General features: G+C 61.7%; 4 protein-coding genes across 4 annotated transcripts; 3 read left to right on the plus strand and 1 right to left on the minus strand.

The window, feature by feature from the left end:
• Positions 1–1,029: 1,029 nt before the first annotated feature.
• LOC310888292 (acetylcholinesterase-like) lies at positions 1,030–11,137 on the minus strand (the record flags this gene model as incomplete). Its single annotated transcript, XM_083814886.1, has 4 exons — positions 1,030–2,677; positions 7,003–7,032; positions 7,537–7,569; positions 10,918–11,137. 4 exons carry the CDS (start codon positions 11,135–11,137, stop codon positions 1,062–1,064), a joined length of 1,899 nt encoding a protein of 632 aa, XP_083671012.1. The 3' UTR covers positions 1,030–1,061.
• LOC310888293 (uncharacterized protein) lies at positions 10,935–30,579 on the plus strand. Its single transcript, XM_083814887.1, has 12 exons — positions 10,935–11,181; positions 12,507–13,487; positions 25,743–26,708; positions 26,856–26,963; positions 27,082–27,209; positions 27,956–28,223; positions 28,311–28,379; positions 28,936–29,098; positions 29,187–29,342; positions 30,165–30,265; positions 30,364–30,419; positions 30,510–30,579. Exons 1-12 carry the CDS (start codon positions 11,136–11,138, stop codon positions 30,546–30,548), a joined length of 3,081 nt encoding a protein of 1,026 aa, XP_083671013.1. The 5' UTR covers positions 10,935–11,135; the 3' UTR covers positions 30,549–30,579.
• An 842-nt stretch (positions 30,580–31,421) lies between these two features.
• LOC310888319 (uncharacterized protein) lies at positions 31,422–38,934 on the plus strand. The gene is made up of 13 exons (XM_083814912.1): positions 31,422–31,656; positions 32,265–33,929; positions 34,588–34,980; positions 35,202–35,309; positions 35,406–35,521; positions 35,601–35,659; positions 36,105–36,250; positions 36,337–36,405; positions 36,481–36,643; positions 37,289–37,468; positions 37,640–37,728; positions 37,817–37,875; positions 38,122–38,934. Exons 1-13 carry the CDS (start codon positions 31,434–31,436, stop codon positions 38,149–38,151), a joined length of 3,300 nt encoding a protein of 1,099 aa, XP_083671038.1. The 5' UTR covers positions 31,422–31,433; the 3' UTR covers positions 38,152–38,934.
• Positions 38,935–39,021: 87 nt separating this feature from the next.
• On the plus strand, positions 39,022–41,558 carry LOC310888294 (uncharacterized protein; the record flags this gene model as incomplete). Its single annotated transcript, XM_083814888.1, has 3 exons — positions 39,022–39,585; positions 40,427–41,352; positions 41,424–41,558. The coding sequence occupies exons 1-3, from the start codon at positions 39,468–39,470 to the stop codon at positions 41,556–41,558; spliced, it is 1,179 nt and encodes a 392-aa protein (XP_083671014.1). The 5' UTR covers positions 39,022–39,467.
• Between the last annotated feature and the right edge of the window lie 26,274 nt (positions 41,559–67,832).

A 67,832-nucleotide genomic window follows, 5' to 3' on the forward strand; every position in this document is an offset into this window, starting at 1 on the left:
GACCCCCCACCACCACCGCCGCCATCTTGGCATCCTCCACCACCATCGCAACCTCCACCACCACCATTTCGACCTCCACCACCTCAACCTCCACCACCATTTTATCCTCCGCCACCACCATCTTGTCCTCCACCACCTCAACCTCCGCCACCATTTTGTTCTCCTCCACCACCATTTTATTCTCCTCCACCACCATCTTGTCCTCCACCACCACCACCATCTTGTCCTCTTCCACCACCGCCATTTTGACCTCCACCACCTCAGCCGCCACCACAACCTCCACCAGCGCCACCATTTTCTCCACCTTTACCACCACCACCTTGTCCTCACCTCCACAACCTCCATCACCACCATTTCGTCCTCTGCTACCACCACCACCATCTTGTCCTCCACCACCTCAACCTCCACCACCATTTTATCCTCCTCCGCCACCATTTCGTCCTCCACCACCACAACCTCCACCACCTCTACCACCACCACCGTCTCCTTCACCACCACCACAACCCCCCCCACCACCACCACCATTTTGTCCTCCAAAACCACAGCCTCCACCACCTCAACCACTGCCGTCTTGTCCTCCACCATCACCACGTCCTCCACCACCACCACGTCCTCCGCCACCATTTTGCCCTCCACCGCCTCCACCACCATCTTGTCCTCCTCCACCACCTCGACCTCCACCACTTTGACCTCCACCTCCGCCATCTTGTCCTCCACCTCCACCACCACCTCCACCACCACCACCATTTTGACCTCCACCACCTCAACCACCACCATCTTGTCCTCTACCACCTTATCCTTCACCGCCACCACAACCTCCACCACCACCACCACCATTTTGTCCTCCAAAACCACAACCTCCACCACCTCTACCACCGCCATCTTGTCCTCCACCACCACCACGTCCTCCACCACCACCACGTCCTCCGCCACCATTTTGCCCTCCACTGCCTCAACCACCACCACTTTGACCTCCACCTCCGCCACCTTGTCCTCCACCTCCACCACAACCTCCACCACCACCACAACCTCCACCACCACCACCATTTGACCCCCCCCACCTACCCGGTGCGGGCGAAGTTCCCCCAGTAGCGCATGATCCTGCGGCTCAGCTCCTGCTCCTCGGCCGTGTAGTTGAGGCCGGCCTTCAGCGGCTGCCCGAAGACGAACTCGATCTCGTAGCCATGCGGCACCCCCATCCACGGAGGCCAGGGCAGGTTGGAGGCCCGGTGGTCGAAGAGGTAGGCGAAGACGGCGCCGCCGCGCTCGGCCCAGCGCTGGGCGAAGTGCATCAGGGGGCACACCACGTTGTGGTCGCCCACGATGTCGTCCAGGGCCTCGCGGTTCTTCACCGGGTTGTCCTGGTCCAGCCAGTCGGTGTAGTGCAGCACCACGGCCTCCGCCGCCAGCTCGGTGGCCTGCGGGACCCCCAGGCGGACCCCCCCCAGGAACTCCTCCCGGCTGATCAGGCTCTCGTTGTCCTTCCCGAAGCCCGGCACGCCGTACACCAAGAAGTAGCTGCCCTCGTCCCGCACCGCCCCCAGCAGCACCTCGGCCTCCGCCGCCGCCGGCCTCCCCTCGCCCCCGGCGGCCAGCAGGGCCTCGGGGGTGTCCTCCAAGAAGTCCCCGTCCACCACGGGCACGAAGGCGAAGCGGAAGATCCCCTGCTGGGGGAGGACGGCGGCCTCATGGGCCACCAGCTCGGGCGGCGCCTTGCGGCGGAGGCAGCCCAGCAGCTCGGTCTCGTTGGCCTCCGCCCCGGCGCCGGGGCACCCCAGGGAGCGCCCCAAGGCGGCCGCCCTCCGCCGGCCCTCGGCGGCCCCCACGGTGGCCCAGGGCCCGTTGGGGGACCCGCTCTGGAGGACGGCGCGGCGGAAGAGGGGGCGGCTGCCCGGCGACAGGAGGTGGAGGCCGGCGGAGGCCGCCCCGGCGCTCTCCCCGAAGAGGGTGACGGCCTCGGGGTCCCCGCCGAAAGCGGCGGCGTTGGCCTGCACCCAGCGCAGGGCCAGGCGCTGGTCCAGGAGCCCCGCGTTCCCGGGGGCCTCCGGGTGGCCGGGGAGGGCCAGAAAGCCCAGAGCCCCCACCCGGTAGTTCATGGAGACCACCACCACCCCCTCGGCCTCCGCCAGGTAGCGGCCATCGTAGACGTCGAGCGAGGCCGCCCCGCTGTAGAAGCCCCCCCCGTAGATCCAGACCAGGACCGGGGCGGCGCGGGGCGGAGGCTGCGGCCTCCAGACGTTGAGGTAGAGGCAGTCCTCGCTCATCTCCCGGTTGGGGTTCCACATCTCCGAGCCTCCGAAGCCCGGGAACATGGTGTCGACGGCCTGGTAGCAGGCGTGGGGGTGGGACGTGGCCTCCAGGACCCCCCGCCAAGGCCGGGCCGGGCGCGGAGGCTGGAAGCGGAGGCGGCCCAGCGGAGGCTCGGCGTAGGGGATGCCCAGGAAGGCGGCGACGGGGCCGGAGACGGCCGGGAGGAGGAGGCCGCGGACGGGGCCGCCCGTGGTGGAGGCCAGCACCGGGGGAGGCTGCGGGAGGACGAGGAGGACGGCGGGGAGGAGGAGGAGGAGGAGGAGGCTGGGGCGGGAGGGAGGCCGGGCAGCAGCAGCGAGAGGACGAGGAGGAGCGAGGCCGGGGGAGGCCGGGGGGAGGCTGCGGGGCCGCGCATGGCGGCGGAGCCCTGGGGGGGGGAATTTGGGGGGGTAAATTGGGGGGGGGGAAGGGGGCAAGTGGGGTAAATGGGGAGGGGGGAAAGGGGTAAATAGGGGGTAAAAGGGGTAAATGGGGGGTAAAAGGGGGAGTGGGGGGTAAAAGGGGGGTAAATCGGGAGGGGGTAAAGGGGGCAAATGGGGAGGGGTAAATAAGGGGGATAAATGGGGTAAATGGGGGGGAAATGGGGTAAAAGGGGGCAAATGGGGGTAAATGGGGAGGGGGTAAATTGGGGAGGGGGTAAATGGAGGGGGTAAATGGGGCAAATGGGGGGGTAAAGGGGGCAAATGGGGGGAATGGGGGGTAAATGGGGAGGGGGGAAATGGGGCAAATGGGGGGGTAAAAGGGGGGTAAAAGAGGGTAAATGGGATAAATGGGGTAAAAGGGGGTAAACGGGGAGGGGGTAAATTGGGGAGGGGGTAAATCGGGGGGGTAAATAGGGGGAAAATGGGGAGGGGGGAAATGGGGGGGAGAGAGGGGGGAGAGAAGTTAAAGGGGGGTAAAAGGGGAGGGGGGGGTCTCCACCCTACCGCCCCCCCAGCTGGGGGTAGGGGTGATGGAGCCCCCCCTCCCCCAGTGTCAGCAGCACAGCCAGTGACAGAGCTCCCAGTGCTCCCAGTGCCCCCTCCCAGTGCTCCCAGTGCCCCCCCAGTACCCTCCAGTTCTCCCAGTGCCCCTCCCAGTACTCCCAGTGCCCCCTCCAGTTTTCCCAGTGCCCCCCAGTACTCCCAGTGCCCCTCCCAGTGCCCCCCCCATGCCCCCCAGTGCTCCCAGTGCCCTCCCAGTGCCCCTTCCCCCCTCCCCAGTAGCCCAGCATCCTCCCAGTGCCCAGTGCCCCAGGGCTGGGTTGTGACTATGGGGCAGGGCCATGGGGCAGGGCTGTGGGGCAAGGGTGTGGGGTGGGGCTGTGGGGCAGGGTCATGGCCGTGGGGCAGGGCTGTGGGGCAAGGCTGTGGGGCAGGGTCATGGCCATGGGGCAGGGCTGTGGGGCAGGGCTGTGGGGCAGGGACAGGGTCATGGCCTTGGGGTAGGACTATGGGGCAAAGGTGTGGGGCAGGGCTATAGGGCAGGGCAGTGGGGCAGGATCATGGCCATGGGGCAGGACTGTAAGGCAGTGCTATGGGGCAGGGTTATGGGGCAGGGCTATGGGGCAGGGCCATGGCTACGGGGTATGGCTATGGGGCAGGGCTATGGGGCAGGGTTATGGGGTAGGGTCATCAGGGTCATGGCTATGGGGCAGGGTCATGGCTATGGGCAGGGCTATGGGGCAGGGCTATGGGGCAGGGCTATGGGGCAGGGCTATGGGACGGGGCCATGGCTATGGGGCAGTGCTATGGGGAAGGGTTATGGGGCAGGATCATGGCTGTGGGGCAGGGCTATGGGGCAGGACCATGGCTGTGGGGCAGGGCTGTAAGGCAGTGCTATGGGGCAGTGCTATGGGGCAGGGCTATGGGACGGGGCCATGGCTATGCGGCAGGGCTATGGGGCAGTTCTATGGGGCAGGGCTATGGGGCAGGGCTATGGGGTGCCCCATGGAGGGGGCGGAAGCGGGGGGGGGGGGCAGAGCCCCCCCCGTGGGGACAGCTGTGGGGCCGGGGCAGGTGGCGGCGCCCGAAATAGCCCCACAAATCCCCCGAGCGGAAACCGGGGGGCCAAGGGGGGGCTGGGGGGGGGGGGGGCACACGCATGGGGGGGGGCACACGCGTGTCACGATGCCCGCGTCCCACGGGGAGCCCCAGCCCCATAGCCCTGCCCTATAGCGAGCCCCGGGCCCTATAGGTCCTGCCCCACAGGGAGCCCCCAGCCCCTATAGACCCAGCCCCGTAGGGAGCTCCCAGCCCCCTACACATCTATAGGGAGCCCCCAGCCCCTATAGACCCAGCCCCATAGGGAGCCCCCAGCCCCCTATACATCTATAGGGAGCCCCCAGCCCCTATAGACCCAGCCCCATAGGGAGCCCCAGCCCCATATATCTATAGGGAGCCCCCAGCCCCTATAGACCCAGCCCCATAGAGAGCCCCAGCCCCCTATACATCTACAGGGAACCCCCAACCCCTACAGACCCAGCCCCTATAGATCCAGCCCATAGGGAACCCCAGCCCCTACACTCCTATAGGGAGATCCCAGCCCCTACGGCCCCAGCCCCATAGGGAGCCCCAGCCCCCTATACACCTATAGGGAAACCCCAGCCCCTATAGAACCAGCTGCTATAGGTCCACCCCACAGTGAGCCCCAGCCCCTACACATCGACAGGGAGACCCCAGCCCCTACAGACCCAGTCCCATAGGGAACCCCCAGCCCCTATAGACCCAGCCCCTATAGATCCAGCCCCATAGGGAACCCCAGCCCCATAAGGAGTCCCCTGCCCCTATAGGTCCACCCCATAGCGAGCCCCCAGCCCCTACAGACCCAGCCCCTATAGATCCAGCCCCATAGAGAGCCCCGGCCCCATACATCTACAGGGAGACCCCACCCCCTATAGACCCAGCCCCATAGGGACCCCCCAGCCCCATAAGGAGTCCCCTGCCCCTATAGGTCCACCCCATAGCGAGCCCCCAGCCCCTACAGACCCAGCCCCTATAGATCCAGCCCTATAGAGAGCCCCGGCCCCATACATCTATAGGGAGAGCCCAGCCCCTATAGACCCAGCCCCATAGGAAGACCCCATCCCCTATAGGTCCACCCCATAGGGAGATGCCCCCCCCCATTCCCTCCACACCCATAGGGCCACGCCCATCCCCTACCCCCCCCCCCCCCATAGGGAGCCGCAGGCCCTATAGCTCCAGCCCCCCAGGGAGCCCCCACCCCCCCCTCCACCCCACCCCGCCCCACACGCCTGCCCCATAGCGCCAGCCCCGCCCCATAGGGAGCCTGGCCCCATAGGGAGCCCCCTCCCCACCATAGGGAGATGCCCGCCCCCTATAGCCCCACCCTATACAGCCCTGCCCCATAGGGAGCCCCCAGCCCCATAGGGAGCCCCCAGCCCCATAGGGAGCTGGCCCTATAGGGAGCCCCCAGCCCTATAGGGAGCCCCCAGCCCCTACACACCCGCAGGGACAAGCCCGGCCCCATAGCGAGCCCCGGGCCCTATAGATCCTGCCCCATAGGAAGCCCCCAGCCCCATAGGGAGCCCCCCGCCCCTACACACCTGTAGGGACACACCCAGCCCTATAGGGAGCCCCAGGCCCTATAGCTCCTGCCCCATAGGGAGCCCCCCCCCCAATACATCCACAGGGAGACGCCCACCCCCTACAGATCCCCCCCCCAGCCCCATAGCGACCCCCCCCAGCCCCACAGCGACGCCCCAGCCCCACAGAAACCCCCTGGCCCCAAAGGGAGACCGCCCCCCCCCATGCCCCCAGCCCCACAGAGAGCTCTGCCCCATAGCGACCCCCCCCCCCCCCAAATCCATCACTGCGGGAAATGGGGCGGGGGGCGATGGGGGGCGATGGTGTGGGGCTGGGGAAGATGTGGGGCCGGGGGTGATGATATGGGGCTGGGGGGGGGGGCGATATGGGGCTGGGGGGGGGTGGGGATGATGCCATGGGGCTGGGGGCGATGGGGGGCAATGGGGGCAATGATGGGGGGCTGGGGGGCGATATGGGGCTGGGGGGGGCGATATGGGGCTGGGGGGGTGATATGGGGCTGGGGGGCGATACGGGGCTGGGGGGCCGATATGGGGGGGGCGATGGGGGGTGATAATATGGGGCTGGGGGGGCAATGAGGGGCTTGGGGGGGGCGATATGGGGCTGGGGGCGATGGGAGGGCGATGATATGGGGCGGGGGGGGAAGATATGGGGCTGGGGGGGCGATGGGGGGGCGACATGTGGCGGAGGGGCGATGGGGGGCGATGATATGGGGCTGGGGGGGCGATATGGGGCTGGGGGGCAATGAGGGGCTTGGGGGGGGCGATATGGGGCTGGGGGCGATGGGGGGTGATGATATGGGCCTGGGGGGGCCATATAGGGCGGGGGGCGATGATATGGGGCGGGGGGCGATGGGGGGGCGACATGGGGCGGGGGGCGATGGGGGGGCGATGATGTGGGGCTGGGGGGGTGCATATAGGGCTGGGGGCGATGATATGGGGCTGGGGGGGGTCGGTATGGGGTGGGGGCGATGGGGGGCGATGATGTGGGGCTGGGGGGGGGGTCGATATGGGATGGAGGAGATGGTATGGGGCTGGGGGGGAGATATGGGGCCGGGGGGCGATGGGGGCGGTGGGGGGCGATGATGTGGGGCCGGGGGGGTGATGGGGGGGGGGGGGAGGCCGAGCCCAGCCCCCCCCCCGCTCCTTGCCTCTCGCCTGCGCCGCTTCAGCTCCGGCGTCTGGAAAACACCGGGCGGGGAAGGGTTAAATGGGGGGGGGTCACATGGAGCCGCCCCTCCCCCCGCTGCGGCGCTGGCGCTGCCGCCCCTCCCCCTTCCTCCTCCCCCCCTCCCCCCCCCGCCCCCCGCCGCCATCCCCGCCCCCACCCCCCCGACCCCCCCCACCCCCCCCACCCCCCCCACCCCCTGCCGCTGCCTCGGTGCAGTGCGGGGCTGGGGCTGCCCCACGGCTGCCCCATAGAGCCCCCAGGGCTGCCCTATAGATCCCCCATAGCTGCCCCATAGCGCCCCATGGCTGCCCCATGGCTGCCCTATAGATCCCCCCTGGCTGCCCCATAGATCCCCCATAGCTGCCCCATTGCTGCCCCATTGCTGCCCTATAACTGCCCCATAGGTGCCCCACAGCTGCCCCCCACCTGCCCCATGGCTGCCCCATAGCTGCCCCCTTTCTGCCCCACACCTGCCCTATAGCTGCCCCACATCTGCCCCACATCTGCCCCATACCTGCCCCACTGCAGCCCCACACCTGCCCCACACCTGCCCCATAACTGCCCCGCCCCGCCCCCCCCCGGGGTCTCCCCGCGGGGCCACGCCCATCCCCCCCCCCCCCCCCCCCCCCCCCGCACTGCGGATTTGTGCCGGGGCCAAAGCGCCGCAAACAGCCGGGGGGGGGGTGAGGAAGAGGAAGGGGGGGGGGGGGGGGGGGACGGTGACACGCAGGGGGGAGGGGCACCAGGACCCCCCCCCCCCAATGTCCCCATGAACCCCCCCATGTCCCCGCCCCAATGACCCCAGGACCCCCCAATGTCCCCCCCATCCCTGCCCCCCCGGGTCCCCCTCCCCCAATGTCCTGCTCGTGCCCCCCCCCCCAATGTCCCCCCCAATGTCCCCAACCCCCCCATATCCCCCCCATGTCCCCCCCCAATGTCCCCAAGCCCTCCCCATGTCCCCATCCCCCCCTTGTCCCCATGACTCCCCACCCCCATCCCCCCCAATGTCCCCATAACCCCCCCAATGCCCCCCCATGTCCCCAAGCCCCCCCCAATGTCCCCCCCAATGTCCCCCCCCATATCCCCATGTCCCCCCCGTCCCCACAAGCCCCCCATAACCCCCCATGTCCCCCCCATGTCCCCAACCCCCCCACTGTCCCCCCCCAATGTCCCCGTGACCCCCCCATGTCCCTATGTGCCCCCCCATGTCCCCATAACCCCCCCACCCCCCCATACCTCCCCCATGTCCCCATTGCCCCCCATAACCCCCCCATAACCCCCCCAATGTCCCCAACCCCCCCAATGTCCCCATCCCCCCCCACGTCCCTATGTCCCCCCCCACGTCCCCAAGCCCCCAATGTCCTCATAACCCCCCCCATTACCTCCCAGTGCCCCCCCGTGTCCCCATAACCCCCCCATAACCCCCCCACGCCCCCCAATGTCCCCATCCCCCCCACCTGTCCCCAAGCCCCCCCCAATGTCCCCATAACCCCCCCGTGTCCCCATAACCCCCCCATGCCCCCCAATGCCCCCCCCGTGTCCCCATAACCCCCCATAACCCCCCCACCCCCCCCGTGTCCCCATGACCCCCCCAATGTCCCCATAACCCCCCAATGTCCCCATAACCCCCCCATAACCCCCCCACCCCCCCAATGTCCCCAAGCCCCCCCCGATGTCCCCATAACCCCCCAATGTCCCCATAACCCCCCCATGCCCCCCCAATGCCCCCCCCGTGTCCCCATAACCCCCCATAACCCCCCCACCCCCCCCGTGTCCCCATGACCCCCCCAATGTCCCCATAACCCCCCCATAACCCCCCCACCCCCCCAATGTCCCCAAGCCCCCCCCAATGTCCCCATAACCCCCCAATGTCCCCATAACCCCCCCATTACCCCCCAGTGCCCCCCCCGTGTCCCCATAACCCCCCATAACCCCCCCACCCCCCCCGTGTCCCCATGACCCCCCCAATGTCCCCATAACCCCCCCATAACCCCCCACCCCCCCAACGTCCCCATCCCCCCCCAATATCCCCTCCCCCCCCCCGTCCCCGTCCCCCCCCCCCCACCCAGGTGCGTGTGGTGCCGGCCCCTCCCCCCCCACCCATGGGTGCCGCCGCGCGTCAGCGCCGGGAGCGGCCGCGGCCCCGCCCTGTTTGTGGTGGCAACGGGGGGCGGGGGGGGGGACACCGCCGGTGGCACTGGGTGGCACTGGGCGACACTGGGCGACACTGTGCGACAGCGGGACTGCGGCACCCAGGGGTGCCCCCCCCCCCGCCCAGGGCCCCAGGACCCCAATGTGTCCCCTCCCCCCCCCAATGTCCCCAATGTCCCCCCCCGTGTCCCTGTGTCCCCAACCCCATCCCAATGTCCCCCCAAGTGTCCCCAAATGTCCCCCTGTCCCCACCCCACTGCCCCCCCCGTCCCCACGTCCCCGTATCCCAATGCCCCCATCCCCCAATGTCCCCCACTGTCCCCATGTCCCCAATGTCCCCGTGCCCCCCACCCCATGTCCCCAATGTCCCCACCCCAATGTCCCCATGTCCCCACCCCCATCCCGATGTCCCCAGTGTCCCCATGTCCCCCATCCCCGATGTCCCCGTGTCCCCAATGTCCCCACCCCATGTCCTGATGTCCCCAACCCCATGTCCCCATGTCCCAATGTCCCCATGTCCCCATCCTCCCCATGTCCCCATCCCAATGTCCCCAAACTCCCTGTGTCCCCCATCCCCGATGTCCCCGTGTCCCCACCCCATGTCTTGATGTCCCCATGTCCCCAACATCCCCAAACTCCCCGTGTCCATCCCGATGTCCCCATGTCCCAAGGTCCCAATGTCCCCACCCCAATGTCCCCAAAGTCCTGTCCCCATGTCCCCAATGTCCCCCCGTCCCCATCCCAACGTCCCCATCCCCCAGTGTCCCCAATGTCCCCAGCCCCCAATGTCCCCAATGTCCCCACCCCACGTCTTGATGTCCCCATGTCCCCATGTCCCCAATGTCCCCATGTCCCCAATCCCCATCCCCATGTCCCGATGTCCCCAATGTCCCCAAACTCCCCAATGTCCCCATCCCAATGTCCCCAAGTGTCCCCATGTCCCCCTGTCACCATGTCCCCAACGTCCCCAGTCCCCATGTCCCCATCCCCCAATGTCCCCAATGTCCCCACCCCACATCCCCACCCCATGTCCCCAAGTCCCCATGTCCCCATGTCCCCAATGTCCCCAATCCCCATCCCAATATCCCTACACCCCCCATGTCCCCAATGTCCCCAAGTGTCCCCATGTCCCCAAAGTCCCCATCCCAATGTCCCCATCCTTGAATGTCCCCAATGTCCCCACCCCACGTCTCGCTGTCCCCATGTCCCCACCCCAATGTCCCCATGTCCCCACGCCCCAAGTGTCCCCATGTCCCCATCCCAATGTCCCTCGTGTCCCCATGTCCCCATGTCCCAATTGTCCCCATGCCCTGATGTCCCCATGTCCCCACCCCATGGCCCAGTGTCCCCAAGTCCCCACCCCAACGTCCCCAATGTCCCCATGTCCCCACCCCACGTCTGGCTGTCCCCGCAGCCCCGTCCCCATGTCCCCAATGTCCCCACGTCCCCACGTCCCAATGTCCCCAAACTCCCTGTGTCCCCTGTCCCCAATGTCCCCAAAGTCCCCACCCCACGTCTTGATGTCCCCACGTCCCCATGTCCCCCTCCCCATGTCCCCATGTCCCCAAGTGTCCCCAATGCCCCCATCCCCCTCCCCATGTCCCCAATGTCCCCATGTCCCCCATCCCCATCCCAACGTCCCCATCCCCCCCCATCCCCACCCCGGTGTCCCCACACCCCGCCGTCCCCACCCCGCGTCTGGCTGTCCCCGCGTCCCCAACCCCCCCCACCCCCCCACCCCCACCCCGGTGCCACCCCATCCCCGTCACGTCCCCGCCGGGCGGCACCGCCGATGTCACCGCCGATGTCACCGTGGGTGTCATCCCGTCCCGGGGGGGGGTGGCGGGGGGGGGACAAAGGTCGAGGCCTCCCCAGCACCCATAAAGGCCGGCCTCCCCCGCCCGCGGGCGCACCCGGCCTCCACCGAGCCTCCGACGGACGTGGCCTCGCTGGCAGAGGCCCATGGCGGGGAGGCTCGTGGCGCTGGTGGGGTGGCTGCTGGTGGCAGGTAGGGGACACGGGGACAAGGGGGGGGGGGGGTGGAGGCCGGGGGGGGTGGGGGTTGGATGAGGAGGCCGAAGAGGAGGTTGGGGGTGGAGGGAGGCTGAAGACAAGGATGAGGAGGCTGAAGGTGGGGATGGAGGGAGGCTGTAGGGGGATGTGGAGGCCGAAGGGGAGGCTGGGGGTGGATGGATGCTGAAGACGAGGACGAGGAGGCTGAAGGTTGCGATGGAGGGAGGCTGGAAGGGAGGCTGAGAATGGATAGAGGCTGAAAAGGAGGATGAGGAGGCTGAAGATGAGGACAGGTGGAGGCTGGTGGGGGTGTGGAGGCTGGGAGGGGAGGCTGGGGGTGGAGGGAGGCTGAAGGGGAGGATGAGGAGGCTGAAGATGAGGACGGGCGGAGGCTGGTGGGGGATGTGGAGGCTGAAGGGGAGGCTGGGTGGAGGCTAGGGATGGAGGGAGGCTGAAGGCGAGGATGAGGAGGCTGAAGTTGGGGATGGAGGGAGGCTGGAAGGGAGGCTGAGAATGGATGGAGGCTGAAGGGGATGATGAGGAGGTTGAAGATGAGGACGGGTGGAGGCTGTAGGGGGATAAGGAGGCTGGAGGGGAGGCTGGGGGTGGAGGGAGGCTGAAGGGGAGGATGAGGAGGCTAAAGATGAAGGTGGATGGAGGCTGGTGGGGGTGTGGAGGCTGGGAGGGAGTCCAGTAGTGGAGGGAGGCTGAAGGGGAGGATGAGGAGGCCAAAGGGGAGGCTGGGGGCGGAGGGAGGCTGAAGACGAGGATGAGGAGGCCGAAGGTGGGGATGGAGGGAGGCCGGTGGAGGTGTGAAGGTGGATGGAGGCTGGTGGGGGTGTGGAGGCTGGGAGGGGAGGCTGGGGGTGGAGGGAGGCTGAAGGGGAGGATGAGGAGGCTGAAGTTGGGGATGGAGGGAGGCTGTAGGGGGATGGGGAGGCCGAAGGGGAGGCTGGGGGCGGAAGATGAGGACGGGCGGAGGCTGTAGGAGGATATGGAGGCTGGAGGGGAGGCTGGGGGTGGAGGGAGGCTGAAGGGGAGGATGAGGAGGCTGAAGATGAGGATGGAGGGAGGCTGTAGGGGGATGGGGAGGCCAAAGGGGAGGCTGGGGGCGGAGGGAGGCTGAAGACGAGGATGAGGAGGCTGAAGATGGGGATGGAGGGAGGCCGGTGGAGGTGTGAAGGTGGATGGAGGCTGGTGGGGGTGTGGAGGCTGGGAGGGGAAGCTGGGGGTGGGCGGAGCCCCTGCTGAGCCTGGGGGGGGGGGGGCAGCCGCGGAGGCCGAGCGGGGAGGCCCTGACACAGCGCTGCCCCCACACAGCCTCCGGCACAGGCACGGCGGGAACGGACAGCACCAGTACAACTCCAATGTCCACCAGTAAAACTCCAGTGTCCACCAGTACAACTCCGGACACCAGCAGTACAATTCCAGTGTCAACCAGTACAACTACGGACACCACCACTACAACTCCGGACACCACCAGTACAACTCCAGTGTCCACCAGTACAACTCCGGACACCACCAGTACAATTCCAGTGTCCACCTCTACAAATCCGGACACCACCAGTACAACTCCAGTGTCCACCAGTACAACTCCAGTGTCCACCAGTACAACTACGGACACCACCACTACAACTCCAGTGTCCACCAGTACAACTCCAGACACCACCAGTACAAGTCCAGTGTCCACCAGTACAACTCCGGACATCACCAGTACAACTCCGGATACCACTAGTACAACTCCAGTGTCAACCAGTACAACTCGAGTGTCCACCAGTACAACTGCAGTGTCCACCAGTACAACTCCAGTGTCCACCAGTACAACTACGGACACCACCAGTACAACTCCGGACACCACCACTACAACTCCAGTGTCCACCAGTACAACCCCAGTGTCCACCAGTACAACTACCGACACCACCACTACAACTCCGGACACCACCACTACAACCCCAGTGTCCACCGGTACAACTCCGGACACCACCAGTACAAGTCCGGACACCACCAGTACAACTCCAGTGTCCACCAGTACAACTCCTGACAGCACCAGTACAACTACGGACACCACCAGTACAACTCCAGTGTCCACCAGTACAACTAAGGACACCACCAGTACAACTCCAGTGTCCACCAGTACAACTCCTGACACCACCAGTACAACTCCAGTGTCCACCACTACAACTCCGGACATCACCAGTACAACTACGGACACCACTAGTACAACTCCAGAATCAACCAGTACAACTCCAGTGTCCACCAGTACAACTAAGGACACCACCAGTACAACTCCAGTGTCCACCAGTACAACTCCAGTGTCCACCAGTACAACTCCGGACACCACCAGTACAACTCCAGTGTCCACCAGTACAACTCCGGACACCACCACTACAACTCCGGACACCACCAGTACAACTCCAGTGTCCACCAGTACAACTCCAGTGTCCACCAGTACAACTCCGGACACCACCAGTACAACTACGGACACCACCAGTACAACTCCAGTGTCCACCAGTACAACTCCGGACACCACCAGTACAACTCCAGTGTCCACCAGTACAACCCCAGTGTCCACTAGTACAACTCCGGACACCACCACTACAACTCCGGACACCACCAGTACAACTCCAGTGTCCACCAGTACAACTCCAGTGTCCACCAGTACAACTACGGACACCACCAGTACAACTCCAGTGTCCACCAGTACAACTCCAGACACCACCAGTACAACTCCAGTGTCCACCAGTACAACTCCGGACATCACCAGTACAACTCCGGACACCACCACTACAACTCCAGTGTCAACCAGTACAACTCCAGTGTCCACCAGTACAACTATGGATACCACCACTACAACCCCAGACACCACCAGTACAACTCCACTGTCCACCAGTACAACTGCAGTGTCCACCAGTACAACTCCAGTGTCCACCAGTACAACTACGGACACCACCACTACAACCCCAGACACCACCAGTACAACTCCACTGTCCACCAGTACAACTGCAGTGTCCACAAGTACAACTGCAGTGTCCACCAGTACAACTACGGACACAACCACTACAACTCCGGACACCACCAGTACAACTCCAGTGTCCACCACTACAGCTCCTGACACCACCAGTACAACTACGGACACCACCAGTACAACTCCACTGTCCACCAGTACAACTCCAGATACCACCAGTACAATTCCAGTGTCCACCAGTACAACTACGGACACCACCACTACAACCCCAGACACCACCAGTACAACTCCACTGTCCACCAGTACAACTGCAGTGTCCACCAGTACAACTCCAGTGTCCACCAGTACAACTCCGGACACCACCAGTACAACTCCTGACACCACCAGTACAACTCCAGTGTCCACCAGTACAACTCCGGACACCACCACTATAACTCCGGACACCACCAGTACAACTCCAGTGTCCACCAGTACAACTCCGGACACCACCAGTTCAACTCCGGACGCCACCAGTACAACTCCAGTGTCCTTCAGTACAACTCCGGACACCACCAGTACAACTACGGACACCACCAGTACAACTCCAGACACCACCAGTACAACTCCAGATACCACCAGTACAATTCCAGTGTCCACCAGTACAACTCCTGACAGCACCAGTACAACCCCGGACACCACCAGTACAACTCCACAATCCACCAGTACAACTCCGGACACCACCACTACAACTCCAGTGTCCACCAATACAACTCCGGACACCACCAGTACAACTCCAGTGTCCACCAGTACAACCCCAGTGTCCACCAGTACAACTATGGACACCACCAGTACAACTACGGACACCACCAGTACAACTCCAGTTTCCACCAGTACAACTCCGGACACCACCACTACAACTCCGGACACCACCAGTACAACTCCAGTGTCCACCAGTACAACTCCGGACACCACCACTACAACTCCGGACACCACCAGTACAACTCCAGTGTCCACCAGTACAACTCCAGTGTCCACCAGTACAACTCCGGACACCACCAGTACAACCCCAGAAACCACCAGTACAACTCCAGTGTCCACCAGTACAACCCCAGTGTCCACCAGTACAACTACGGACACCACCACTACAACTCCGGACACCACCAGTACAACTCCAGTGTCCACCAGTACAACTCCGGACACCACCATTACAACTACGGACACCACCAGTACAACTCCATTGTCCACCACTACAACTCCAGATACCACCAGTACAATTCCAGTGTCCACCAGTACAACTCCGGACACCACCACTACAACCCCAGACACCACCAGTACAACTCCACTGTCCACCAGTACAACTGCAGTGTCCACCAGTACAACTCCAGTGTCCACCACTACAACTACGGACACCACCAGTACAACTACGGACACCAGCAGTACAACTCCAGTGTCCACCAGTACAAATCCGGACACCACCAGTACAACTACGCACACCACCAGTACAACTCCTGTGTCCACCAGTACAACTCCAGACACCACCAGTACAACTCCAGTGTCCACCAGTACAACTCCGGACACCACCAGTACAACCCCAGACACCACCAGTACAACTCCAGTGTCCACCACTACAACCCCAGTGTCCACCAGTACAACTACGGACACCACCAGTACAACTACGGACACCACCACTACAACTCCGGACACCACCAGTACAACTCCAGTGTCCACCAGTACAACCCCAGACACCACCAGTACAACCCCAGACACCACCAGTACAACTCCAGTGTTCACCACAACAACCCCAGTGTCCACCAGTACAACTACGGACACCACCAGTACACCTACGGACACCACCAGTACAACTCCAGTGTCCACCAGTACAACCCCAGTGTCCACCAGTACAACTCCGTACAACACCACTACAACTCCGGGCACCACCAGTACAAGTCCAGTGTCCAGCAGTACAACTCCAGTGTCCACCAGTACAACTCCAGTGTCCACCAGTACAACTCCGGACACCACCACTACAACTCGGGACACCACCACTACAACTCCGGACACCACCAGTACAACTACGGACACCACCAGTACAACTACAGTATCCACCAGTACAACTCCTGAAACCACCAGTACAACTCCAGTGTCCACCAGTACAACTCCGGACACCACCACTACAACTCCGGACACCACCACTACAACTCCAGTGTCCACCACTACAACTCCGGACACCACCAGTACAACTCCAGTGTCCACCAGTACAACTACGGACACCACCAGTACAACTCCGGACACCACCAGTACAACTCCAGTGTCCACCACTACAACTCCTGACACCACCAGTACAACTCCAGTGTCCACCAGTACAACTCCAGTGTCCACCAGTACAACCCCAGTGTCCACCACTACAACTACGGACACCACCACTACAACTCCAGACACCACCAGTACAACTCCAGTGTCCACCAGTACAACTCCGGACACCACCAGTACAACTACGGACACCACCAGTACAACTCCAGTGTCCACCAGTACAACTCCAGATAGCACCAGTACAATTCCAGTGTCCACCAGTACAACTACGGACACCACCACTACCACCCCAGACACCACCAGTACAACTCCAGTGTCCACCAGTACAACTGCAGTGTCCACCAGTACAACTCCAGTGTCCACCAGTACAACTACGGACACCACCAGTACAACTACGGACACCACCAGTACAACTCCAGTGTCCAACAGCACAACTCCAGTGTCCACCAGTACAACTCCGGACACCACCACTACAACTCCGGACACCACCACTACAACTCCAGTGTCCACCAGTACAACTCCAGACACCACCAGTACAACTCCAGTGTCCACCAGTACAACTCCGGATACCACCAGTACAACCCCAGAAACCACCAGTACAACTCCAGTGTACACCAGTACAACCCCAGTGTCCACCAGTACAACTACGGACACCACCACTACAACTCCGGACACCACCAGTACAACTCCAGTGTCCACCAGTACAACTCCGGACACCACCACTACAACTCCGGACTCCACCAGTACAACTCCAGTGTCCACCAGTACAACTCCGGACACCACCACTACAACTCCGGACACCACCAGTACCACTCCAGTGTCCACCAGTACAACTCCGGACACCACCACTACAACTCCGGACTCCACCAGTACAACTCCAGTGTCCACCAGTACAACTCCGGACACCACCAGTACAACCCCAGACACCACCAGTACAACTACAGTGTCCACCACTACAACCCCAGTGTCCACCAGTACAACTACGGACACCACCAGTACAACTACGGACACCACCAGTACAACTCCAGTGTCCAGCAGTACAACTCCGGACACCACCAGTACAACTCCGGACACCACCACTACAACTCCGGACACCACCACTACAACTCCAGTATCCACCAGTACAACTCCGGACACCACCAGTACAACTCCAGTGTCCACCACTACAACTCCGGACACCACCACTACAACTCCGGACACCACCAGTAAAACTCCAGTGTCCACCAGTACAACTCCAGTGTCCACCAATATAACTACGGACACCACCAGTACAACTCCGGACACCACCAGTAAAACTCCAGTGTCCACCACTACAACTCCAGTGTCCACCAATATAACTACGGACACCACCAGTACAACTCCGGACACCACCAGTACAACTCCAGTGTCCACCAGTACAACTCCGGACACCACCAGTACAACTCCAGTGTCCACCAGTAAAACTCCAGTGTCCACCACTACAACTCCGGACACCACCAGTACAACTGCGGACACCACCAGTACAACTCCAGTGTCCACCAGTACAACCCCAGACACCACCAGTACAACTCCAGTGTCCACCAGTACAACTCCGGACACCACCACTACAACTCCGGACACCACCAGTACAACTCCAGTGTCCACCAATACAACTCCGGACACCACCAGTACAACCCCAGACACCACCAGTACAACCCCAGACACCACCAGTACAACTCCAGTGTCCACCACTACAACCCCAGTGTCCACCAGTACAACTACGGACACCACCAGTACAACTACGGACACCACCAGTACAACTCCAGTGTCCACCAGTACAACTCCGGACAACACCAGTACAACTCCAGTGTCCACCAGCACAACTCCGGACATCACCAGTACAACTCCGGACACCACTAGTACAACTCCAGTGTCAACCAGTACAACTCCAGTGTCCACCAGTACAACTACGGACACCACCAGTACAACTCCAGTGTCCACCAGTACAACTCCAGTGTCCACCACTACAACTCCGGACACCACCAGTACAACTCCACTGTCCACCAGTAGAACTGCAGTGTCCACCAGTACAACTCCAGACACCACCAGCACAATTCCAGTTCCGACCAGTACAACTCCGGACACCACCAGTACAACTCCAGTGTCCACCAGTACAACTCCGGACACCACCACTACAACTACGGACACCAACAGTAAAACTCCAGTGTCCACCAGTACAACCCCAGACACCACGCGAACAACTCCAGTGTCCACCAGTACAACTCCTGACAGCACCAGTACAACTACGGACACCACCAGTACAACTCCAGTGTCCACCAGTACAACTCCAGTGTCCACCAGTACAACTCCGGACATCACCAGTACAACTCGGCACACCACTAGTACAACTCCAGTGTCCACCAGTACAACTACAGTGTCCACCAATACAACTACGGACACCACCAGTACAACTCCAGTGTCCACCAGTACAACTCCAGTGTCCACCACTACAACTCCGGACACCACCAGTACAACTCCAGTGTCCACCAGTACAACTGCAGTGTCCCCCAGTACAACTCCGGACACCACCAGTACAACTCCAGTGTCCACCAGTACAACTCCGGACACCACCAGTACAACCCCAGACACCACCAGTACAACTACAGTGTCCACCACTACAACTCCAGTGTCCACCAGTACAACTACGGACACCACCAGTACAACTACGGACACCACCAGTACAACTCCAGTGTCCACCAGTACAACTCCGGACACCACCAGTACAACTCCGGACACCACCACTACAACTCCGGACACCACCAGTACAACTACGGACACCACCAGTACAACTCCAGTATCCACCAGTACAACTGCTGACACCACCAGTACAACTCCAGTGTCCACCACTACAACTCCGGACACCACCACTACAACTCCGGACACCACCAGTAAAACTCCAGTGTCCACCAGTACAACTCCAGTGTCCACCAATATAACTACGGACACCACCAGTACAACTCCGGACACCACCAGTAAAACTCCAGTGTCCACCACTACAACTCCAGTGTCCACCAATATAACTACGGACACCACCAGTACAACTCCGGACACCACCAGTACAACTCCAGTGTCCACCAGTACAACTCCGGACACCACCAGTACAACTCCAGTGTCCACCAGTACAACTCCAGTGTCCACCACTACAACTCCGGACACCACCAGTACAACTGCGGACACCACCAGTACATCTCCAGTGTCCACCAGTACAACCCCAGACACCACCAGTACAACTCCAGTGTCCACCACTACAACTCCGGACACCACCAGTACAACTCCAGTGTCCACCAGTACAACTGCAGTGTCCACCAGTACAACTCCGGACACCACCAGTACAACTCCAGTGTCCACCAGTACAACCCCAGTGTCCACCAGTACAACTCCGGACACCACCACTACAACTCCGGACACCACCAGTACAACTCCAGTGTCCACCAGTACAACTCCGGACACCACCAGTACAACCCTAGACGCCACCAGTACAACTCCAGTGTCCACCAGTACAACCCCAGTGTCCACCAGTACAACTACGGACACCACCACTACAACTACGGACACCACCAGTACAACTCCAGTGTCCACCAGTACAACTCCGGACACCACCAGTACAACTACGGACACCACCAGTACAACTCCAGTGTACACCAGTACAACCCCAGTGTCCACCAGTACAACTACGGACACCACCACTACAACTCCGGACACCACCAGTACAACTCCAGTGTCCACCAGTACAACTCCGGACACCACCACTACAACTCCGGACTCCACCAGTACAACTCCAGTGTCCACCAGTACAACTCCGGACACCACCACTACAACTCCGGAAACCACCAGTACAACTCCAGTGTCCACCAGTACAACTCCGGACACCACCACTACAACTCCGGACTCCACCAGTACAACTCCAGTGTCCACCACTACAAATCCGGACACCACCAGTACAACTACGCACACCACCACTACAAGTCCAGTGTCCACCAGTACAACTCCAGACACCACCAGTACAACTCCGGTGTCCAGCAGTAGAACTCCGGACACCACCAGTACAACCCCAGACACCACCAGTACAACTCCAGTGTCCACCACTACAACCCCAGTGTCCACCAGTACAACTACGGACACCACCAGTACAACTACGGACACCACCAGTACAACTCCAGTGTCCACCAGTACAACTCCGGACACCACCAGTACAACTCGGGACACCACCACTACAACTCCGGACACCACGAGTACAACTACGGACACCACCAGTACAACTCCAGTATCCACCAGTACAACTGCTGACACCACCAGTACAACTCCAGTGTCCACCAGTAAAACTCCGGACACCACCACTATAACTCCGGACACCACCACTGCAACTCCAGTGTCCACCACTACAACTCCGGACACCACCAGTACAACTCCAGTGTCCACCAGTACAACTCCACTGTCCACCACTACAACTCCGGACACCACCAGTACAACTCCGGACACCACCAGTACAACTCCAGTGTCCACCACTACAATTCCAGACACCACCAGTACAACTCCAGTGTCCACCAGTACAACTCCGGACACCACCACTACAACTCCGGACTCCAGCAGTACAACTCCAGTGTCCACCAGTACAACTCCGGACACCACCAGTACAACTCCAGTGTCCACCAGTACAACTCCGGACACCACCACTACAACTCCGGACACCACCAGTACAACTCCAGTGTCCACCAGTACAACTCCGGACACCACCAGTACAACTACGGACACCACCAGTACAACTACGGACACCACCAGTACAACTCCAGTGTCCACCAGTACAACTCCAGATACCACCAGTACAATTCCAGTGTCCACCAGTACAACTACGGACACCACCACTACAACCCCAGACACCACCAGTACAACTCCACTGTCCACCAGTACAACTGCAGTGTCCACCAGTACAACTCCAGTGTCCACCAGTACAACTACGGACACCACCAGTACAACTACGGACACCACCAGTACAACTCCAGTGTCCACCAGTACAACCCCAGTGTCCACCAGTACAACTCCGTACACCACCACTACAACTCCGGACACCACCAGTGCAAGTCCAGTGTCCAGCAGTACAACTCCAGTGTCCACCAGTACAACTCCAGTGTCCACCAGTACAACTCCGGACACCACCACTACAACTCGGGACAGCACCACTACAACTCAGGACACCACCAGTACAACTACGGACACCACCAGTACAACTCCAGTATCCACCAGTACAACTCCTGACACCACCAGTACAACTCCAGTGTCCACCAGTACAACTCCGGACACCACCACTACAACTCCGGACACCACCACTACAACTCCAGTGTCCACCACTACAACTCCGGACACCACCAGTACAACTCCAGTGTCCACCAGTACAACTACGGACACCACCAGTACAACTCCTGACACCACCAGTACAACTCCAGTGTCCACCAGTACAACTCCAGTGTCCACCAGTACAACCCCAGTGTCCACCACTACAACTACGGACACCACCACTACAACTCCGGACACCACCAGTACAACTCCAGTGTCCACCAGTACAACTCCGGACACCACCAGTACAACTACGGACACCACCAGTACAACTCCAGTTTCCACCAGTACAACTCCAGATACCACCAGTACAATTCCAGTGTCCACCAGTACAACTACGGACACCACCACTACCACCCCAGACACCACCAGTACAACTCCACTGTCCACCAGTACAACTGCAGTGTCCACCAGTACAACTCCAGTGTCCACCAGTACAACTACGGACACCACCAGTACAACTACGGACACCACCAGTACAACTCCAGTGTCCAACAGTACAACTCCAGTGTCCACCAGTACAACTCCGGACACCACCACTACAACTCCGGCCACCACCACTACAACTCCAGTGTCCACCAGTACAACTCCTGACACCACCAGTACAACTCCAGTGTCCACCAGTACAACTCCGGACACCACCAGTACAACCCCAGAAACCACCAGTACAACTCCAGTGTACACCAGTACAACCCCAGTGTCCACCAGTACAACTACGGACACCACCACTACAACTCCGGACACCACCAGTACAACTCCAGTGTCCACCAGTACAACTCCGGACACCACCACTACAACTCCGGACTCCACCAGTACAACTCCAGTGTCCACCAATACAACTCCAGTGTCCACCAGTACAACTCCGGACACCACCACTACAACTCCGGACACCACCAGTACCACTCCAGTGTCCACCAGTACAACTCCGGACACCACCACTACAACTCCGGACTCCACCAGTACAACTCCAGTGTCCACCACTACAAATCCGGACACCACCAGTACAACTACGCACACCACCACTACAAGTCCAGTGTCCACCAGTACAACTCCAGACACCACCAGTACAACTCCGGTGTCCAGCAGTACAACTCCGGACACCACCACTACAACCCCAGACACCACCAGTACAACTCCAGTGTCCACCACTACAACCCCAGTGTCCACCAGTACAACTACGGACACCACCAGTACAACTACGGACACCACCAGTACAACTCCAGTGTCCACCAGTACAACTCCGGACACCACCAGTACAACTCGGGACACCACCACTACAACTCCGGACACCACGAGTACAACTACGGACACCACCAGTACAACTCCAGTGTCCACCAGTACAACTCCGGACACCACCAGTACAACTCCAGTGTCCACCAGTACAACTCCAGTGTCCACCACTACAACTCCGGACACCACCAGTACAACTACGGACACCACCAGTACAACTCCAGTGTCCACCAGTACAACCCCAGACACCACCAGTACAACTCCAGTGTCCACCAGTACAACTCCGGACACCACCAGTACAACTCCGGACACCACCAGTACAACTCCAGTGTCCACCACTACAATTCCAGACACCACCAGTACAACTCCAGTGTCCACCAGTACAACTCCGGACAGCACCACTACAACTCCGGACACCAGCAGTACAACTCCAGTGTCCAGCAGTACAACTCCGGACACCACCAGTACAACTCCAGTGTCCACCAGTACAACTCCGGACACCACCACTACAACTCCCGACACCACCAGTACAACTCCAGTGTCCACCAGTACAACTCCAGTGTCCACCAGTACAACTCCGGACACCACCAGTACAACTACGGACACCACCAGTACAACTACGGACACCACCAGTACAACTCCAGTGTCCACCAGTACAACTCCAGATACCACCAGTACAATTCCAGTGTCCACCAGTACAACTACGGACACCACCAGTACAACTCCGGACACCACCAGTACAACTCCAGTGTCCACCACTACAATTCCAGACACCACCAGTACAACTCCAGTGTCCACCAGTACAACTCCGGACACCACCACTACAACTCCGGACACCACCAGTACAACTCCAGTGTCCACCAGTACAACTCCTGACACCACCAGTACAACTCCAGTGTCCACCAGTACAACTCCAGTGTCCACCAGTACAACCCCAGTGTCCACCACTACAACTACGGACACCACCACTACAACTCCGGACACCACCAGTACAACTCCAGTGTCCACCAGTACAACTCCGGACACCACCAGTACAACTACGGACACCACCAGTACAACTCCAGTTTCCACCAGTACAACTCCAGATACCACCAGTACAATTCCAGTGTCCACCAGTACAACTACGGACACCACCACTACCACCCCAGACACCACCAGTACAACTCCACTGTCCACCAGTACAACTGCAGTGTCCACCAGTACAACTCCAGTGTCCACCAGTACAACTACGGACACCACCAGTACAACTACGGACACCACCAGTACAACTCCAGTGTCCAACAGTACAACTCCAGTGTCCACCAGTACAACTCCGGACACCACCACTACAACTCCGGCCACCACCACTACAACTCCAGTGTCCACCAGTACAACTCCTGACACCACCAGTACAACTCCAGTGTCCACCAGTACAACTCCGGACACCACCAGTACAACCCCAGAAACCACCAGTACAACTCCAGTGTACACCAGTACAACCCCAGTGTCCACCAGTACAACTACGGACACCACCACTACAACTCCGGACACCACCAGTACAACTCCAGTGTCCACCAGTACAACTCCGGACACCACCACTACAACTCCGGACTCCACCAGTACAACTCCAGTGTCCACCAATACAACTCCAGTGTCCACCAGTACAACTCCGGACACCACCACTACAACTCCGGACACCACCAGTACCACTCCAGTGTCCACCAGTACAACTCCGGACACCACCACTACAACTCCGGACTCCACCAGTACAACTCCAGTGTCCACCAGTACAACTCCGGACACCACCAGTACAACCCCAGACGCCACCAGTACAACTCCAGTGTCCACCACTACAACCCCAGTGTCCACCAGTACAACTACGGACACCACCAGTACAACTACGGACACCACCAGTACAACTCCAGTGTCCAGCAGTACAACTCCGGACACCACCAGTACAACTCCGGACACCACCAGTACAACTCCAGTGTCCACCAGTACAACTCCTGACACCACCAGTACAACTCCAGTATCCACCAGTACAACTCCTGACACCACCAGTACAACTCCAGTGTCCACCACTACAACTCCGGACACCACCACTACAACTCCGGACACCACCAGTAAAACTCCAGTGTCCACCAGTACAACTCCAGTGTCCACCACTACAACTCCAGTGTCCACCAATATAACTACGGACACCACCAGTACAACTCCGGACACCACCAGTACAACTCCAGTGTCCACCAGTACAACTCCGGACACCACCAGTACAACTCCAGTGTCCACCAGTACAACTCCAGTGTCCACCACTACAACTCCGGACACCACCAGTACAACTACGGACACCACCAGTACAACTCCAGTGTCCACCAGTACAACCCCAGACACCACCAGTACAACTCCAGTGTCCACCAGTACAACTCCGGACACCACCACTACAACTCCGGACACCACCAGTACAACTCCAGTGTCCACCAATACAACTCCGGACACCACCAGTACAACCCCAGACACCACCAGTACAACCCCAGACACCACCAGTACAACTCCAGTGTCCACCACTACAACCCCAGTGTCCACCAGTACAACTACGGACACCACCAGTACAACTCCGGACACCACCAGTACAACTCCAGTGTCCACCAGTACAACTCCGGACACCACCAGTACAACTACGGACACCACCAGTACAACTACGGACACCACCAGTACAACTCCAGTGTCCACCACTACAACTCCAGACACCACCAGTACAACTCCAGTGTCCACCAGTACAACTCCGGACACCACCACTACAACTCCGGACACCAGCAGTACAACTGCAGTGTCCACCAGTACAACTCCGGACACCACCAGTACAACTCCAGTGTCCACCAGTACAACTCCTGACACCACCAGTACAACTCCAGTGTCCACCAGTACAACTCCAGTGTCCACCAGTACAACTACAGACAGCACCAGTACAACTCCAGTGTCCACCAATACAACTCCAGTTTCCACCAGTACAAGTCCGGACACCACCAGTACAACTCCAGTGTCCTTCAGTACAACTCCAGACACCACCAGTACAACTCCGGACACCAGCAGTATAACTCCAGTTTCCACCAGTACAACTCCGGACACCACCAGTACAACTCCAGTGTCCACTAGTACATATCCAGTGACCACCAGGACAACTACGGACAGCACCAGTACAACTCCAGTGTCCACCAGTACAACTCCAGACACCACCACTACAACTTCGGACACCACCAGTATAACTCCAGTGTCTACCAGTACAACTACGGACACAACCAGTACAACTCCATTGTTCACCAGTACAACTCCGGACACAACCACTACAACTCCAGTGTCCACCAGTACAACTCCAGTGTCCACCAGTACAACTCCGGACACCACCAGTACAACTCCAGTGTCCACCAGTACAACTCTGGACACCACCAGTACAGCTCCAGTGAGCAACAGTACAACTCCAGTCACCACCAGTACAGCTCCGGACACCACCAGTACAACTCCAGTGACCACCAGTACAGCTCCGGTCACTACCAGTACTGCTGCGGTCACCACCAGTAGAGCTCCAGTGACCACCAGTAGAGCTCCAGTGTCCACCAGTACAGCTCCGGTGACCACCACCACCTCCCCTATGACCACCACCACCACCCCAACAACCACCACCACCACCCGAACGACCACCACCGTTCCTCCAGGTCTGCCTCCACCTCCCTCCCTTTCTCCCCCTCTCCACCCCACTTCCCGGGGACTCCAATTCTTCCCCCCCCCCTCCCCATCAGGGGCGGGACCCCCACCCCTGGGTGCCCCCCGGAGGCGCCCCCTGACCTCCGCTCTCCCCGCAGTGGTCTGCCAGAACGGAGGCTACTACGACGATATCAAGTGCATCTGCCCCTCTGACTTCTACGGCCCCTTGTGCGAGTTCTCCACCGACACCGTCACCATTGACAACCGTAAGTGCCGCCTCCCCCCAGCCCCCGGCCTCCCCCCCAGCCCACGGCCTCCCCCTGGCCAACGGCCTCTGCCCGGCCCCGGACCCCCCCCCGCTCACCCCCCTCCTGCCTCCCACAGCCGTCGAGGGGACGATTGTGGCCAACGTGGAGCTGGTGGTGACCGTCACCAACTTCAACTACACGGAGGAGCTGCAGGACCCCTTCTCGCAGGCCTACGAGGACTTCGTGAGGCATTTTCGGCAGGAGGTGAGGCCCGGGGAGCAGGAGGGCAGGCCGGGAGCACGATGGGAGGCCGGGCAGTGCAAGGGGAGGCCAGGAACACGAGAGGAGGCCAGGAGCACAAAGGGAGGCCAGGAGCACGAGGGGAGGCCAGGAGCACAAAGGGAGGCCAGGAGCACAAAGGGAGGCCAGGAGCACAAAGGGAGGCCAGGCTGCGAGAGGGGAGGCTGGGAGAATAAAGGGAGGCTGGGAGCACAAAAAGAGGCCGGGAACACAAACGGATGCCAGGAGAGCGAGGGGAGGCCGGGAGCACAAGGGGAAGCCAGGCTGTGCGAGAGGAGCTCAGGAGCACGAGGGGAGGCCGGGAGCGCCAACAGATGCCAGATTGCGTGGGGGAGGCCGGGAGCACAAGTGGAGGCCGGGCCACAGGAGAGGAGGTGGGGATCACAAATGGAGACTGGAAGCACAAGGGGAGGCTGGGAGCACAAAGGGAGGTTGGGAGCACAAAGGGAGGCTGGGCTGCACAAGTGGAGGCCAGGAGCATGAGGGGAGGCTGGGAGCACAAAGGGAGGCTGGGAACATAAAGGGAAGTCGGGAGCACGAGGGGAGGCCGGGCTGCGTGAGAGGAGTTTGGGAGTACAAGGGGAGGCTGGGCTGCATGAGGGGAGGCCAGGAGCACGGGGGGAGTCCGGATTGTGCAAGGGAAGGCTGGGCTGCGCAAAGGAGGCCAGGCCACGCGGGACCCGTCCTCACGGCACCCCTTCCCCGGGCAGATGGCCAAGATCTACAGGTCCGTGCCCGGCTACGAGGGCGTGAAGATCATCCGCATCGGGCCGGCGGCCTCCAGAAGGCAGGGAGCCCGGGTGCGCAGGGCCTCCGCGTCCCTCCCCGTGGGCACCGGCCTCGAGGTGGAGCACGAGGTCATCTTCAGCACCATCGCCAGCCCCAACATGACCGAGGAGTTCCAGGAGAAGACGGAGAAGCTGGTGCAGAAGCTTCGGGAGACTGCCGACAGCCAGGGCGACTGCGAGCACGACCCCTGTGGGTGTCCCGTCCTCCCCCCCTTGCCCCCCGACCCCCCGGGGAGGCCCCGGAGAAGGGTCTCTGACAGCTTCTCTCCCCCCACAGCCGTCGTCTGCCTTGTGGTGTCATCCAGCCCCGTCGTCAAGAACATGACGGAGTCCCCTTCGCTTGATGGTGAGGCCGGGGTAACCCCACGGACCCCCATGCGCCCCCCGAGCCCCCTATGCACCCCACCAGTCCCTATGAGCCCCATGAGACTCCCCAATGAGCCCCATGAAGCCCACCAGCCCCCATGAACCCCAACAGACCCTTATGAGCCCCAAAAGACCCCCCCATGAAGCCCTCCAGACCCCATAAGCCCCACCAGCCCCCTATGAGCCCCAAAAGACCCCCCCAATGAAGCCCTCCAGCCCCCATGAGCCCCACCAGCCCCTATGAAGCCCACCACCCTATATGAGCCCCACCAACCCCCTATGAGCCCCACCAGCCCCTTATGAGCCCTACCAGACCCCCCCCATAAAGCCCACCACCCTACATGAGCCCCACCAGTCCCCTGTGAGCCCCACTAGACCCCTATAAAGCCCACTACCCTCGAGGCACCCCACCTGCTCCATCAGTCCTAGCAGCCCCCTACATGTCCCTTGAGCCCCCCCCATGCGCCCCACCAGCCCCTACACACCCCACCACCCCATTTGACCCTCCCCCCCCGCCCGCCATGTCCCCTCCTCAGCACTGTGCCAGCAGCGGGCGCCCGTCGGCTACCAGGACTACTACTACGCGCAGAACGTGAGTAACAACATCCGCTGCATCACCAACTGCACGCCCAACACGCCCATCACCCTCAACTGCTACCACGGCCAGTGCCACGTCACCCGCGCCGGGCCACAGTGCTTGTGAGTGTCACCATGTGCCCCCCCACCCCCGTGCCCGTCCCCCATCCCCACTGGGACCACTGGGCCTGACCTTTCCTTGTCCCCGCAGCTGCTGGGATGAATCGCTCTACTGGTACACGGGCAGCCAGTGCTCCGCGCGCATCAGCAAGGTGGCCACCGGGCTGGGGTTGGTGGCCACGGTGCTGCTCATCGCCTGCATCGTCTTCGTCGTGCTGCTGGTGAAGAGGAGGAAGGAGTGGAGAAGGTAGAGGGGCAGGGACGGTTGGGGTGGATTGGGACGGGATGGTTTGTTGAGGTGGGGGGGGTCACGTTGAGTGGGTCCTGTTGGGTTGAGTTGGGTTGGGTTGAGGTGTTTTGGTTCACTGAGTTGGCATGGGGTCATGTTGGGTTGGGTTGGGTTGCGTTGGGTTGGGATTATTTAGTTCGTGGAGTTGGGGTGGGGGTCACATTGGGTTGGGTTGGGATGGTTTGGTTCGTCGTGTTGGGGTGGGGTCACCATGGGTTGGTGGGGGTTGGATTTGGGTTGGCTTGGTTGAGTTGGGATGGGGTCATGTTGGGTTGATTGGGTTGAGTTGGGTCAGGATGGGTTGGTTGGGTTGAGTTGGGTTGGGATGGTTCAGTTGGTTGAGTTGAGGTTGGGCTGAGTTGAGTTGGTCGGGTTGAGTTGGGGTGGGGTCATGTTGGGTTGGGTTGGTTGGGTTGAGTTGGGTTGGGATGGTTCAGTTGGTTGAGTTGAGGTTGGGCTGAGTTGAGTTGGTCGGGTTGAGTTGAGGTGGGGTCATGTTGGGTTGGGTTGGTTGGGTTGGGATTGGGTTGAGTTGGGTTGGGTTGGTTGGGTTGAGTTGAGTCAGGACAGTTGGTTGGGTTGGGTTGGGTTGGGTTGGGTTGAGTTGGGTTGGGTTGGGGGTCTTTGCCTCAAAGCAGCTTTGGTGCTGGGTACGTACCCTTGGGGTCTTCTGCTTCTGCGTGGGGTTGGTGGCGGACACCTGGGCAGGTGGGGGGGGGGGGCACAGCCCCCTCCCCCATCCCTCTGCCCCCCTCTGAGCCCCCTGGCGCTGCCCCCCAGGAACGTTTCGTCCTCCGTTGGGGACAGCTGGTACGAGAACGATGGCGGCATCTGGACCTCCCCCGACGGCTTCCTCTTCACCAACAACGGCGCCAGCACAGGTCAGGGGGGCTCCGTGGGGGGGCAGCATTTGGGGGGTGGGGGGGTCCACAGCCGCTCACCCCATCGCCACCCCCCCCCCCCTCCATGTCCCCAACAGGCGGCAGCCTACGGAGCTTCACACCCTCGCTGGACCTTGTGAACACCGACATGCCGGTGGGTGTCCCCCCCAGACCCGCCCCCCCCCCCCACAGCCACCCCCCCGGACCTCTCTAACTCCCCCCCCTCTATTCCCCCTCCCCCCAGATGCATATCACCAGACCCTCGCTGAGACCCCCGCCGTGAGGACCCTCCACAGCCAGGATGGCGTGCGGAGACCCCCCCGGCTCTGCCCCCCATGGGCCGGGCCCCTGGCACGCAGGCCGTGCCCAGGGCCCCCCCCCCTCGCCCCCCTCCCTCTATTTATTATTTATTTGGGCCCCCCTGGCCTGTAATAAATTAATTGCTCTCGTTAGTCCCGGCTAATTGGCTCCACTCACTCGGGGTTGGTCCTTGGCCCTAAATCAGAGCACACCCAAAATGGGGGGAGGACTGGGGGGAGATATTTTGGGGGGGGTATTTGGGGGGGGGGGGGAATATTTGGGGGTGGGGGGGGGTTATTTTGGGGTCCCAGCCCCTTGAGGGGAGGGGGAGCAGGTATGGGGTGTGCTGAATTTGGGGGGGTCCCTGGCACTTTAGGGTCTTTAGGAATTTGGGGGGGGGGGGGGGGGTGCGGCACCTGGGAGGGGGCTCAGTAGCTGCGGGAGGGGGGCAGCAGGTTGGGGGGGTTCCCCTCTACCTCGGGGGGGGGGGACAACCCTGGTGGCTCAGTCCTGGGGGAGGAGGGGGGGCCACACACAGGGTTGTACTGGGACACCTCAAGGGGATGGAGTGTGGAGGGGGACAGGGCCACCTTTGGGGGGGGGAATAGGAACTTTTTTTGGGGGGGGACAGGGACTTTTGGAGGAGGGACAGGGCCACTTTTGGGGGGGTAGGACCACTTTTAGGGGGGAAAGGGACTTTTTTTAGGGGGTGACAAGGACTTTTTTTGGGGGGGGGGTACAGGGACTTTTTTTGGGGGGGGGACCAGGCCACACGCGTGCCCCTCCCGCCTCCATCCCCAGTGACTCAGCAGCCACCGGGGGGGGGGGAGGACAGGTGAAAGGGGGGGGTCAGATTTGGGCACAAGGCATGGGGGGGGGGGGGCACCGCCCCAGCAGGCGCCGCCTCTCGCCCCAATCTTATCGGGGCCGGCTCCTGCCCGCCCCCGGCCTCCCCGATAAAAGGGGGGCCGAGGCGCGGCCCCCCCCCGGCGGCGACGGCAGGCGAAGGGCCCCCCCCGGCACGATGCTGCTCCGCTGCCTCCTCTTCCTCCTCCTCTTCCTCCTCCTCGTCCCCGCTGTGGCACCCTCGGGTGAGTGGGGGGCATTGGGGGGAGGGGGGATTGTGGGGAGGGAAATTTGGGGGGGGGGGATTTTTTGGGTAAGGAGGGGTCTTTGGGTAAGGGGGGGGTCCTGGGTAAGGGTTTTTTTGGGGTAATTGAGGTCTTTGGGTTAAGGGGGGGGTCTTTGGTGTAAGAGGGGGACTCTTGGGTAAGGGGGGGGTCTTGGGTAAGCAGGGGTCTTTGAGTAAGGGGATTTGGGGTAAGGGGGGTATTTGGGTGGGGGGGGTCTTGGGTGGGGGGGGCCTTGGGTAAGGGGGATTCTTGGGTAAGGGGGGGTCTTTGGGTAAGGGGGGGTGTCTCTGGTTGGGGGGGTGGGTCTTTGGGGTAAGAGGGGGACTTTTGGGTAAGGGGGGGTCTTTGGGTAAGGGGGGACTCTTGAGTAAGGGGGATTTATGGGTAAGGGGGGGGTCCTGGCTAAAGGGGTTCCTTGTTTGGGGGATCCCTTGGGTGGGGGGGTCCCAGCCAGCTTTTAAGGGGGGGGTCCCCACCCACTAAGGTGCATTTGGGGGGGAGGGGGGGTGTTCATGGCTGTTCAACGCAGCCCCCCGGGGGGGGTCTCACGTGCCGCCCCCTCGCAGCCCCCTGCCAGAATGGCGGCACAGCGGTGGGGGGCTCCTGCGCTTGCCCCCCCGGCTTCAACGGCACCCGCTGCGAGACCCCCGAGCCCACCAAGGCCTGCCGCAACGGGGGCACCCCGGTGGGCACCAAGTGCTTCTGCCCCCCCGGCTTCGGGGGCCCCCTCTGCGACCTCCCCGACCCCTCGGGCGCCTGCCGCAACGGGGGCACGGCCTTCGGGACTGCCTGCGTCTGCCCCCCCGGCTTCGGGGGGGCCACGTGCCAGCTCGCCGAGCCCCCCGCCTCTTGCCTCAATGGGGGGACCCTGGTGGGGGGCGCTTGCCGGTGCCCCCCGGGGACCTGGGGACCCCGCTGCGAGTGTTTCGGTGCCGCCACCACCGCCACCACCACCACAGATGAGAAGACAATGGGGGTGGTGGCAGGGGGGGGAGTATCACGGGGAAGGGAGACCCCGGTCACGGCCCCCCCTGGAGGAAACGCTACGCTCACAACCCCCCCGGCGAGCGACGGCACGGCGACGACACGCTGGGAAAGCGACGGCGCGACGACGACGCCAAGAGGTGGGGAAGTCAACGCGACGCTCGGGACCCCCCCGGGAAACGACATGATGCCCACGGCCCCCCCGGGAAGCAACGTCACAGTTCTGGCCCCCCCAGAAAACAACACGACGCTCACGTCCGCCCCAGAAAGTGAAACCACGGTGCCAACAACCTTGGAAAGCAACGCAGCGACGCATGGGGAAGTCAACGCAACGCTCGTGACCCCCCCAGCAAGGAATACAATGCTCCTGCCCCCCCCCGAAAGCAACACAACGCTCCTGGCCCCCCCTGAAAGCAACACGACATTCCTGGCCCCCCCTGAAAGCGAAACCACGGAGCCAACAACCTTGGAAAGCAACACAACCATGCATGGGGAAGTCAACGCAACGCTTGGGACCCCCCCAGCAAGGAATACAACGCTTCTGCCCCCCCCCGAAAGTAATATGACAGTCCTGACCCCCCCCGAAAGCAACACGACACTCACGCCCCCCCCAGAAAGTGAAACCACGGCACCAACACCCTTGGAAAACAACTCAACAACGCGTGGGGAAGTCAACACAACACTCGTGACCCCCCCAGCAAGGAATACAATGCTCCTGACCCCCCCAGAAAGTAATGTCACAGTCGTGGACCCCGCAGAAAGCAACACGACACTCATGACCCCTCCAGGAGGCAACACCACATTTCTGCCCCCCCCCAAAAGTGAAACCACGACACCAACGCCCTTGGAAAGCAACGCAACGACCACGCCGCCAACACATGGGGAAGTCAACGCAACACTTGTGACCCCCCCAGAGAGAAACACAACACTCCTGGCCCCCCCGGAAAGCAATGTCACAGTTCTGGCCCCCCTAGAAAGCAACACGACGTTCCTGGCCCCCCCAGAAAGCGAAACCACGGAGCCAACACCCTTGGAAAGCAACGCAACGATGCCTTGGGAAGTCAACACAACGCTCGTGACCCCCCCCAAAAGCAACGTCACCCCCCCGACCACCCCCACCAACATGGCGGCCACCACAGGGACACCCCCATCCCCTCCCAGCACCACCGGTGTCACCACTGTCACCAACAGCACTGTCTCGGCCATGATCTGCCTCTTCCTGCCGCACGGGTCCAGCCCTCCGGCCAGTGGGTGTCACGGGGTGGGGGTCCTTGGGATGGGGGGGTCCTCGGGGTGTTGGGGTCCTTGGGGTGTTGGGGTCCTCTGGGTGGGGGGTTCTTGGGGCAAGGGGTCCTTGGAGTGGGGAGGGTTCTTGGGACATCGGTTCCTTGGGGTGGGGGTCTTTGGGGTAGGGGGTCCTCAGGGTTTTGGGGCCCTTGAGGTCGTGAGGGTCCTTGGGTTGTTGGGGTCCTTGGGGGTGGGGATTCTTTGGGTATTGGGTCGTTGGGGTGGGGGTCCTTGGGGTGGGGGTCCTTGGGGCGTTGGGGTCCTTGGGGTTCTCCTTGAGGGGAGGAAGGAGGAGAGGATGGAAGTGGGTGCAGCACCCAGTGGTTGGGACTCAAGGGGTCTCCTTGGGGTGGGTTGGGGTCTCCTGCCCATGGTCAGGAGGAACCTGGAGTCTTGTGGGGCTGACGGAGGAGGAGGGAACGCAAGCGGGTGCAGCACCCAGTGGGCGTCCCTGGGTGGGGGCCTCCTGGGGAGGGAGGATGGATGGAGGTCCACCGCTGCACCCACTGTGTGCCCCTGGGGGCTTCCAAGAGCCGGGAGGGGAAGGGGGGGGGTTCTCCTGGAGGGGATGAAGATGAGGAGGAGGAGGAAGTCACCCACCTGGCCTCCCCTTTGCAGTCACCTGCCTCAACGGCGGCGTCGCCAACCGCACCGAGTGCCTCTGCCCGCCCGGCTTCTCCGGCCTCACCTGCGAGAGGCCGGACGCCGCCGCCCGCTGCGCCGCCGGCAGCACTGCCGTGGGCGACCGCTGCGTCTGCCCCCCGGGGCTGTCAGGACGCCGCTGCGACGTCCGCGACGAGGCCACCGCCTGCCAGCACGGGGGCACGGCCGTGGGCACCGAGTGCTATTGCCCCCCGGGCTTCGAAGGGCCCCGGTGCGAGAGGCAAGGTGCCACCACCACGACCGTGACCATGACCACCACCAGCACCGCCACGCCCGCTCGCCCTACCACCAAGGCCACGCCGAGGAGCACCAGGAGAACCACCACCACCGCCATCCCTACCACCGCAGGTTGGTGGCCCTTTGGCTTCCCGGGGCTCCTTTAGGAGACCCGGAGCCCCACCCAGGGAGGTCGGCGTCACTGTGGACCTTGATGGAGGCTGCTCCAACCCCAAAGCCGTTGGTGTCGCCTTTTCTCCCCGTTCCGACCCCGCCGAATGCGCTGGGTGGGAGGATGCCGTGGGAAAAGGGGGGTGCAGGGGGAGTACCCACGACCCCCCCTCTCCCCACAGACCCCTGCCTGAACGGGGGGTACTGGACTGGGACCATTTGCCTGTGTCCCCCCAACGTGGACGGAGCCCGCTGCCAGTTTGGGGCCTCGACCATCAACATCACAGCGGGTAAGGCGTGGGGGGGATGCCCCCATTGTCCCTCCTAACCTTGGGGACTCACCATGGGACCTCACCAACCTCCTCCTCCTCCTCTTCCTCCCCAAGAGCTGGGTCCCAGCGTGGCGCTGATGGCGCGCGTCACCAACCGCCGCTTCTCCGGGGACATGGGGGACACCTCATCCGCCGCCTTCCGCAGCTTCGCGGACGAGTTCAGCCGCACCGTGAGTACCCCAGCATCATGATGGTGTCGCGACAGCAGCCCCATGTCACGACGGGTGACACGTGTCTTCTTGTCCCCAGATGGATCGGGTCTACCAGAACGTCTCCGGCTACCGCGGCACCCGGGTGCTGGCTCTGACGTGAGTTTGTGGCCAACGGCGAGAATGGGATGGGATGGGATAGGGAGGAAGATGGGGATGAAGGGCATGGGGATGAAGAAGAAGATAGGTATGGGGGTGAAGAAGGACATGGGGATGGAGATGAGGTTGGGGACAGGGATGAAGATGGCGATGAAGGGCATGGGGATGAAGAAGGGCAGCGTGGGGATCAGGAAGGGCCTGGGGATGAAGATGAGGTTGAGGAGGAAGATGAGGCTGAGGAGGAATATGGGGATAAAGAAGGACATGGGGATGAAGATGAGGTTGGGGATGAAGATGGGGATGGGGATGAAGAAGGGCCTGGGGATGGTGAAGGGCATGAAGTAGGGGATGAAGATGGGGATGAAGAAGGGGATGAAGAGCACGGGGATGGGAACAGGCGAGGAGCCCGCCGTGTCCCTCACCCCCCACCCTTTGTGCCCCCCAGGGAAGGCAGCGTGGTGGTGAACTACAAAGTCCTGCTGCAGCCTCCAGCCAGGGGCCAAGCCAACGCCAGCCTCGGCCAGAGGACTCGGGAGCTGCTGGAGGCTTCGAACGCGGCCATCCAGCCCCAAAACTGCAGCAAAGGAGTGGGTGGGTGCTGGGGGATGTAGGATTGGGCCTCCTCACCCCATTTCTTGCACCAAGGGGGCTCCGGTGACCCCCCCAATCTCTTACAGAAGGGCTCTGCTTTGGTGCGCTCGCCACCCGGAGGGCCTTCGCCGCCGCGCCGGAGCTCAACGCCACCGGTGAGTGCGGGCAGTGGGGTGGTGGCGGGGAGTGGGATGGGGACGGGGTCTGACCGGCATCGCCGTCCCCTGCAGAGCTCTGCCGGAAGTACACGCCAGCCAACTTCAGCCACTTCTACTACCCCTACTGGATGAATAACAGCCTCCTCTGCGTCACCAACTGCACCCTCAACGTTCCCGGCACCATCAACTGTGGCCCCGGGCTGTGCCGGGTGACGCTGGATGGGCCCCGCTGCTTGTGAGCGCCGCCCGCCCGACCTTGCCCCCAAATCCTGGCCTTTAGCCCCAGATTTTGCCCCACGTGTCGGTCCCAACCTGCCCAATGCTAGCTGATAGCCAGGTTCTGGTCCTGAACCCAACCCTGTCCTAACCCAAATCTGGTTCTGGTCGCAGCGTTGGGACCCAACCCTCACCCCCACCCCAAGTCCTATCCCTGCTGTGAACCCCAACCCCAATCCTTGAACCCAAATTCCAGAGTTTGAACCCCAAACCCCAACCCTTGCCCTCCGAAATCCAACTATTAATCTTCAGATCCCAACTTTTTACCCCCAAAATCCAATCCTTGTCCCCCAAAGCCCAACCCTTGCTCTACAAATCCCAACTTCTGTCCCCCAAACCCAATCCTTGCCCTCCATACCCAACCCTTGACTTCCAAATCCCAACTTTTGTCCCCAAAACCCATTACTTGTCCTCCAAAACCCCAATCCTTGACTCCCCAAACCCCAACCCTTGACCCCAACCCATGGACATGGGGCTGGCTCTCCCACCTTCTCCCCTCCTCTGGGAGGGATCCTGGGAACCTGAAGGATCCTGACCCCCGACGAATATCCGGGGCCGGATCCGGGGGTCCAGGACCCTGCCCATGCTGTGTCTTCTCCCGCAGCTGCCCCGATGTGCCCTGGTACCTCTCCTCCGGCGACCGCTGCCAGACCCACATCAGCAAACTGGGGCTGGGGCTGGGCGTGGGGCTGGGGCTGGGGCTGACCCTCCTCATCCTGCTCGTCCTCTGCATCGTCCTCTCCATCTGCTTGGCCCAGGGGAAGAGAAAAACGCCCAGCACCAGGTGAAGGGAGCAGGGCGGGCAGCTGGGGGAGGTCCAGAGAGGAGGTCCAACACCCTCAGAAGTGCCTCTTTATCTCAATTTGGGGGAGGGGGCAGCTTATCCCCATGAAGTGGGAGGGTTCGGCCCCATCCCACCCCATGCATGAGCCTCACGGGAGGCCTTGCTCCACAGCGAGGACCATAGGTGGCCAGATGGCAAGCGCAACGCTCGTGCCACCGGCATCTACCACGTCAACGGCAGAGGCTCGACGCTACGTCAAGGTGAGATCTGGTGGGGGCAAACCCAGACCCTTCATGGGGAGAAGACCCTCACCAGAAAATTCCTCACCAGAATCTTCTCCCCTTCCAGGTCCCTACGCTCACAGCTCCTACAAGACCAACGCAGACGTTGCAGACCCTCCTGTGCTGGTGGGTGCACAAGATGGTGGCTGTGGTAGAGCCGTGGGGTGGGATGAGTTGGGGTGGGATGAGTTGGGACGGGATGGAAGGAAGCCTTCAAGCTCACCCAGTCCAAGCCGTCCAGGGATGTCTCACACCACGTTGGGTTCCTCGAAGCCCCGAAGCCAAACCTGATCTTGAAGACTCGCAATGGGGCCTCCATGACTTCTCCAGGCCACCCCGGATCTGGCCTCCATGCTCCTTCCCTCTTCACAGGGGGAAGCAGAAGGTGCGGCGTCCCTGTGAGCTGCAAAGTGGCCCCCAAAGCCAGCTTGAGGAGGGGCCAAGACCACCTCAATGCCCTTCATCACCCACCACACAGGACCCTTGGCTTGGGTGGCAGAGACCGCCGACCTCACCGTGCGGGAAAACCTCCTCCTCTCAGCATTTCTCATTTTTGGGGCAAAAACTGGCAGGATCTGGTTCTTCTGTGAGAGAAGAGGGGTCTCCCATGGCCTTGGGGACACCTCACTGGAGAGGACACAATAGCACCCAGGTCCCATCCTTCCTTGCAAAGCTTCGCCTGGGCCGGAGCAGGATGAGCCTCGTCCCCGTGGAAATATATTTAATTATATTTATTAACGTATTTTTGTTGTCTTCTGAAAAATAATGTGGGCAGCTGGGGTTGGGAGAGCACAGCCAATGGCGTACTTGGGCTGGGGGCTTGGGTCAAGGTTGGGAGGGGCTGGAATTGAGACCGGGAGACCCAACCATGGCTGGAATTGATCTCAGAAGACTCAACCAGGGTTGGAATCGATTTGGAAAGACCCAACTGTGGCTGAAAATGATCTCAGTAGACCAAACCATGGTCGGAATCGATCTGGAAAGACCCAGCCTTGGCTGGAAACAGTCTCAGAAGACCCAAACATGGTTGGAATCGATCTGGAAAGACCCAGACAAAGCTGGAATAGATCTCAGAGAACTCCGACACAGCTGGAAGCTGCCCAGGACAGCACGGACGTGACTGCTAATGGGCTTGGCGGGTCCGGGGCGCGTTTGTTTGCTCATTGATGAAGAGGAAACGCCCCTGTTTGCAGATCCCAGCTCGGGGGGGGGGGGGGGGGGGGGGGCGGACGCCCGGCTTTGTGTGTGCCCATCCCAAAAGGCAATAAATATTCTGCTGGTGCCACCCCGCCTGGCACCGGTGCACCTTCCCATGGCCCCATGCCAGCTACGGCGTGGGCGGAGATGGGAAACAGCTAATCCTGGCTCCCTGGGGGCTGCAGCCGCTGGGGTCCAGCTGGGTCCTCCTGGGGGGTCCCCACCAGCACCATGGTCCCCTAGAACCCACAGTCCCTGCTCCCCATTTTGGGTCAGATTCACCTCAAACGGGGCAAACACCCCCTCCCTGTGATGTTGTGGTGGCCCCGGGGTGGTGGCGGTGATGGTGGTGATAATGGGGAGGGTGTGGGGGGTCTGCTCGGGGGTCGTGATGCCCACAAGGGGTCTGGGCACGGCTGCATGCCCCCAACAACTGCCCGCCCCGGGGCAGTGCCAGGCGGGGACATGCGGCTCCTCCCCACAGAGGGGCAAAGTTCCCCACCGCCGCTCATGCCCCGGGCATGGCTCCGCACTGGGATGCTGCCGGCGGCACCGCGAGGCTGGGGGGTACCAAGATGGGGGCTTGCACCTGGGCCTTCCTCCTCCTCTTCCTCCTCCTCTTCTGTGGGGATGTGGCAGGTGAGTGGCGCCCGGCCGGGGGGCACCGAAACGCAGCCGTGGGGGGCAGGAGAGGGCAGCCTCCCCCAAGTCATCTCCTTGGGGTGCTCGGGGGGCGCGTTGGGGAGGCTCGGGGGGAATCGGCCTCCACAGCCTGAGGTGGCACTGTCCTGGTGGTGAAAGGGACACTGGGGACGGGGACAGGGACATTGGTGATGGGGATAAAGACAAGGATGGGGACAGGGATGGGGACAGTGATGGGGACAGGGATGGAGATGGGGACAGGGACAGGAACGGGAATGGGAACGGGGCAAGGATGGGGACAGGGATGGGAATGAGGACAGGAACGGGGACAGAGGCAGGGATGGGGACGGGGACAGGGACATGGACATTGACAGGGATGGGACCCCAGACAGGGAGAGGGATGGGGACACCCCACGACTCCCCAGCCCAGGATGACAGCAGTGACAAGGGAGAGTGGAGGCCGAGAATTGGTCCTCCTGGCCAGCCTCGTCCCTGTCCAAGGCTCCAGGGTTGCACACGTGTGTCCTTGCCCTGACACAGTGTGCACACGTGAGGGACGTGCAAACGGGCACAGGAAAGGCGTGGGAAGAAAGTGAGAGGGAGGAAGAGGGTGTAGGGGGGCAAGGACACAGGAGAGGCTGAAGGAGGCAAAGGGGAAAGGCGGGCGCGGGATGGGATGGGGTGGGGAACGGATCACACGAGGCCGTGACCTGGAGATAAAGCCACGATAACGAGGGTTCCAGAGAAGGGAAGGGAGGGGAGATGTTATCGCCCAATTCCGACGAACCGCGACTGCAAGGGAGGACCCACGGCTGAGCCACACTCACTGTGTCCACAGGTGCCAGCAGCACAACAACAACAACCACGACCTTGACCTCCAACACTTCTGCTTCAAGCCCAAACACTTCTGCAGAAGCCTCAAGTAAAGAATCCTCCTCTGAAACTGCCTCAATCTCAAACCCCACTGTCACTGCCTCAAAATCCATATACACAGTCAAGGCTTCGAGTCCAGTATCCTCAGTCACAGCCACGGCCGAAAATTACTTAACCGCCACGAGTCTACAATTCTCTATCAATCTCTCCAGGCAATACTCCACTTCACTCCACTCAAACTCAGACCCTACGGGCACCGACTCCACCCCAACCTCCTTCGTCACTGCCTCGACTTCCACATCCTCCGTCACGGCCTCCAGTCCATCATCCTCAGGCACGGCCTTGACCTCAGTCTCTGCCACGAGCCCATCCTCCGCTCACACGGCCTCAACCTCAACCTCCTCAGTCACCACCTCACGTCCTACAAACTCGAACACGGCCTCAACCAAGTTCAAAACCACCACAAGCCCGACCTCCTCCACAGCAGCCTCCAGTCCAGCATCCTCTGGTACCTCCTCGAGCCCGTCCTCCACTGTCAGCACCTCCTCTTCCCCAACCTCTATTGTCACCACCTCCACCCCGACCTCCTTCATCACCACCTCGACTTCTACAGCCTCAGTCATGGCCTCGAGCTCAACCTCCTCAGCATCCGCCAAAAGTCTGAAATCTTCTGTAACGGCCTGGACACCGTCCTCCACTCCCTCAATCTATGCCATGAGCCCGTCCTCTGCTCACACGGCCCCAAGCTCAACCTCCTGGGTCACCGCCTCAATTCCTACACCCTCCAGCACGGCCCTCGCCACCTCCACAACCACCACCACCAGCCCGACCTCCTCCTCAGCAGCCTCCAGTCCAGCATCCTCTGGTACCTCCTCGAGCCCGTCCTCCACTGTCAGCACCTCCACTTCCCCAACCTCTACTGTCACCGCCTCCACCCCGACCTCCTTTGTCACTGCCTCAAGCTCCACAGCCTCAGGCACGGCCTCGACCTCAGTTTCCTCCTCAACCGCCTCCAGTCTGCAATCCTCTGTCACAGCCTCGACACCGTCCTCCACTCCCACCACCTCAACCTCAGCCTCCTCGGTCATCGCATCTAGTCCAACCGCCTCAGTCCCGGCCTCAAGTTCAACATCCTTGGGCACGGCCTCCACCTCCTCCACCACAGACTTGAGTCTGCAATCCTCTCTTAGCGCCTCCACCCCGTCCTCCTTCGTCACGGCCTCGACTTCCACATCCTCAGGCACGGCCTCGACTTCCACATCCTCAGGCACGGCCTCAACCTCAGTCTCTGCCACGAGCCTGTCCTCCGCTCACACGGCCTCAACCTCAACCTCCTCGGTCACCGCCTCAAGTCCAACATCCTCGAGCACGGCCTCGATCACGTCCACAACCACCGCAAGCCCGACCTCCTCCTCAGCAGCCTCCAGTCCAGCATCCTCTGGTACCTCCTCGAGCCCGTCCTCCACTGTCAGCACCTCCACTTCCCCAACCTCTATTGTCACCACCTCCACCCCGACCTCCTTTGTCACTGCCTCAAGGTCCACAGCCTCACTCACGGCCTCGACCTCAATCTCCTCAGCAACCGCCTCGACTCTGCAATCTTCTGTCACGGCCTCGACACCGTCCTCCACTCCCACCACTTCAATCTCGGCCTCCTCGGTCGCCGACTGGACTTCCACACCCTCTGTCACCGCCTCAAGTCCAACAACCTCGGGCACGGCCTCCACATCCACATCCTCTGCAACCTCCTCAAGTCTGGAAACCACTGTCACCCCCTCGAGCCCGTCCTCCACTTACACTGCCTCGACCTCAACCTCCTGGGTCACGGCCTGCAGTCCTACATCCTCGAGCACGGCCCTCACCACCTCCACAACCACCACCACCAGCCCGACCTCCTCCTCAGCAGCCTCCAGTCCAGCAGCCTCTGTTACGTCCTCGAACCCATCCTCCACTCACATGGACTCGACCTCAACCTCCTGGGTCACCGCCTCAAGTCCTACACCCTCCAGCACGGCCCTCACCACCTCCATAACCACCACCACCAGCCCGACCTCCTCCTCAGCAGCCTCGAGTCCAGCAGCCTCTGTTATTACCTCGAGCCCGTCCTCCACTCACACAGCCTCCACCTCAACCTCCTCGGTCACCGCCTCTAGTCCGACATCCTCGGACACGGCCTCAACTCCAACATCCTCAGGCGTAGCCTCCATCTCCTCCACAGCCACCACCAACCCGACCTCCTCCTCAGCAGCCTCCAGTCCAGCATCCTCTGGTACCTCCTCGAGCCCGTCCTCCACTGTCAGCACCTCCACTTCCCCAACCTCTACTGTCACCGCCTCCACCCCGACCTCCTTTGTCACTGCCTCAAGCTCCACAGCCTCAGGCACGGCCTCGACCTCAGTTTCCTCCTCAACCGCCTCCAGTCTGCAATCCTCTGTCACAGCCTCGACACCGTCCTCCACTCCCACCACCTCAACCTCAGCCTCCTCGGTCATCGCATCTAGTCCAACCGCCTCAGTCCCGGCCTCAAGTTCAACATCCTTGGGCACGGCCTCCACCTCCTCCACCACAGACTTGAGTCTGCAATCCTCTCTTAGCGCCTCCACCCCGTCCTCCACTGTCAGCACCTCCACCCCAACATCTACGGTCACCGCCTCCACCGCGACCTCCTTTGTCACGGCCTCGACTTCCACATCCTCAGGCACGGCCTCGACTTCCACATCCTCAGGCACAGCCTCAACCTCAGTCTCTGCCACGAGCCTGTCCTCCGCTCACACGGCCTCAACCTCAACCTCCTCGGTCACCGCCTCAAGTCCAACATCCTCGAGCGCGGCCTCGATCACGTCCACAACCACCGCAAGCCCGACCTCCTCCTCAGCAGCCTCCAGTCCAGCATCCTCTGGTACCTCCTCGAGCCCGTCCTCCACTGTCAGCACCTCCACTTCCCCAACCTCTATTGTCACCACCTCCACCCCGACCTCCTTTGTCACTGCCTCAAGGTCCACAGCCTCACTCACGGCCTCGACCTCAATCTCCTCAGCAACCGCCTCGACTCTGCAATCTTCTGTCACGGCCTCGACACCGTCCTCCACTCCCACCACCTCAATCTCGGCCTCCTCGGTCGCCGACTGGACTTCCACACCCTCTGTCACCGCCTCAAGTCCAACAACCTCGGGCACGGCCTCCACATCCACATCCTCTGCAACCTCCTCAAGTCTGGAAACCACTGTCACCCCCTCGAGCCCGTCCTCCACTTACACTGCCTCGACCTCAACCTCCTGGGTCACGGCCTCCAGTCCTACATCCTCGAGCACGGCCCTCACCACCTCCACAACCACCACCACCAGCCCGACCTCCTCCTCAGCAGCCTCGAGTCCAGCAGCCTCTGTTATTACCTCGAGCCCGTCCTCCACTCACACGGCCTCCACCTCAACCTCCTCGGTCACCGCCTCTAGTCCGACATCCTCGGACACGGCCTCAACTCCAACATCCTCAGGCGTAGCCTCCATCTCCTCCACAGCCACCACCAACCCGACCTCCTCCTCAGCAGCCTCCAGTCCAGCATCCTCTGGTACCTCCTCGAGCCCGTCCTCCACTGTCAGCACCTCCACTTCCCCAACCTCTACTGTCACCGCCTCCACCCGGACTTCTTTTGTTACTGCCTCAAGCTCCACAGCCTCAGGCACGGCCTCGACCTCAGTTTCCTCCTCAACCGCCTCCAGTCTGCAATCCTCTGTCACAGCCTCGACACCGTCCTCCACTCCCACCACCTCAACCTCAGCCTCCTCGGTCATCGCTTCTAGTCCAACCTCCTCAGTCCCGGCCTCAAGTTCAACATCCTTGGGCACGGCCTCCACCTCCTCCACCACAGACTTGAGTCTGCAATCCTCTCTTAGCGCCTCCACCCCGTCCTCCACTGTCAGCACCTCCACCCCAACCTCTACGGTCACCGCCTCCACCCCGACCTCCTTCGTCACGGCCTCGACTTCCACATCCTCAGGCACGGCCTCAACCTCAGTCTCTGCCACGAGCCTGTCCTCCGCTCACACGGCCTCAACCTCAACCTCCTCGGTCACCGCCTCAAGTCCAACATCCTCGAGCACGGCCTCGATCACGTCCACAACCACCGCAAGCCCGACCTCCTCCTCAGCAGCCTCCAGTCCAGCATCCTCTGGTACCTCCTCGAGCCCGTCCTCCACTGTCAGCACCTCCACTTCCCCAACCTCTATTGTCACCACCTCCACCCCGACCTCCTTTGTCACTGCCTCAAGGTCCACAGCCTCACTCACGGCCTCGACCTCAATCTCCTCAGCAACCGCCTCGACTCTGCAATCTTCTGTCACGGCCTCGACACCGTCCTCCACTCCCACCACTTCAATCTCGGCCTCCTCGGTCGCCGACTGGACTTCCACACCCTCTGTCACCGCCTCAAGTCCAACAACCTCGGGCACGGCCTCCACATCCACATCCTCTGCAACCTCCTCAAGTCTGGAAACCACTGTCACCCCCTCGAGCCCGTCCTCCACTTACACTGCCTCGACCTCAACCTCCTGGGTCACGGCCTGCAGTCCTACATCCTCGAGCACGGCCCTCACCACCTCCACAACCACCACCACCAGCCCGACCTCCTCCTCAGCAGCCTCCAGTCCAGCAGCCTCTGTTACGTCCTCGAGCCCATCCTCCACTCACATGGACTTGACCTCAACCTCCTGGGTCACCGCCTCAAGTCCTACACCCTCCAGCACGGCCCTCACCACCTCCATAACCACCACCACCAGCCCGACCTCCTCCTCAGCAGCCTCGAGTCCAGCAGCCTCTGTTATTACCTCGAGCCCGTCCTCCACTCACACGGCCTCCACCTCAACCTCCTCGGTCACCGCCTCTAGTCCGACATCCTCGGACACGGCCTCAACTCCAACATCCTCAGGCGTAGCCTCCATCTCCTCCACAGCCACCACCAACCCGACCTCCTCCTCAGCAGCCTCCAGTCCAGCATCCTCTGGTACCTCCTCGAGCCCGTCCTCCACTGTCAGCACCTCCACTTCCCCAACCTCTACTGTCACCGCCTCCACCCCGACCTCCTTTGTCACTGCCTCAAGCTCCACAGCCTCAGGCACGGCCTCGACCTCAGTTTCCTCCTCAACCGCCTCCAGTCTGCAATCCTCTGTCACAGCCTCGACACCGTCCTCCACTCCCACCACCTCAACCTCAGCCTCCTCGGTCATCGCATCTAGTCCAACCGCCTCAGTCCCGGCCTCAAGTTCAACATCCTTGGGCACGGCCTCCACCTCCTCCACCACAGACTTGAGTCTGCAATCCTCTCTTAGCGCCTCCACCCCGTCCTCCACTGTCAGCACCTCCACCCCAACATCTACGGTCACCGCCTCCACCCCGACCTCCTTCGTCACGGCCTCGACTTCCACATCCTCAGGCACGGCCTCGACTTCCACATCCTCAGGCACGGCCTCAACCTCAGTCTCTGCCACGAGCCTGTCCTCCGCTCACACGGCCTCAACCTCAACCTCCTCGGTCACCGCCTCAAGTCCAACATCCTCGAGCACGGCCTCGATCACGTCCACAACCACCGCAAGCCCGACCTCCTCCTCAGCAGCCTCCAGTCCAGCATCCTCTGGTACCTCCTCGAGCCCGTCCTCCACTGTCAGCACCTCCACTTCCCCAACCTCTATTGTCACCACCTCCACCCCGACCTCCTTTGTCACTGCCTCAAGGTCCACAGCCTCACTCACGGCCTCGACCTCAATCTCCTCAGCAACCGCCTCGACTCTGCAATCTTCTGTCACGGCCTCGACACCGTCCTCCACTCCCACCACCTCAATCTCGGCCTCCTCGGTCGCCGACTGGACTTCCACACCCTCTGTCACCGCCTCAAGTCCAACAACCTCGGGCACGGCCTCCACATCCACATCCTCTGCAACCTCCTCAAGTCTGGAAACCACTGTCACCCCCTCGAGCCCGTCCTCCACTTACACTGCCTCGACCTCAACCTCCTGGGTCACGGCCTCCAGTCCTACATCCTCGAGCACGGCCCTCACCACCTCCACAACCACCACCACCAGCCCGACCTCCTCCTCAGCAGCCTCGAGTCCAGCAGCCTCTGTTATTACCTCGAGCCCGTCCTCCACTCACACGGCCTCCACCTCAACCTCCTCGGTCACCGCCTCTAGTCCGACATCCTCGGACACGGCCTCAACTCCAACATCCTCAGGCGTAGCCTCCATCTCCTCCACAGCCACCACCAACCCGACCTCCTCCTCAGCAGCCTCCAGTCCAGCATCCTCTGGTACCTCCTCGAGCCCGTCCTCCACTGTCAGCACCTCCACTTCCCCAACCTCTACTGTCACCGCCTCCACCCCGACCTCCTTTGTCACTGCCTCAAGCTCCACAGCCTCAGGCACGGCCTCGACCTCAGTTTCCTCCTCAACCGCCTCCAGTCTGCAATCCTCTGTCACAGCCTCGACACCGTCCTCCACTCCCACCACCTCAACCTCAGCCTCCTCGGTCATCGCTTCTAGTCCAACCTCCTCAGTCCCGGCCTCAAGTTCAACATCCTTGGGCACGGCCTCCACCTCCTCCACCACAGACTTGAGTCTGCAATCCTCTCTTAGCGCCTCCACCCCGTCCTCCACTGTCAGCACCTCCACCCCAACCTCTACGGTCACCGCCTCCACCCCGACCTCCTTCGTCACGGCCTCGACTTCCACATCCTCAGGCACGGCCTCAACCTCAGTCTCTGCCACGAGCCTGTCCTCCGCTCACACGGCCTCAACCTCAACCTCCTCGGTCACCGCCTCAAGTCCAACATCCTCGAGCACGGCCTCGATCACGTCCACAACCACCGCAAGCCTGACCTCCTCCTCAGCAGCCTCCAGTCCAGCATCCTCTGGTACCTCCTCGAGCCCGTCCTCCACTGTCAGCACCTCCACTTCCCCAACCTCTATTGTCACCACCTCCACCCCGACCTCCTTTGTCACTGCCTCAAGGTCCACAGCCTCACTCACGGCCTCGACCTCAATCTCCTCAGCAACCGCCTCGACTATGCAATCTTCTGTCACGGCCTCGACACCGTCCTCCACTCCCACCACCTCAATCTCGGCCTCCTCGGTCGCCGACTGGACTTCCACACCCTCTGTCACCGCCTCAAGTCCAACAACCTCGGGCACGGCCTCCACATCCACATCCTCTGCAACCTCCTCAAGTCTGGAAACCACTGTCACCCCCTCGAGCCCGTCCTCCACTTACACTGCCTCGACCTCAACCTCCTGGGTCACGGCCTCCAGTCCTACATCCTCGAGCACGGCCCTCACCACCTCCACAACCACCACCACCAGCCCGACCTCCTCCTCAGCAGCCTCCAGTCCAGCAGCCTCTGTTACGTCCTCGAGCCCGTCCTCCACTCACATGGACTCGACCTCAACCTCCTGGGTCACCGCCTCAAGTCCTACACCCTCCAGCACGGCCCTCACCACCTCCATAACCACCACCACCAGCCCGACCTCCTCCTCAGCAGCCTCGAGTCCAGCAGCCTCTGTTATTACCTCGAGCCCGTCCTCCACTCACACGGCCTCCACCTCAACCTCCTCGGTCACCGCCTCTAGTCCGACATCCTCGGACACGGCCTCAACTCCAACATCCTCAGGCGTAGCCTCCATCTCCTCCACAGCCACCACCAACCCGACCTCCTCCTCAGCAGCCTCCAGTCCAGCATCCTCTGGTACCTCCTCGAGCCCGTCCTCCACTGTCAGCACCTCCACTTCCCCAACCTCTACTGTCACCGCCTCCACCCGGACTTCTTTTGTTACTGCCTCAAGCTCCACAGCCTCAGGCACGGCCTCGACCTCAGTTTCCTCCTCAACCGCCTCCAGTCTGCAATCCTCTGTCACAGCCTCGACACCGTCCTCCACTCCCACCACCTCAACCTCAGCCTCCTCGGTCATCGCTTCTAGTCCAACCTCCTCAGTCCCGGCCTCAAGTTCAACATCCTTGGGCACGGCCTCCACCTCCTCCACCACAGACTTGAGTCTGCAATCCTCTCTTAGCGCCTCCACCCCGTCCTCCACTGTCAGCACCTCCACCCCAACCTCTACGGTCACCGCCTCCACCCCGACCTCCTTCGTCACGGCCTCGACTTCCACATCCTCAGGCACGGCCTCAACCTCAGTCTCTGCCACGAGCCTGTCCTCCGCTCACACGGCCTCAACCTCAACCTCCTCGGTCACCGCCTCAAGTCCAACATCCTCGAGCACGGCCTCGATCACGTCCACAACCACCGCAAGCCTGACCTCCTCCTCAGCAGCCTCCAGTCCAGCATCCTCTGGTACCTCCTCGAGCCCGTCCTCCACTGTCAGCACCTCCACTTCCCCAACCTCTATTGTCACCACCTCCACCCCGACCTCCTTTGTCACTGCCTCAAGGTCCACAGCCTCACTCACGGCCTCGACCTCAATCTCCTCAGCAACCGCCTCGACTATGCAATCTTCTGTCACGGCCTCGACACCGTCCTCCACTCCCACCACCTCAATCTCGGCCTCCTCGGTCGCCGACTGGACTTCCACACCCTCTGTCACCGCCTCAAGTCCAACAACCTCGGGCACGGCCTCCACATCCACATCCTCTGCAACCTCCTCAAGTCTGGAAACCACTGTCACCCCCTCGAGCCCGTCCTCCACTTACACTGCCTCGACCTCAACCTCCTGGGTCACGGCCTCCAGTCCTACATCCTCGAGCACAGCCCTCACCACCTCCACAACCACCACCACCAGCCCGACCTCCTCCTCAGCAGCCTCCAGTCCAGCAGCCTCTGTTACGTCCTCGAGCCCGTCCTCCACTCACATGGACTCGACCTCAACCTCCTGGGTCACCGCCTCAAGTCCTACACCCTCCAGCACGGCCCTCACCACCTCCATAACCACCACCACCAGCCCGACCTCCTCCTCAGCAGCCTCGAGTCCAGCAGCCTCTGTTATTACCTCGAGCCCGTCCTCCACTCACACGGCCTCCACCTCAACCTCCTCGGTCACCGCCTCTAGTCCGACATCCTCGGACACGGCCTCAACTCCAACATCCTCAGGCGTAGCCTCCATCTCCTCCACAGCCACCACCAACCCGACCTCCTCCTCAGCAGCCTCCAGTCCAGCATCCTCTGGTACCTCCTCGAGCCCGTCCTCCACTGTCAGCACCTCCACTTCCCCAACCTCTACTGTCACCGCCTCCACCCCGACCTCCTTTGTCACTGCCTCAAGCTCCACAGCCTCAGGCACGGCCTCGACCTCAGTTTCCTCCTCAACCGCCTCCAGTCTGCAATCCTCTGTCACAGCCTCGACACCGTCCTCCACTCCCACCACCTCAACCTCAGCCTCCTCGGTCATCGCATCTAGTCCAACCTCCTCAGTCCCGGCCTCAAGTTCAACATCCTTGGGCACGGCCTCCACCTCCTCCACCACAGACTTGAGTCTGCAATCCTCTCTTAGCGCCTCCACCCCGTCCTCCACTGTCAGCACCTCCACCCCAACCTCTACGGTCAACGCCTCCACCCCGACCTCCTTCGTCACGGCCTCGACTTCCACATCCTCAGGCACGGCCTCGACTTCCACATCCTCAGGCACGGCCTCAACCTCAGTCTCTGCCACGAGCCTGTCCTCCGCTCACACGGCCTCAACCTCAACCTCCTCGGTCACCGCCTCAAGTCCAACATCCTCGAGCACGGCCTCGATCACGTCCACAACCACCGCAAGCCCGACCTCCTCCTCAGCAGCCTCCAGTCCAGCATCCTCTGGTACCTCCTCGAGCCCGTCCTCCACTGTCAGCACCTCCACTTCCCCAACCTCTATTGTCACCGCCTCCACCCCGACCTCCTTTGTCACTGCCTCAAGGTCCACAGCCTCACTCACGGCCTCGACCTCAATCTCCTCAGCAACCGCCTCGACTATGCAATCTTCTGTCACGGCCTCGACACCGTCCTCCACTCCCACCACCTCAATCTCGGCCTCCTCGGTCGCCGACTGGACTTCCACACCCTCTGTCACCGCCTCAAGTCCAACAACCTCGGGCACGGCCTCCACATCCACATCCTCTGCAACCTCCTCAAGTCTGGAAACCACTGTCACCCCCTCGAGCCCGTCCTCCACTTACACTGCCTCGACCTCAACCTCCTGGGTCACGGCCTCCAGTCCTACATCCTCGAGCACGGCCCTCACCACCTCCACAACCACCACCACCAGCCCGACCTCCTCCTCAGCAGCCTCCAGTCCAGCAGCCTCTGTTACGTCCTCGAGCCCGTCCTCCACTCACACGGCCTCCACCTCAACCTCCTCGGTCACCGCCTCTAGTCCGACATCCTCGGACACGGCCTCAACTCCAACATCCTCAGGCGTAGCCTCCATCTCCTCCACAGCCACCACCAACCCGACCTCCTCCTCAGCAGCCTCCAGTCCAGCATCCTCTGGTACCTCCTCGAGCCCGTCCTCCACTGTCAGCACCTCCACTTCCCCAACCTCTACTGTCACCGCCTCCACCCCGACCTCCTTTGTCACTGCCTCAAGCTCCACAGCCTCAGGCACGGCCTCGACCTCAGTTTCCTCCTCAACCGCCTCCAGTCTGCAATCCTCTGTCACAGCCTCGACACCGTCCTCCACTCCCACCACCTCAACCTCAGCCTCCTCGGTCATCGCATCTAGTCCAACCTCCTCAGTCCCGGCCTCAAGTTCAACATCCTTGGGCACGGCCTCCACCTCCTCCACCACAGACTTGAGTCTGCAATCCTCTCTTAGCGCCTCCACCCCGTCCTCCACTGTCAGCACCTCCACCCCAACCTCTACGGTCACCGCCTCCACCCCGACCTCCTTCGTCACGGCCTCGACTTCCACATCCTCAGGCACGGCCTCGACTTCCACATCCTCAGGCACGGCCTCAACCTCAGTCTCTGCCACGAGCCTGTCCTCCGCTCACACGGCCTCAACCTCAACCTCCTCGGTCACCGCCTCAAGTCCAACATCCTCGAGCACGGCCTCGATCACGTCCACAACCACCGCAAGCCCGACCTCCTCCTCAGCAGCCTCCAGTCCAGCATCCTCTGGTACCTCCTCGAGCCCGTCCTCCACTGTCAGCACCTCCACTTCCCCAACCTCTATTGTCACCACCTCCACCCCGACCTCCTTTGTCACTGCCTCAAGGTCCACAGCCTCACTCACGGCCTTGACCTCAATCTCCTCAGCAACCGCCTCGACTATGCAATCTTCTGTCACGGCCTCGACACCGTCCTCCACTCCCACCACCTCAATCTCGGCCTCCTCGGTCGCCGACTGGACTTCCACACCCTCTGTCACCGCCTCAAGTCCAACAACCTCGGGCACGGCCTCCACATCCACATCCTCTGCAACCTCCTCAAGTCTGGAAACCACTGTCACCCCCTCGAGCCCGTCCTCCACTTACACTGCCTCGACCTCAACCTCCTGGGTCACGGCCTCCAGTCCTACATCCTCCAGCACGGCCCTCACCACCTCCACAACCACCACCACCAGCCCGACCTCCTCCTCAGCAGCCTCCAGTCCAGCAGCCTCTGTTACGTCCTCGAGCCCGTCCTCCACTCACATGGACTCGACCTCAACCTCCTGGGTCACCGCCTCAAGTCCTACACCCTCCAGCACGGCCCTCACCACCTCCATAACCACCACCACCAGCCCGACCTCCTCCTCAGCAGCCTCGAGTCCAGCAGCCTCTGTTATTACCTCGAGCCCGTCCTCCACTCACACGGCCTCCACCTCAACCTCCTCGGTCACCGCCTCTAGTCCGACATCCTCGGACACGGCCTCAACTCCAACATCCTCAGGCGTAGCCTCCATCTCCTCCACAGCCACCACCAACCCGACCTCCTCCTCAGCAGCCTCCAGTCCAGCATCCTCTGGTACCTCCTCGAGCCCGTCCTCCACTGTCAGCACCTCCACTTCCCCAACCTCTACTGTCACCGCCTCCACCCCGACCTCCTTTGTCACTGCCTCAAGCTCCACAGCCTCAGGCACGGCCTCGACCTCAGTTTCCTCCTCAACCGCCTCCAGTCTGCAATCCTCTGTCACAGCCTCGACACCGTCCTCCACTCCCACCACCTCAACCTCAGCCTCCTCGGTCATCGCATCTAGTCCAACCTCCTCAGTCCCGGCCTCAAGTTCAACATCCTTGGGCACGGCCTCCACCTCCTCCACCACAGACTTGAGTCTGCAATCCTCTCTTAGCGCCTCCACCCCGTCCTCCACTGTCAGCACCTCCACCCCAACCTCTACGGTCACCGCCTCCACCCCGACCTCCTTCGTCACGGCCTCGACTTCCACATCCTCAGGCACGGCCTCGACTTCCACATCCTCAGGCACGGCCTCAACCTCAGTCTCTGCCACGAGCCTGTCCTCCGCTCACACGGCCTCAACCTCAACCTCCTCGGTCACCGCCTCAAGTCCAACATCCTCGAGCACGGCCTCGATCACGTCCACAACCACCGCAAGCCCGACCTCCTCCTCAGCAGCCTCCAGTCCAGCATCCTCTGGTACCTCCTCGAGCCCGTCCTCCACTGTCAGCACCTCCACTTCCCCAACCTCTATTGTCACCACCTCCACCCCGACCTCCTTTGTCACTGCCTCAAGGTCCACAGCCTCACTCACGGCCTCGACCTCAATCTCCTCAGCAACCGCCTCGACTCTGCAATCTTCTGTCACGGCCTCGACACCGTCCTCCACTCCCACCACCTCAATCTCGGCCTCCTCGGTCGCCGACTGGACTTCCACACCCTCTGTCACCGCCTCAAGTCCAACAACCTCGGGCACGGCCTCCACATCCACATCCTCTGCAACCTCCTCAAGTCTGGAAACCACTGTCACCCCCTCGAGCCCGTCCTCCACTTACACTGCCTCGACCTCAACCTCCTGGGTCACGGCCTCCAGTCCTACATCCTCGAGCACGGCCCTCACCACCTCCACAACCACCACCACCAGCCCGACCTCCTCCTCAGCAGCCTCCAGTCCAGCAGCCTCTGTTACGTCCTCGAGCCCGTCCTCCACTCACATGGACTCGACCTCAACCTCCTGGGTCACCGCATCAAGTCCTACACCCTCCAGCACGGCCCTCACCACCTCCATAACCACCACCACCAGCCCGACCTCCTCCTCAGCAGCCTCGAGTCCAGCAGCCTCTGTTATTACCTCGAGCCCATCCTCCACTCACACGGCCTCCACCTCAACCTCCTCGGTCACCGCCTCTAGTCCGACATCCTCGGACACGGCCTCAACTCCAACATTCTCAGGCGTAGCCTCCATCTCCTCCACAGCCACCACCAACCCGACCTCCTCCTCAGCAGCCTCCAGTCCAGCATCCTCTGGTACCTCCTCGAGCCCGTCCTCCACTGTCAGCACCTCCACTTCCCCAACCTCTACTGTCACCGCCTCCACCCCGACCTCCTTTGCCACTGCCTCAAGCTCCACAGCCTCAGGCACGGCCTCGACCTCAGTTTCCTCCTCAACCGCCTCCAGTCTGCAATCCTCTGTCACAGCCTCGACACCGTCCTCCACTCCCACCACCTCAACCTCAGCCTCCTCGGTCATCGCTTCTAGTCCAACCTCCTCAGTCCCGGCCTCAAGTTCAACATCCTTGGGCACGGCCTCCACCTCCTCCACCACAGACTTGAGTCTGCAATCCTCTCTTAGCGCTTCCACCCCGTCCTCCACTGTCAGCACCTCCACCCCAACCTCTACGGTCACCGCCTCCACCGCGACCTCCTTTGTCACGGCCTCGACTTCCACATCCTCAGGCACGGCCTCGACTTCCACATCCTCAGGCACGGCCTCGACCTCAGTCTCTGCCACGAGCCTGTCCTCCGCTCACACGGCCTCAACCTCAACCTCCTCGGTCACCGCCTCAAGTCCAACATCCTCGAGCACGGCCTCGATCACGTCCACAACCACCGCAAGCCCGACCTCCTCCTCAGCAGCCTCCAGTCCAGCATCCTCTGGTACCTCCTCGAGCCCGTCCTCCACTGTCAGCACCTCCACTTCCCCAACCTCTATTGTCACCACCTCCACCCCGACCTCCTTTGTCACTGCCTCAAGGTCCACAGCCTCACTCACGGCCTCGACCTCAATCTCCTCAGCAACCGCCTCGACTCTGCAATCTTCTGTCACGGCCTCGACACCGTCCTCCACTCCCACCACTTCAATCTCGGCCTCCTCGGTCGCCGACTGGACTTCCACACCCTCTGTCACCGCCTCAAGTCCAACAACCTCGGGCACGGCCTCCACATCCACATCCTCTGCAACCTCCTCAAGTCTGGAAACCACTGTCACCCCCTCGAGCCCGTCCTCCACTTACACTGCCTCGACCTCAACCTCCTGGGTCACGGCCTCCAGTCCTACATCCTCGAGCACGGCCCTCACCACCTCCACAACCACCACCACCAGCCCGACCTCCTCCTCAGCAGCCTCCAGTCCAGCAGCCTCTGTTACGTCCTCGAGCCCGTCCTCCACTCACATGGACTCGACCTCAACCTCCTGGGTCACCGCCTCAAGTCCTACACCCTCCAGCACGGCCCTCACCACCTCCATAACCACCACCACCAGCCCGACCTCCTCCTCAGCAGCCTCGAGTCCAGCAGCCTCTGTTATTACCTCGAGCCCGTCCTCCACTCACACGGCCTCCACCTCAACCTCCTCGGTCACCGCCTCTAGTCCGACATCCTCGGACACGGCCTCAACTCCAACATCCTCAGGCGTAGCCTCCATCTCCTCCACAGCCACCACCAACCCGACCTCCTCCTCAGCAGCCTCCAGTCCAGCATCCTCTGGTACCTCCTCGAGCCCGTCCTCCACTGTCAGCACCTCCACTTCCCCAACCTCTACTGTCACCGCCTCCACCCCGACCTCCTTTGTCACTGCCTCAAGCTCCACAGCCTCAGGCACGGCCTCGACCTCAGTTTCCTCCTCAACCGCCTCCAGTCTGCAATCCTCTGTCACAGCCTCGACACCGTCCTCCACTCCCACCACCTCAACCTCAGCCTCCTCGGTCATCGCATCTAGTCCAACCTCCTCAGTCCCGGCCTCAAGTTCAACATCCTTGGGCACGGCCTCCACCTCCTCCACCACAGACTTGAGTCTGCAATCCTCTCTTAGCGCCTCCACCCCGTCCTCCACTGTCAGCACCTCCACCCCAACCTCTACGGTCACCGCCTCCACCCCGACCTCCTTCGTCACGGCCTCGACTTCCACATCCTCAGGCACGGCCTCAACCTCAGTCTCTGCCACGAGCCTGTCCTCCGCTCACACGGCCTCAACCTCAACCTCCTCGGTCACCGCCTCAAGTCCAACATCCTCGAGCACGGCCTCGATCACGTCCACAACCACCGCAAGCCCGACCTCCTCCTCAGCAGCCTCCAGTCCAGCATCCTCTGGTACCTCCTCGAGCCCGTCCTCCACTGTCAGCACCTCCACTTCCCCAACCTCTATTGTCACCACCTCCACCCCGACATCCTTTGTCACTGCCTCAAGGTCCACAGCCTCACTCACGGCCTCGACCTCAATCTCCTCAGCAACCGCCTCGACTATGCAATCTTCTGTCACGGCCTCCACACCGTCCTCCACTCCGACAACCTCAATCTCGGCCTCCTCGGTCGCCGACTGGACTTCCACACCCTCTGTCACCGCCTCAAGTCCAACAACCTCGGGCATGGCCTCCACATCCACATCCTCTGCAACCTCCTCAAGTCTGGAAACCACTGTCACCCCCTCGAGCCCGTCCTCCACTTACACTGCCTCGACCTCAACCTCCTGGGTCACGGCCTCCAGTCCTACATCCTCGAGCACGGCCCTCACCACCTCCACAACCACCACCACCGGCCCGACCTCCTCCTCAGCAGCCTCCAGTCCAGCAGCCTCTGTTACGTCCTCGAGCCCGTCCTCCACTCACATGGACTCGACCTCAACCTCCTGGGTCACCGCCTCAAGTCCTACACCCTCCAGCACGGCCCTCACCACCTCCATAACCACCACCACCAGCCCGACCTCCTCCTCAGCAGCCTCGAGTCCAGCAGCCTCTGTTATTACCTCGAGCCCGTCCTCCACTCACACGGCCTCCACCTCAACCTCCTCGGTCACCGCCTCTAGTCCGACATCCTCGGACACGGCCTCAACTCCAACATCCTCAGGCGTAGCCTCCATCTCCTCCACAGCCACCACCAACCCGACCTCCTCCTCAGCAGCCTCCAGTCCAGCATCCTCTGGTACCTCCTCGAGCCCGTCCTCCACTGTCAGCACCTCCACTTCCCCAACCTCTACTGTCACCGCCTCCACCCGGACTTCTTTTGTTACTGCCTCAAGCTCCACAGCCTCAGGCACGGCCTCGACCTCAGTTTCCTCCTCAACCGCCTCCAGTCTGCAATCCTCTGTCACAGCCTCGACACCGTCCTCCACTCCCACCACCTCAACCTCAGCCTCCTCGGTCATCGCTTCTAGTCCAACCTCCTCAGTCCCGGCCTCAAGTTCAACATCCTTGGGCACGGCCTCCACCTCCTCCACCACAGACTTGAGTCTGCAATCCTCTCTTAGCGCCTCCACCCCGTCCTCCACTGTCAGCACCTCCACCCCAACCTCTACGGTCACCGCCTCCACCCCGACCTCCTTCGTCACGGCCTCGACTTCCACATCCTCAGGCACGGCCTCAACCTCAGTCTCTGCCACGAGCCTGTCCTCCGCTCACACGGCCTCAACCTCAACCTCCTCGGTCACCGCCTCAAGTCCAACATCCTCGAGCACGGCCTCGATCACGTCCACAACCACCGCAAGCCTGACCTCCTCCTCAGCAGCCTCCAGTCCAGCATCCTCTGGTACCTCCTCGAGCCCGTCCTCCACTGTCAGCACCTCCACTTCCCCAACCTCTATTGTCACCACCTCCACCCCGACCTCCTTTGTCACTGCCTCAAGGTCCACAGCCTCACTCACGGCCTCGACCTCAATCTCCTCAGCAACCGCCTCGACTATGCAATCTTCTGTCACGGCCTCCACACCGTCCTCCACTCCCACCACCTCAATCTCGGCCTCCTCGGTCGCCGACTGGACTTCCACACCCTCTGTCACCGCCTCAAGTCCAACAACCTCGGGCACGGCCTCCACATCCACATCCTCTGCAACCTCCTCAAGTCTGGAAACCACTGTCACCCCCTCGAGCCCGTCCTCCACTTACACTGCCTCGACCTCAACCTCCTGGGTCACGGCCTCCAGTCCTACATCCTCGAGCACGGCCCTCACCACCTCCACAACCACCACCACCGGCCCGACCTCCTCCTCAGCAGCCTCCAGTCCAGCAGCCTCTGTTACGTCCTCGAGCCCGTCCTCCACTCACATGGACTCGACCTCAACCTCCTGGGTCACCGCCTCAAGTCCTACACCCTCCAGCACGGCCTTCACCACCTCCACAACCACCACCACCACCACATCCTCCTCAGCAGCCTCGAGTCCAGCAGCCTCTGTTATTACCTCGAGCCCGTCCTCCACTCACACGGCCTCCACCTCAACCTCCTCGGTCACCGCCTCTAGTCCGACATCCTCGGACACGGCCTCAACTCCAACATCCTCAGGCGTAGCCTCCATCTCCTCCACGGCCACCACCAACCCGACCTCCTCCTCAGCAGCCTCCAGTCCAGCATCCTCTGGTACCTCCTCGAGCCCGTCCTCCACTGTCAGCACCTCCACTTCCCCAACCTCTACTGTCACCGCCTCCACCCCGACCTCCTTTGTCACTGCCTCAAGCTCCACAGCCTCAGGCACGGCCTCGACCTCAGTTTCCTCCTCAACCGCCTCCAGTCTGCAATCCTCTGTCACAGCCTCGACTCCGTCCTCCACTCCCACCACCTCAACCTCAGCCTCCTCGGTCATCGCATCTAGTCCAACCTCCTCAGTCCCGGCCTCAAGTTCAACATCCTTGAGCACGGCCTCCACCTCCTCCACCACAGACTTGAGTCTGCAATCCTCTCTTAGCGCCTCCACCCCGTCCTCCACTGTCAGCACCTCCACCCCAACCTCTACGGTCACCGCCTCCACCCCGACCTCCTTCGTCACGGCCTCGACTTCCACATCCTCAGGAACGGCCTCAACCTCAGTCTCTGCCACGAGCCTGTCCTCCGCTCACACGGCCTCAACCTCAACCTCCTCGGTCACCGCCTCAAGTCCAACATCCTCGAGCACGGCCTCGACCACGTCCACAACCACCGCAAGCCCGACCTCCTCCTCAGCAGCCTCCAGTCCAGCATCCTCTGGTACCTCCTCGAGCCCGTCCTCCACTGTCAGCACCTCCACTTCCCCAACCTCTATTGTCACCGCCTCCACCCCGACCTCCTTTGTCACTGCCTCAAGCTCCACAGCCTCAGGCACGGCCTCGACCTCAGTTTCCTCCTCAACCGCCTCCAGTCTGCAATCCTCTGTCACAGCCTCGACTCCGTCCTCCACTCCCACCACCTCAACCTCAGCCTCCTCGGTCATCGCTTCTAGTCCAACCTCCTCAGTCCCGGCCTCAAGTTCAACATCCTTGGGCACGGCCTCCACCTCCTCCACCACAGACTTGAGTCTGCAATCCTCTCTTAGCGCCTCCACCCCGTCCTCCACTGTCAGCACCTCCACCCCAACCTCTACGGTCACCGCCTCCACCCCGACCTCCTTCGTCACGGCCTCGACTCCGTCATCCTCAGGCACGGCCTCAACCTCAGTCTCTGCCACGAGCCTGTCCTCCGCTCACACGGCCTCAACCTCAACCTCCTCGGTCACCGCCTCAAGTCCAATATCCTCGAGCACGGCATCGACCACGTCCACAACCACCGCAAGCCCGACCTCCTCCTCAGCAGCCTCCAGTCCAGCATCCTCTGGTACCTCCTCGAGCCCGTCCTCCACTATCAGCACCTCCACTTCCCCAACCTCTACTGTCACCGCCTCCACCCCGACCTCCTTTGTCACTGCCTCAAGCTCCACAGCCTCAGGCACGGCCTCGACCTCAGTTTCCTCCTCAACCGCCTCCAGTCTGCAATCCTCTGTCACAGCCTCGACTCCGTCCTCCACTCCCACCACCTCAACCTCAGCCTCCTCGGTCATCGCATCTAGTCCAACCTCCTCAGTCCCGGCCTCAAGTTCAACATCCTTGGGCACGGCCTCCACCTCCTCCACCACAGACTTGAGTCTGCAATCCTCTCTTAGCGCCTCCACCCCGTCCTCCACTGTCAGCACCTCCACCCCAACCTCTACGGTCACCGCCTCCACCCCGACCTCCTTCGTCACGGCCTCGACTTCCACATCCTCAGGCACGGCCTCAACCTCAGTCTCTGCCACGAGCCTGTCCTCCGCTCACACGGCCTCAACCTCAACCTCCTCGGTCACCGCCTCAAGTCCAACATCCTCGAGCACGGCCTCGATCACGTCCACAACCACCGCAAGCCCGACCTCCTCCTCAGCAGCCTCCAGTCCAGCATCCTCTGGTACCTCCTCGAGCCCGTCCTCCACTGTCAGCACCTCCACTTCCCCAACCTCTATTGTCACCACCTCCACCCCGACCTCCTTTGTCACTGCCTCAAGGTCCACAGCCTCACTCACGGCCTCGACCTCAATCTCCTCAGCAACCGCCTCGACTCTGCAATCTTCTGTCACGGCCTCGACACCGTCCTCCACTCCCACCACCTCAATCTCGGCCTCCTCGGTCGCCGACTGGACTTCCACACCCTCTGTCACCGCCTCAAGTCCAACAACCTCGGGCACGGCCTCCACATCCACATCCTCTGCAACCTCCTCAAGTCTGGAAACCACTGTCACCCCCTCGAGCCCGTCCTCCACTTACACTGCCTCGACCTCAACCTCCTGGGTCACGGCCTCCAGTCCTACATCCTCGAGCACAGCCCTCACCACCTCCACAACCACCACCACCGGCCCGACCTCCTCCTCAGCAGCCTCCAGTCCAGCAGCCTCTGTTACGTCCTCGAGCCCGTCCTCCACTCACATGGACTCGACCTCAACCTCCTGGGTCACCGCCTCAAGTCCTACACCCTCCAGCACGGCCTTCACCACCTCCACAACCACCACCACCACCACATCCTCCTCAGCAGCCTCGAGTCCAGCAGCCTCTGTTATTACCTCGAGCCCGTCCTCCACTCACACGGCCTCCACCTCAACCTCCTCGGTCACCGCCTCTAGTCCGACATCCTCGGACACGGCCTCAACTCCAACATCCTCAGGCGTAGCCTCCATCTCCTCCACAGCCACCACCAACCCGACCTCCTCCTCAGCAGCCTCCAGTCCAGCATCCTCTGGTACCTCCTCGAGCCCGTCCTCCACTGTCAGCACCTCCACTTCCCCAACCTCTACTGTCACCGCCTCCACCCCGACCTCCTTTGTCACTGCCTCAAGCTCCACAGCCTCAGGCACGGCCTCGACCTCAGTTTCCTCCTCAACCGCCTCCAGTCTGCAATCCTCTGTCACAGCCTCGACACCGTCCTCCACTCCCACCACCTCAACCTCAGCCTCCTCGGTCATCGCATCTAGTCCAACCTCCTCAGTCCCGGCCTCAAGTTCAACATCCTTGAGCACGGCCTCCACCTCCTCCACCACAGACTTGAGTCTGCAATCCTCTCTTAGCGCCTCCACCCCGTCCTCCACTGTCAGCACCTCCACCCCAACCTCTACGGTCACCGCCTCCACCCCGACCTCCTTCGTCACGGCCTCGACTTCCACATCCTCAGGCACGGCCTCAACCTCAGTCTCTGCCACGAGCCTGTCCTCCGCTCACACGGCCTCAACCTCAACCTCCTCGGTCACCGCCTCAAGTCCAACATCCTCGAGCACGGCCTCGACCACGTCCACAACCACCGCAAGCCCGACCTCCTCCTCAGCAGCCTCCAGTCCAGCATCCTCTGGTACCTCCTCGAGCCCGTCCTCCACTGTCAGCACCTCCACTTCCCCAACCTCTATTGTCACCGCCTCCACCCCGACCTCCTTTGTCACTGCCTCAAGCTCCACAGCCTCAGGCACGGCCTCGACCTCAGTTTCCTCCTCAACCGCCTCCAGTCTGCAATCCTCTGTCACAGCCTCGACTCCGTCCTCCACTCCCACCACCTCAACCTCAGCCTCCTCGGTCATCGCTTCTAGTCCAACCTCCTCAGTCCCGGCCTCAAGTTCAACATCCTTGGGCACGGCCTCCACCTCCTCCACCACAGACTTGAGTCTGCAATCCTCTCTTAGCGCCTCCACCCCGTCCTCCACTGTCAGCACCTCCACCCCAACCTCTACGGTCACCGCCTCCACCCCGACCTCCTTCGTCACGGCCTCGACTTCCACATCCTCAGGCACGGCCTCAACCTCAGTCTCTGCCACGAGCCTGTCCTCCGCTCACACGGCCTCAACCTCAACCTCCTCGGTCACCGCCTCAAGTCCAACATCCTCGAGCACGGCCTCGATCACGTCCACAACCACCTCAAGCCCGACCTCCTCCTCAGCAGCCTCCAGTCCAGCATCCTCTGGTACCTCCTCGAGCCCGTCCTCCACTGTCAGCACCTCCACTTCCCCAACCTCTATTGTCACCGCCTCCACCCCGACCTCCTTTGTCACTGCCTCAAGGTCCACAGCCTCACTCACGGCCTCGACCTCAATCTCCTCAGCAACCGCCTCGACTATGCAATCTTCTGTCACGGCCTCGACACCGTCCTCCACTCCCACCACCTCAATCTCGGCCTCCTCGGTCGCCGACTGGACTTCCACACCCTCTGTCACCGCCTCAAGTCCAACAACCTCGGGCACGGCCTCCACATCCACATCCTCTGCAACCTCCTCAAGTCTGGAAACCACTGTCACCCCCTCGAGCCCGTCCTCCACTTACACTGCCTCGACCTCAACCTCCTGGGTCACGGCCTCCAGTCCTACATCCTCGAGCACGGCCCTCACCACCTCCACAACCACCACCACCGGCCCGACCTCCTCCTCAGCAGCCTCCAGTCCAGCAGCCTCTGTTACGTCCTCGAGCCCGTCCTCCACTCACATGGACTCGACCTCAACCTCCTGGGTCACCGCCTCAAGTCCTACACCCTCCAGCACGGCCTTCACCACCTCCACAACCACCACCACCACCACATCCTCCTCAGCAGCCTCGAGTCCAGCAGCCTCTGTTATTACCTCGAGCCCGTCCTCCACTCACACGGCCTCCACCTCAACCTCCTCGGTCACCGCCTCTAGTCCGACATCCTCGGACACGGCCTCAACTCCAACATCCTCAGGCGTAGCCTCCATCTCCTCCACAGCCACCACCAACCCGACCTCCTCCTCAGCAGCCTCCAGTCCAGCATCCTCTGGTACCTCCTCGAGCCCGTCCTCCACTGTCAGCACCTCCACTTCCCCAACCTCTACTGTCACCGCCTCCACCCCGACCTCCTTTGTCACTGCCTCAAGCTCCACAGCCTCAGGCACGGCCTCGACCTCAGTTTCCTCCTCAACCGCCTCCAGTCTGCAATCCTCTGTCACAGCCTCGACACCGTCCTCCACTCCCACCACCTCAACCTCAGCCTCCTCGGTCATCGCATCTAGTCCAACCTCCTCAGTCCCGGCCTCAAGTTCAACATCCTTGGGCACGGCCTCCACCTCCTCCACCACAGACTTGAGTCTGCAATCCTCTCTTAGCGCCTCCACCCCGTCCTCCACTGTCAGCACCTCCACCCCAACCTCTACGGTCACCGCCTCCACCGCGACCTCCTTTGTCACGGCCTCGACTTCCACATCCTCAGGCACGGCCTCGACTTCCACATCCTCAGGCACGGCCTCAACCTCAGTCTCTGCCACGAGCCTGTCCTCCGCTCACACGGCCTCAACCTCAACCTCCTCGGTCACCGCCTCAAGTCCAACATCCTCGAGCACGGCCTCGATCACGTCCACAACCACCGCAAGCCCGACCTCCTCCTCAGCAGCCTCCAGTCCAGCATCCTCTGGTACCTCCTCGAGCCCGTCCTCCACTGTCAGCACCTCCACTTCCCCAACCTCTATTGTCACCACCTCCACCCCGACCTCCTTTGTCACTGCCTCAAGGTCCACAGCCTCACTCACGGCCTCGACCTCAATCTCCTCAGCAACCGCCTCGACTATGCAATCTTCTGTCACGGCCTCCACACCGTCCTCCACTCCCACCACCTCAATCTCGGCCTCCTCGGTCGCCGACTGGACTTCCACACCCTCTGTCACCGCCTCAAGTCCAACAACCTCGGGCATGGCCTCCACATCCACATCCTCTGCAACCTCCTCAAGTCTGGAAACCACTGTCACCCCCTCGAGCCCGTCCTCCACTTACACTGCCTCGACCTCAACCTCCTGGGTCACGGCCTCCAGTCCTACATCCTCGAGCACGGCCCTCACCACCTCCACAACCACCACCACCAGCCCGACCTCCTCCTCAGCAGCCTCCAGTCCAGCAGCCTCTGTTACGTCCTCGAGCCCGTCCTCCACTCACATGGACTCGACCTCAACCTCCTGGGTCACCGCCTCAAGTCCTACACCCTCCAGCACGGCCCTCACCACCTCCATAACCACCACCACCAGCCCGACCTCCTCCTCAGCAGCCTCGAGTCCAGCAGCCTCTGTTATTACCTCGAGCCCGTCCTCCACTCACACGGCCTCCACCTCAACCTCCTCGGTCACCGCCTCTAGTCCGACATCCTCGGACACGGCCTCAACTCCAACATCCTCAGGCGTAGCCTCCATCTCCTCCACAGCCACCACCAACCCGACCTCCTCCTCAGCAGCCTCCAGTCCAGCATCCTCTGGTACCTCCTCGAGCCCGTCCTCCACTGTCAGCACCTCCACTTCCCCAACCTCTACTGTCACCGCCTCCACCCCGACCTCCTTTGTCACTGCCTCAAGCTCCACAGCCTCAGGCACGGCCTCGACCTCAGTTTCCTCCTCAACCGCCTCCAGTCTGCAATCCTCTGTCACAGCCTCGACACCGTCCTCCACTCCCACCACCTCAACCTCAGCCTCCTCGGTCATCGCTTCTAGTCCAACCTCCTCAGTCCCGGCCTCAAGTTCAACATCCTTGGGCACGGCCTCCACCTCCTCCACCACAGACTTGAGTCTGCAATCCTCTCTTAGCGCCTCCACCCCGTCCTCCACTGTCAGCACCTCCACCCCAACCTCTACGGTCACCGCCTCCACCCCGACCTCCTTCGTCACGGCCTCGACTTCCACATCCTCAGGCACGGCCTCAACCTCAGTCTCTGCCACAAGCCTGTCCTCCGCTCACACGGCCTCAACCTCAACCTCCTCGGTCACCGCCTCAAGTCCAACATCCTCGAGCACGGCCTCGATCACGTCCACAACCACCGCAAGCCCGACCTCCTCCTCAGCAGCCTCCAGTCCAGCATCCTCTGGTACCTCCTCGAGCCCGTCCTCCACTGTCAGCACCTCCACTTCCCCAACCTCTATTGTCACCGCCTCCACCCCGACCTCCTTTGTCACTGCCTCAAGGTCCACAGCCTCACTCACGGCCTCGACCTCAATCTCCTCAGCAACCGCCTCGACTATGCAATCTTCTGTCACGGCCTCGACACCGTCCTCCACTCCCACCACCTCAATCTCGGCCTCCTCGGTCGCCGACTGGACTTCCACACCCTCTGTCACCGCCTCAAGTCCAACAACCTCGGGCACGGCCTCCACATCCACATCCTCTGCAACCTCCTCAAGTCTGGAAACCACTGTCACCCCCTCGAGCCCGTCCTCCACTTACACTGCCTCGACCTCAACCTCCTGGGTCACGGCCTCCAGTCCTACATCCTCGAGCACGGCCCTCACCACCTCCACAACCACCACCACCAGCCCGACCTCCTCCTCAGCAGCCTCCAGTCCAGCAGCCTCTGTTACGTCCTCGAGCCCGTCCTCCACTCACATGGACTCGACCTCAACCTCCTGGGTCACCGCCTCAAGTCCTACACCCTCCAGCACGGCCTTCACCACCTCCACAACCACCACCACCACCACATCCTCCTCAGCAGCCTCGAGTCCAGCAGCCTCTGTTATTACCTCGAGCCCGTCCTCCACTCACACGGCCTCCACCTCAACCTCCTCGGTCACCGCCTCTAGTCCGACATCCTCGGACACGGCCTCAACTCCAACATCCTCAGGCGTAGCCTCCATCTCCTCCACGGCCACCACCAACCCGACCTCCTCCTCAGCAGCCTCCAGTCCAGCATCCTCTGGTACCTCCTCGAGCCCGTCCTCCACTGTCAGCACCTCCACTTCCCCAACCTCTACTGTCACTGCCTCCACCCCGACCTCCTTTGTCACTGCCTCAAGCTCCACAGCCTCAGGCACGGCCTCGACCTCAGTTTCCTCCTCAACCGCCTCCAGTCTGCAATCCTCTGTCACAGCCTCGACTCCGTCCTCCACTCCCACCACCTCAACCTCAGCCTCCTCGGTCATCGCATCTAGTCCAACCTCCTCAGTCCCGGCCTCAAGTTCAACATCCTTGAGCACGGCCTCCACCTCCTCCACCACAGACTTGAGTCTGCAATCCTCTCTTAGCGCCTCCACCCCGTCCTCCACTGTCAGCACCTCCACCCCAACCTCTACGGTCACCGCCTCCACCCCGACCTCCTTCATCACGGCCTCGACTTCCACATCCTCAGGCACGGCCTCAACCTCAGTCTCTGCCACGAGCCTGTCCTCCGCTCACACGGCCTCAACCTCAACCTCCTCTGTCACCGCCTCAAGTCCAACATCCTCGAGCACGGCCTCGACCACGTCCACAACCACCACAAGCCCGACCTCCTCCTCAGCAGCCTCCAGTCCAGCATCCTCTGGTACCTCCTCGAGCCCGTCCTCCACTGTCAGCACCTCCACTTCCCCAACCTCTATTGTCACCGCCTCCACCCCGACCTCCTTTGTCACTGCCTCAAGCTCCACAGCCTCAGGCACGGCCTCGACCTCAGTTTCCTCCTCAACCGCCTCCAGTCTGCAATCCTCTGTCACAGCCTCGACTCCGTCCTCCACTCCCACCACCTCAACCTCAGCCTCCTCGGTCATCGCTTCTAGTCCAACCTCCTCAGTCCCGGCCTCAAGTTCAACATCCTTGGGCACGGCCTCCACCTCCTCCACCACAGACTTGAGTCTGCAATCCTCTCTTAGCGCCTCCACCCCGTCCTCCACTGTCAGCACCTCCACCCCAACCTCTACGGTCACCGCCTCCACCCCGACCTCCTTCGTCACGGCCTCGACTCCGTCATCCTCAGGCACGGCCTCAACCTCAGTCTCTGACACGAGCCTGTCCTCCGCTCACACGGCCTCAACCTCAACCTCCTCGGTCACCGCCTCAAGTCCAATATCCTCGAGCACGGCCTCGACCACGTCCACAACCACCGCAAGCCCGACCTCCTCCTCAGCAGCCTCCAGTCCAGCATCCTCTGGTACCTCCTCGAGCCCGTCCTCCACTATCAGCACCTCCACTTCCCCAACCTCTACTGTCACCGCCTCCACCCCGACCTCCTTTGTCACTGCCTCAAGCTCCACAGCCTCACTCACGGCCTCGACCTCAGTTTCCTCCTCAACCGCCTCCAGTCTGCAATCCTCTGTCACAGCCTCGACACCGTCCTCCACTCCCACCACCTCAACCTCAGCCTCCTCGGTCATCGCATCTAGTCCAACCTCCTCAGTCCCGGCCTCAAGTTCAACATCCTTGGGCACGGCCTCCACCTCCTCCACCACAGACTTGAGTCTGCAATCCTCTCTTAGCGCCTCCACCCCGTCCTCCACTGTCAGCACCTCCACCCCAACCTCTACGGTCACCGCCTCCACCCCGACCTCCTTCGTCACGGCCTCGACTTCCACATCCTCAGGCACGGCCTCAACCTCAGTCTCTGCCACGAGCCTGTCCTCCGCTCACACGGCCTCAACCTCAACCTCCTCGGTCACCGCCTCAAGTCCAACATCCTCGAGCACGGCCTCGATCACGTCCACAACCACCGCAAGCCCGACCTCCTCCTCAGCAGCCTCCAGTCCAGCATCCTCTGGTACCTCCTCGAGCCCGTCCTCCACTGTCAGCACCTCCACTTCCCCAACCTCTATTGTCACCACCTCCACCCCGACCTCCTTTGTCACTGCCTCAAGGTCCACAGCCTCACTCACGGCCTCGACCTCAATCTCCTCAGCAACCGCCTCGACTCTGCAATCTTCTGTCACGGCCTCGACACCGTCCTCCACTCCCACCACCTCAATCTCGGCCTCCTCGGTCGCCGACTGGACTTCCACACCCTCTGTCACCGCCTCAAGTCCAACAACCTCGGGCACGGCCTCCACATCCACATCCTCTGCAACCTCCTCAAGTCTGGA

Source organism: Anser anser, assembly GCF_964211835.1.
Source record: "Anser anser genome assembly, chromosome: 33".
Classification (NCBI taxonomy): Eukaryota; Metazoa; Chordata; class Aves; order Anseriformes; family Anatidae; genus Anser; species Anser anser.

What these genes read in the sequence shown, in the direction of transcription:
- LOC310888293 (XM_083814887.1), top strand. Translation starts at nt 11,136, where the DNA reads ATGGCGGGGAGGCTCGTGGCGCTGGTGGGGTGGCTGCTGGTGGCAG. An exon ending in CAACAACGGCGCCAGCACAG is followed by an intron (nt 30,266 to 30,363) that starts GTCAGGGGGGCT and finishes TGTCCCCAACAG; the next exon opens with GCGGCAGCCTACGGAGCTTC. An exon ending in TTGTGAACACCGACATGCCG is followed by an intron (nt 30,420 to 30,509) that starts GTGGGTGTCCCC and finishes CCCTCCCCCCAG; the next exon opens with ATGCATATCACCAGACCCTC.
- LOC310888319 (XM_083814912.1), top strand. Translation starts at nt 31,434, where the DNA reads ATGGGGGGGGGGGGGCACCGCCCCAGCAGGCGCCGCCTCTCGCCCCAA. An exon ending in GACCATCAACATCACAGCGG is followed by an intron (nt 35,310 to 35,405) that starts GTAAGGCGTGGG and finishes TTCCTCCCCAAG; the next exon opens with AGCTGGGTCCCAGCGTGGCG. An exon ending in CTGGATGGGCCCCGCTGCTT is followed by an intron (nt 36,644 to 37,288) that starts GTGAGCGCCGCC and finishes CTTCTCCCGCAG; the next exon opens with CTGCCCCGATGTGCCCTGGT.